This window comes from Urocitellus parryii, chromosome 6 (genome assembly GCF_045843805.1).
Source record: "Urocitellus parryii isolate mUroPar1 chromosome 6, mUroPar1.hap1, whole genome shotgun sequence".
NCBI classification, from domain to species: domain Eukaryota; kingdom Metazoa; phylum Chordata; class Mammalia; order Rodentia; family Sciuridae; genus Urocitellus; species Urocitellus parryii.
The window spans coordinates 48110075-48182163 of NC_135536.1; the positions used below are offsets into that span (position 1 = coordinate 48110075).

At 34.9% G+C, this 72089-nt stretch overlaps 1 protein-coding gene across 2 annotated transcripts; it reads right to left on the reverse strand.

Annotated features, from left to right (window-relative positions):
• Positions 1–14122: 14122 nt before the first annotated feature.
• Positions 14123–36105, reverse strand: Mbip (MAP3K12 binding inhibitory protein 1). Of its 2 annotated transcripts, none has more exons than XM_026414168.2 (9): positions 35916–36105; positions 32161–32280; positions 30197–30421; positions 30008–30104; positions 27279–27344; positions 26890–27042; positions 23531–23628; positions 15971–16009; positions 14123–14728 (listed from the first exon to the last, which is right to left on the reverse strand). In XM_026414168.2, exons 1-9 carry the CDS (start codon positions 36042–36044, stop codon positions 14624–14626), a joined length of 1032 nt encoding a protein of 343 aa, XP_026269953.1. In that variant the 5' UTR covers positions 36045–36105; the 3' UTR covers positions 14123–14623. The 2 variants fall into 2 exon arrangements, with proteins under 2 accessions (XP_026269953.1, XP_026269945.1); XM_026414160.2 differs by having other exon boundaries at positions 14123–14731.
• Between the last annotated feature and the right edge of the window lie 35984 nt (positions 36106–72089).

Below are 72089 nucleotides of genomic sequence, written 5' to 3' on the forward strand. Positions count from 1 at the left end.
TTTATATGGATTAGGTTTTTTTGAACTAAGATATTTGATTAGTATATTTTAATTTTGTTTTGTATTCTTTTATTTTTATAATATAAAAAAATTTTATTTTATATGTATTTTTTCTCCTGTTTCCTTTGATTCTCTCTTTTCTTCTGCTAATAGCCATTGTCTATTGTTATTTCTTTCACTCTTCCTTTAATCTTTTACCTGTCTTGTCTCCTCCTCCCTCAATATCATCACATCCTATATCACTTCTCTTCTCTCCCTGTCCACCATTTGAAATTGTAAAACCTTTTGCAAACTTGCTGTTGTTATTATAGGCTGTAACTGATCATAACATTTCTGTTTATTGTGATAATTAACATTGTAGATGTTATAGTAGGAACTATTTAGTTTAATGCTGTATATTGCTTTCATTGGTTATTGATATGACGTCTCCCCCTAAGCAGTGAGGTACATGAAACCTTTAGGGACACTATAAGTCTACAGGGTTAAAAACTATACTGCCTTAGACTCATACTGTTAGATACAGAAACAAAACAACATGAAAAAGCTAGGGACAAATCGCTCCAAGCAAACTAAAATACTCTAATAATAGAACCCATCCACACCACAGTGGAAGAAATGTCAGAGAAGGAGTTTAGAATGTACATAGTTAAACTGATCTGTGAAGTAAAGGATGGTATAAGGAATGAAATCAAACAGAAAATACAGGAAGTGAAAGATCACTTCAATAAAGAGGGAGTCTGAAACAACAACAACAACAAAACAACAACAACAAAATCCAAGTAGAAATCCTCAAAATGAAGGAAACAGTAAACCAAATTAAAAATTCGATGGGAAACAACAGACTAGACACCAACAGACTAGACAACTTGGAAGACAGAACCTCAGGCAATGAAGACAAAATATATATCTTGAAAATAGAGTTGATCACAGAGATAAGATATAAAGAAACCATGAACAGAACTTTCCAAGAAGTATGGGATAACATCAAAAGAATAAACATAAGACTTATTGGGCTAGATGAAGGCATGGAGATACAAACCAAAAAAAAAAAATACACAATCTTTTCAATGAAATAATATCAGGAAATTTCCCAAATCTAAAGAATGAAATGGAAAAGCAAATACAAGAGGCTTCCAGGAGTCCAAATGTACAAAATTCAAACAGACCTACATCAAGGCACATTATAATGCAAATGCCTAGTATGCAGAATAAGGATAGAATTTTAAAGGCTATGAGAGAAATATATCAGATTACACATAGGGGGAAACCAATTTGGATCTCAGCTGATTTCTATTTTCAACCCAGACCCTCAAAGCTAGGAGGTTGTGAAATATCATATGCCAAACTCTGAAAGAAAATGGATGCCGGGCTGGGGATGTGGCTCAAGCGGTAGCTCGCTCGCCTGGAATGTGTGCGGCTGGGTTCGATCCTCAGCACCACATACAAACAAAGATGTTGTGTCCGCCGATAACTAAAAAAATAAATAAATAAATATTAAAATTCTCTCTCTCTCTCTCTCTCTCTCTCTCTCTCTACCTCTCTCTACCTCTCTCTCTCTTTAAAATAAAATAAAATAAAATGAGCCTGGACCAAAAATTAAAAAAAAAAAAAAGAAAATGGATACCAACAAAGAATCCTATATCAAGCAAAATTAAGCTTCAGATTTGAAGATGAAATAAAAACTTTCCATGATAGATAAACAAAAATTTAAAAAATTCGTAACTAGACAGCCTGCACTACAGAATATTCTCAATAAAATATTTCATGAAGATGAAATGAAAAAAAAAAGTGAAAACCAGTGAAAGGAGGAACTAAACTAAAGGAATAATTAATCAAAGGAGAAACTAATTCATATTAAAAACTGAAAATAAACAAAAATGACTGGGAATACAAATCATATCTCAGTAATAACCTTGAACACCAATGGCCTTAAACTCATTAATCAAAAGATATAGACTAGCAGATTGAATTAAAAAACAAGAATCAACAATATGCTGTCTCTAAGAGACTCATATCATAGGCAAAGACATCCACAGACTGAAGGTGAAAGGTTGGGAAAAAACATATCACTCACATGGATCACATAAACAAGTAGGAGTTTCTATCCTTGTATCAGATAAAGTGGACTTTAAGCTGAAGTTAATCAGAAGAGACAAAGAAGGACATTTCATACTTCTTAAGAGAATTATACATCAACAAGATGTAAAATCATAAATATTTATGTCCCAAACAATGAGGCATCTACATACATCAAACAAATCCTTCTCAATTTCTTACTTTTTGGGGGGGCATATTAGGGATTGAACTCAGGGGCATTCAACCACTGAGCCACACCTGCAGCCCTTTTTTGTATTTTATTTGGAGACAGGGTCTGAGTTGCTTAGCATTTTGCTAAGTTGCTAAGGCTGGTTTTGAACTTGAGATCTTCCTGTCTCAGCCTTCTAAACCACTGGGATTACAGGTGTGCACCACTGTGCCCTACTACCCCTTCTCAATTTCATGAATCAAATAGACCACAACACAATAATGCTGCATGACTTTAACAGACCTCTCTCATTACTGGATAGATCTCCAAACAAAAACTAAATAATTAAATAACATAATAATTTAGAATTAGTAGACATATATAGAATATTTCATCCGTCAATTAGTGAATACACTTTCTTCTCAGCAGTACACACAGAGATCCATCTCTAAAATAGACCATATCTTCTGCTACAAAGCAACTCTTAGCAAATACAAAAAAATAGATAATACCCTGCATTCTATCACATCATAATGGAATAAAATTAGAAATCAATGATAGAATAAAAAGTAGAAGCTACTCTAACACCTGGAGACTAAATAATATGCTGTGAATGACCATTTGCACAGCAGAAGAAATCAGGGATGAAATTAAAAAAAATACTTAAACGTAAAATGAGAATAGTGACACAACATATCAAAATGACAAATGACACTATGAAGGCAGTGCTCAGAGAAAAAAGTTCATTACATTGAGCACATTCATGAAAAGGATAGAAAGTCAATGAATAAATGACCTAACATTACATCTTAAAGCCCTAGAAAAAGAAGAAAAAATCAACACCAAAAGCAGAAGACAGGAAATAATTAAAATCAGAGCTGAAGTCAATCAAATTGAAACAAAAGAAACAATTCAAAAAATTGACAAAACAAAAATTGGTTCTTTGAAAAAATAAATAAAATTGATAAATCCTCAACCATGCTAATGAAGAGAAAGAGAAAACTCAAATTACTAAAATGTGGGATGAAAAAGGAAATATTATGATGGACACTACTGAAATAGAGAAGATAATTGGAAACTATTTTGAAAATTTATACTCCAATAAAATAAAAAATCTTGAAGACATTGACAAATTTCTAGAGACATATGCCATACCCAAGCTGAATCAAGAAGATATACACAATTTACACAGATCAGTTTCAAACAATGAAAAGAAGATGCCATCAAGAGCCTACCAACTAAGAAAAGCCCAGGACCACATGGATTTTCAGCTGAGTTCTATAAGATCTTAAAAGAAGAATTAACACCAAAACTTCTCAAATTATTCCATGAAATAGAAAAGGAGGGAACTCTCCCAAACTCATTCTATGAGGCTAATATCACTCTGTTACCAAAACCAAACAAAGACATATCAAGGAAAGAAAGTTTAAGACTGATATCCCTGATGAACATAGATGCAAAAATTCTCAATAAAATTCTGGCAAATTGCATACAAAAACATATTTAAAAGATAGTGCACCACAATCAAGTGGGTTCATCCCAGAGATGCAAGGTTAGTTCAATATATAGAAATCAATAATGGTGATTCATCACATCAATAGACTTAAAGACAAGAATCATATGATTATCTCAATAGATGCAGAAGAAGCGTTTGACAAAATATGGCACCTCTTCATGCTCAAAACACTAGAAAAACTAGGGATAGTAGGAACAAACCTCAACATTGGAAAAGCTATATATGCTAAACCCAAAGCCAAAATCATTCTAAATGGAGAAAAATTGAAAGCATTCCCTCTAAGAACTGGAATAAGACAAAGATGCCCTCTTTAACCAGTTTTATTCAACATCATCTTGGAAACTCTAGCCAGAGTAATTAGACATAAGAAAGAAATATAAGGGTTACAATAGGAACAGAAGAACTCAAAGCTATCACTATTTGGTGATGACATGATTCTATATTTGGAAGACCCAAAAGATTTCTTTCTTTTTTTTTTTTTTTTTTTTTTAGAGAGAGAGAGAGAGAAAATTTTTTAAAAAATATTTTGGCAAACAAAACATCTTTGTATGTGGTGCTGAGGCTCGAACCCAGGCCGCACGCATGGCAGGCAAGCGCGCTACCGCTTGAGCCACATCCCCAGCCCCAGACCCAAAAGATTTCACCACAAAATTTCTAGAACTCATAAGTGAATTAAGTAAAGTAGCAGGATATAAAATTAACACCCATATATCAAATACGTTCCCTTACATCAGTGATGAAGCCACTGAAAGAGAACTTAGGAAAACTTGGGAATACATCTAACAAAGAAGTAAAAAGACCTCTACAATGAAAACTACAGAACATTAAAGAAAGAAATTGAAGAAGACTTTACAAGATGGAAAGATCTCTCATACTCTTAGATAAGCAGAATTAACACTGTCAAAATTGCCATACTCAAAAACATTATACAAATTTAATGCAATTTCTCTTAAAATTCCAATGACATTTTTCATAAGAAATAGAAAATGCTATCATGAAATTCATTTGGAAAAATAAGAGGCCTAGAATAACCAAAGCAATCCTTAGCAAGAAAAGTGAAGCAGGAGGCATCACAATACCAGACCGTAAATTATGCTACAGAGGTATAGTAACAAAAACAGCATGGTATTGGCACCAAAACAGATACATAGACCAATGCTACAGAATGGAAGACACAGAGAAAAACCCACATAAATACAGTTATCTCATACTAGACAATGATGCCAAAAACATACATTGGAGAAAAGAAAGTCTCTTCAACATATAGTGCTGGGAAAACTGGAAATCCATATAGATAGGGGTCTAGTTTCATTTTGCTACATATGGATTCCCAGTATGTATATATTCTTCTTTATGTAATTTCATTCTTCTTTAAGAATGAAATGTGGTATATATACACAATGGAATAATTCTGAGCCTTAAAGAAGAGTGAAATTTTCCCATATAACGGGATAGAACTGGAGAATATTTTGTTAAGTGAAATAAGCCAATCCCAAAGAACCCGAGGCCAAATATTTTCTCTGATATACAGATGCTAATTCACAATAAGAGGGGGGTGAGAATAGAGATACTTTGGAATAGACAAAGGAGAATTAAGGAAGAGGAGTGGTTATGGGGGTAGGAATGATAGTAGAATTAACCAGACATTATTACTCTATGTGTATATATGATTACATGACCTGTATAATTTTACATCATGTAGAACCAGAAGAACAAAAAGTTATACTCCATTTATGTATAATGTGTCAAAATGAATTCTATTCTCATGCATAATTAATTAGAACAAATAAATAATTAAATAAAGAGTTTAGCTATTAAGTGATACCTAATTTCTTTTTCTTTTCTTTTTTAAACATATAGAGCACATTTTCATATATCTGGTTGTACACAAAGTATATTCATACCATTCATGTTCTCATATATGTACTTAGGGAAATGATGCCCATCTCATTCCACCATCTCTTTTACACCCCTTGCCCCCTCCCTTCCCCTCCGTCCCCTTTGCACTATATAGAGTTCGTCTAATCTAATTTCTGTTAAATTTCTCACTTGAAGTTTCAGATTTGTAATTATTTTGCTGAAAGTAAGAACCTATCAGAAAGATTTGTGGTTTATAGGTGAATAGGCATACTAAACTTATCTCCCTGTTACAGATAACTAGTATATTCAGTTGAAAACCATTAAAAACAAAATTAGTTGGTTAGTTTATTTAACACAAATATTTTAATTTCCTATTCATCAATGTATGTTCACCTGTGAGCTTTACACAATGCTTCTTCTTTATTGGTTTATTTGTACTTATTATTTGGCATGTGGAAGCTCAAAAATTTTAATTGAACTAAATTAGTCTATACTAACTAAACATGAACATTTAATTCCCCTTGCTATTGATATGTTTACAAAAGAGCATTTGATGCAATTTCTGGACAATAAAAGTCTAATAAAGAAAGAAACTTTGCTGCTTCTGTTGTCCTACATTGTTTTATTTGGATGTGATCACCACGAAGTAGACTAAAGAAGATAGAGCAGAAACATGGCAATAAAAGAACATAGATCCACTCATTGTTTAAACCAGTTGAGTAGTTTTTCTATAATTTGTATACAAAAATTGTGTAATAGAAATACAAACCCTAGTAATGTTTAGCTTTTCTAGTTACTTTTATTTATGTGTTCTCTTGAACATGTTAGTTACACTTCTTAAGCATTTCCAGATCCCCCTAGCTTTCTCAAAGTGAAGCATCTGGAGCTATTGTCAGTGCTACAGAGGAGACATACATTAATTAAGGCTTATGAGAAAACAGATTTCATGCTGTATGCATCAATTTATATTAGTCCTCTTATCCTGTGTTTTGCTTTCTGTAGTTTTAATTACCTATAGTCAATTACAGTCCAAAAATATTTAGTGGAAAATTCCAGAAAAAATTCATTCATGTTCTAAACTGCATTCCACTTTGTGTGATGAAAACTCAAATTGTTCTGCCCTGGAATGTGAACCATCTCTTTGTCCAGAGTATCCACACTGTATGTGCTACCCATCTGATAGTCACTTAGTATAGAACTCGTTTTTCAAATTGTTGCCACATTGCAGTGATTATGTTCAATTAACTCTTATATAGCCTAACCCTAGGTCATCTGGTTTCATCTCAGGTAGGCATTGTATCATCTCACATCATTACAAGAAGGTTGAGTACAGTAATTTTTTAAAAATTATTAATGTATCTTTTGTTTTACTTATTTATATGTGGTGCTGAGGATTGAACCTAGGGCCTCACACACGTCAGACAAGCACTCTACCACTGAGCCACAACTCCAGCTCCAAGTACAATATTTTAAGAAAGAACCACATTCACATAACTTTTATTACACTATATTGTTATAATTATTCTATTATATTATTGTTATTAATCTCTTCCTGTGCCTAGTTTATAAATTAAATTTTATTGTAGATATATATGTATAGGGAGAAAAACAGTGTATATGGACTCTAATAATATCTGAGGTTTCAGGCATCCACCGGGGGTCTTGGAACTATACCTCTTGGATAAGGGGTTACTACTGTATTCCCAGCCCTAGCATAGTACTTATTATTCACTATATATTGAGTAAATAAATTAATTTTCCATAATCTCTTTTTTAAATCACAAAAGTACATTGGGCTGATGGCACTAGGCAAGAGACTAAGGTTAACAGATGCATTTTAATTTTCCTTTTTCCAGATTTTACTTTAAAAAGGCAAGTAAAGATCAGAGCCATGACCTTTCAAGCATCAGTCATATAATTTTTTACTACAGAATTGCTTATTGGCATGAGAATTCATCTACTATTTGTCGTCTTGAGACAGAAAAATGAGATCAGGATTCTTAAAACAAGCTGGGGAGGGGGGGGAAGATGCCAAATAGCTGCTGTTTAATTGGATGTCACATGAAGATTAGGGTTCTTGAGCAACATAGTGACTTTCTGGTATAATTCTCCAGCTATCAAGCCCTAAATGTTTAAATCAATTGAGATGATAAATAAAACTAATAGAATTGAAACTGTTAAGAAATTAACATACATTTTATGCTTGGTTATAATTTTCTACCTACAACTTGATAGATCTGGTTGTATCTGTAATAAATAAATAACTTGTTAATCTACATGCCTTTTCAAAAATTACATTTGTAAATCTCTTAGGCAGCTCATTTTCCAAAGTTGGAAACTATGTGTTTGAAAAGCTACCCACTCAATAGTGCTTCCACAGGCAGGTCCGAAAGATGGAGTAGAAAAAACTTTGGTATCTCTTATTTGGAAAATGAATGAATAAATTATGGTTTATCCGTAAATTGAAATATTAAAGGTGGTTAAAATAGGGAAAGTAGATCTACATAAATCAATATAGTTAAAACAAAAACTGTTCAGTGAAAAGTAGCAAGTTTCAAACATGACATAATTAATAGTGCATGTTAAAAAAGAATAAGCCTATGAATCTCAGGAGTGATTGCTTCTGGAAGTGGAGAGTGGATGGGTAGAGAGAAGATTTTATCTATATCTGTACTTGGCCTAGGTCTTAAAAATAAAAGCCTGAAACAAATAAGGCAAATATTGACATGTTAATTCTGTGTTGTGGGACATGGTTGTCTGACATAATATTTTCTGTTCTTATCTCTCTATTTGAAGTAGGTTTTTTGCTATTATTTATGTTTGTTAGTTTTTGCAGGACTAGAGATTGAACCCAGAGAAGCTCTACCTCTGAGCTACATCACCAGCTTTTTATTTTTTGAGACAGGGTCTTGCTAAGTTGCCCAGTCTGACCTTGAACTTGCAATCCTTTTGCTTTAGCCACCTGAGTTGCTGTGATTACAGGCAAGCAGCACTTTCAAGGCTTAGTTCATTTTTAAAATGGTTTCCCAATGTCACAGTTCTAGAAGATTGAAACCTATTAATTTAGCCCCCTCTGTTTGATAGTCTAAAATTATATCAATATTTAATATTTTACTTTTAGGATAATTTTGAAAAAATTCCATAGTGATTTATAGTGGTATAGATTAAAGACCATCATAGAAAGGCCATTTGATGCTGGGTGTGGTGGTGGTGGCCAGTAATCTCAAAAATTCAGGTAAGTTGAGGAAGGAGGATCTCCAGTTCATAGCCAGCCTCAACAGATTAGTGAGGCACTTAGCAACTCAGAGAGACCCTGTTTCTAAATAAATAAAACATAAAAAGGGCTGGGGATGCTGCGGATGCGGCTCAATGGTTAAGCCCCCTTGGGTCCAATCCTTGGTACAAAAAAAAAAAAAGAAAAGAAAAGAAAAAAGAAAGAAAGAAAGAAAGAAAGAAAGGCTGTTTGAAGACAAAAAAAGTGGTACTTTTAATAAATTGAGTTTCTCAGTGCTGTGCTTATTAAAAGTTACAAGTTTTAAGAATTAGCAAGAACATTTTGAAGCACTTTTATCCTACAGGGATGGGTTGTTTTAGAAAGTGTCCCTACTTAAAAAACAAACAACAACAACAGAAACCACTTTTTTTTTAAGGCAGTTTTAGATTCATAGGAAAATTTAGAAGGTAAAGAGATTTTCCTAAACATCCTCCTCATCCTATAAATGAGTTGCCTCCTCTACTACCAACACTCTCTACTTGGTAGTTGGTACTTAGTTGATGAATTTGTAGATATGTCATTATCACCCAGGGTGCATAGTTTATATTTGGGTTTACTCTTGATGTACATTCTCTGGGTTTGGACAAATGTGTACTAAGGTGTATAGTCTCTATCATATCTGTAGTATCATAGAGAGTATTTTCATTGCGTCTAAAACTTCTCTGTTCTTCCTATTCACCACAGCTTTTTCCACTCACCACCCAACCTGGCAACCACTGATCTTTTTACTGTCTCCACAATTTTGTCTTTTCCAGAATGTTACATTATTGCAATTGTATGGTTCCCGATTGGCTTCTTTCCACTTAGTAATATGCACTTAATTTCCTCCATGTTTCTTCTTGGCTTAATAGTTCTTTTTTTTTTCCATACTGGGAAAGCAGTTTGCTAGCTTTTTAAGTGTTTCCTTTTTTTTTTTTTTTAAAGTAGAAGAATGTAAACGTTTGCAATCTGAGAATTTTATCACACTTTTATTCATTCCTCTCAATTAAGATTAGTCTGTGTGAGGAAGCAATCTCATATATGTTTTAATTTCTTGGAACCATATTTAAGAAAATAAATATTTGAAAATGATTTATCTGCTTTAAATACATAATGGATTTTTTAATCCTGATACTATTTAAAATTTTTAAGTTTAGACATTTGAATTTTACAAAGATCTTCATTATATAATATAGAGAACATATGATCTTTATATTCTATGACAATATAAAATGTATATGTATATATTTAAAAAATTTTTTTTTAGTTGTTGATGGATATTTATTTTATTTATTCATATGTGGTGCTGAGACTTGAAACCAGGACCTCATACATGCTAGGCAAGTGCTCTACCACTAAACTACAACCCCAATTCTACATGTATATATTTTAACTATAAATATACTAGGAAAAATTATTATCACTCTTTACCATCAATAAATCTTAAAATTTATTAATTTTAAGCCATTTTTAGTAATTCATAGATGTTTAGAGATAGTTCTTAAAGTTTAGAAATTTTAGTAAGAATTTAAACAGTATAAACAATTTTTTATTTCATTTTTTTTTTGGCTTTCAAGGTATATATACTTGAAATGCTCAATGTTGGTTGAACATCTTTCTAACCACCCACTAAGAAAAACCTGGAACCTATCCATTTTGTAAAAAGTGATTCCATATCTCAATTATTTCTACTAGGGACTAGTTAATCATTGGTTCCAGTTTTCCTTGTATTTGCATTGCAAAAACAAAAACACTGTAAATACTTAAAAAAAATTTTTGATGTAATGGTTTTGTTGAAGGTTGGTGAAAGTTACAATACATATTTTCACTTTTAGATATATAAGCACCAATTAAAAAGTTTGGTTCACTGTTTTCATTTCTACATCATTTATTTCCTTTTAGTCACCTTTGTGTACATAGCTGCTTTTAGCCTTTTTTAGCTTAGAACTATATCATTGGGGGATATACCATAAAAGGTGAAAAAAACTTACACCATCCCATCTAGCAAAATAACCTGGTACAGGTCCTTGTTATAGTATTGATATTGCACAATTAAGCCCTTCCTGTTGATTACCTGGATGATAATGTTATATTTTCTTGTTGTCCTTGGAAATATAATGGCTCATCCATTTTTGAATAAGAAAACTCATCTAGAATATGCATCTGAAGACTCATGGTCTGAGATTTTGCTTATATAATCAATTTCCAAGTTTCATCATTAGAGGCTAGAGCACTGCTCTCTTTTTGCATTCACCTTCTGATTCCTTTATAAATTATGGAAATTCCTGTTTTCTTCTAGTATTTGCCATTATAGGCAAGAAATGAAAAATTCTTAATTCTCAGCTATATTCCTTAAGAGGGAACAAAAGGACTCTAAAGATGATGCTTCTCCAGACTTTTCATACCTTCTTGAAAGATGATGTAATACTTGGGCTGTATGAAAACTGAAGATAATGTAACAGTGTTCACTTATTCTGTTATTACATTTGTCCTTTTAAGTGATTCTGTTGTTCCATTTCCATATTTAGTCTTATTTCTGGGAATGAGATATCAAAATGTTTCAAGATACAGGAAAAACTAAATCACTAAGATATCATGATGTATTTTAGATTCATAAGAGTTCAAATAACACATGAAAAGGACACAATGAGTTTTGTTCTAATTTTAAAAAGCAAATTTTCTCTTTGTCCTTTGGAGGATATCTAAGGAAGATTTAAAAGTTATGAAATATCAGTTGTTAAGAGTTAGAACTGCTCAAAAAAAACAACCCAAAGCCAAAATTTTGTCCAATGGACCTAGGTGCTGTCTCTAGGATCATAAAACATTTTCTGTTAATGGTACTGAATTAAAAAAAAAACAAAAAACCCAAAGTGAAAATTCTTTATGAAAAAGGTCATCGGTGTTCATCAGTCTAGATCACAGGGTCAGGGTTCCCAGACCACGGTGTGTTGGACGTGCCCTTCATTCCTTAAAGGGTTGGGTACATGTGGCATTTTTGTTCTTGAAAATACTACCCAAGCCAGAGGTAATTTGTTCTGGGGTGGATAGTTGGCCCATTCTGAGATTATGAATTCCTTTTTTTCCCAGATTTTAAGTCATAAGAAGAGCAAGGCACACTGGGTTGGGAGAAGTAGCACCACAGAGCCCAAAACCTCAAATAAGCATAAACTACAAGGAAGCAGGAAAGGCGTTTCATAAAGGGACATCTGCTAAGATTGCTGAAGGCTGGGCCTAAATATTATTCATGAGTTTGGAAAGCTTAGGATCCTAAATAATTGAAGGGAACAGCATCTAGCAGTAGCCAGAATAGCTAAGGAAGCTTAACCCTTTTCCCCAGAATAAAACCTTTTGACTCCCAACCCTACTTGCCTCAGAAACTCAGTCAGCTTTCAGATTGGAATGTAACCTGTGGAGGGGAGTGGTTCCATAGGGACAGACTAGGGAAACGGCATTTTCCTGTCCCTGCAAATGAACCTCTTTTCATTCATTCCCCCCCCCCTTTTTTTTCTCTTGAGGACAATGCCATTAAGAAGAAACAGTGGGTATAAGAAAAGCTGAATGACAAAAATCCTAAAGAAATAACCATTAGGCAGCCTGGTGATTAAGGGAGCAAATTTACCCCATAGAAATTCCTGGCATTATCTTTTGATCAAAGATTCTTTCAAGAAAGACAATGATTGAAAGGCCACTAAAGTTCTGGGATAGTTATCACCAGAAGAACACTTGTCTTGATCAAATTTCCTATAACAACGCATACTAATGTGGTATTGAGTCCTGGTCTCTTCTGAAGGCCCCAGACTCAAGTAGAAAAGAATTCTGGCACCAGACTCCTCTACTGTCCCTTAAAAGAGCAGGCCTGAAGGACAATGGAAAAAAGAAATCCTTTTAATGAGCAGGTCCTAGGAGTTTCAGACATGACTTAGGAATTTATTCTATTGTGAAGGGAGGCAAGAAACTGACTCTTGGCATTTAGTGGTTTGGACCATTGATTGGTATCAGTTCCTGTTATCTAGGTTTCTTCCCTACTTCCAAGATAACTTTTAATGCTATTTTCCCTATTGTATGACTGATATGCTAGTAGTAAAATGTATTACTTAACTTGGAGGACAGCAATCACATGGACCAGATGGAAAGTGGGGATTTGTAGCTGCACATGTAATACTGGATCATGTTAGGCAAGAATATTTTGAAGGATGCATTTTCTCTGCAGAGATGAAATATAGTGGTAAGACATTTGTACATCTGACCTAGCCAACACCTATTTCTTGGGAATGACTTCAAACTCTTATTATTTTTTAACCAGGTAACCATATTTTCAAGGCTGCCACACTTGTAAAGGTTATATGTACAGTGCATATTGCTATGAAGAGGTCCTGACCCATCATCTTGGCCATTACTGGTTGATGTAATCTAAGAGATATGAGATACAAAGACTGAGGTAAGCAATGGTCATTGGAGTTGTGAAATTCTACAGAGCGGGGTTCAGAGTCTGCACCAAAGAACAAGCTGAGGCTATGAGAAAGGACCAACATAACATCTCATGTAGGGAAGCAAAAATGGCCTCTTTGTACACACCTTCAGAGAAATCAGTCCAGAAAGAGAGAGAGAACTTTATAGGCAGAGATAATGACATGATAAGGAAAAAAGAACAAGGAAAGGAAGACAAGAGACACAGAGAGAGGACAACAGATAACAAGAATAGGAGACAGACACAGAACCAGAAAGAGACAAACAGCCAGGGGCAGTCAGACACAAAAAGAGATTCATTGCTGCTGACTTTCTAGACCCTAAGATGCTTAGCTATACTTGTTGCAATTAAGTTTCAGATTTCTGATTTTTTTTTCTTTTTTTGGAAACAATTCCCATTTTACAAGCAATATTAGGCAAAATTCTGATTCTTGCAATCAGGTAATTCTTGTGACCTAAACAGCTACTCCTTGAAAGACTTGGGATATTATAATTAACTGCATCTTTTAAATGTTTAATTTCCAACTATAGCAATATAACTTCTTTGTAATATCATTACTACTCTCCACAAATAGACGAGGTTTCATTCAATGACAACAGTTAATAATTCCTTTGGAACAGACAGTTTCAAAATCTGTAATGCATTATCTCACCTATTCTTAATAATCAATGAAGTAAGGTTCCATTATTATTACCCTTTTATAAATTAGGAAATTAGGGCACAAAGTGAGAATATCTTGCTCAAGCTCACACAGTCAATAAAAGGATAAATTTGGATCAACTGTTTATTTACATTAACTGACATTTAAGAAATAAAAATATAAGTTTATACATGGATTTAAAATTCATTTCAGACTGGATTTTCTTGTTGAATGCCCATATGTACACATTTAAACTAGTAAACTGGTTAACCAATGTTACAAATATAAAGTTCATTTTAAATCTCACTATCAAAATAATCTTCCTGTAGTTCACCAAAAACCAGAACAGAACAAAACGAAACAATACCTCAAGGTACTTCCAAATTAAGTTTTTCAACTTCCAAAATACCTCCTTTAAAACAGAAGGGAATAAATTCCAACAATGCTATTTTTAGCACACTGATTATTCCAAACTTCATTGGAATAGATGAAGATTACTTGTTGCAAGATAGAATCATGTAAAAATACACCTTGACTTCACAGAAAAATTTACATTGATAAATACATATCCATTAATTAATTAAAGTGTAAGGTACACACATATATAAAAAAAGTAAATTGACAAAGATGAGAGGAATTTTTCATGGAAGGTGGTGAGTTGCCATGGATTCTGCTTCTCTTGATTTTCTGAGTAGAGCTTGTTTGAGGGCACTAATTTTCTCATCAAGTTCAGCCAGTGAATAGTTCTGCTATAAACAATAAGAACACAAATTGCTGAATAAGACTCTGAAGTATCTTAATGCAAATAAAGTACTAAATGAACTATAAATATTTAAAATATTCAATAGCATGATAAAATGTTATCAGTTTCCTCATGAGAATAATTTTGAAGCTTAACAGCTATATCTAATGACTATATCATAAGTATAAAGGCATGAAATAACAAGACTTGAATATTTCTTTACTTTTTCTTTCCCAATGATAAAGTTCTCCTGACTTTTTTTGGTACTTTGAAGGACAGAAAAAACTTAAAACAAAACAACAACAATAACAAAAAACACAACAAAACTGAATATTCTCATTATCAACAGTAAAATTTAGGATCAGTTTAACTTTAAACTTAAAATACCTACAAATCCAGTTTGAGGAGTCAATTGTAATCCAGTATTTCTCCTGGAAAAAAATAGCTGGTATCTAAAATTTTACTCAAAGTTTTACAATAAATAAGTAATATTAAAAAATAAGCCACCGGGCGCAGTGGCACATGCCAGTAATCCCAGCAGCTTAAGAAACTGAGGCAGGAGGAGCACGGGTTCAAAGCCAGCCTTAAGATCAAGGAGCTAAGCAACTCAGCAAGACCTTATCTCTAAATAAAATGCAAAAAATAGGGCTGGGGATGTGGCTCAGTGGTTTAATGTCCCTGAATTCAGTCCTCAGTACCCTGCCCCCGCAAAAAAGCCAGCATATGCAAAGCCCTAGGTTTGATCCCTTGCATTATAAAAGTTTTTCCCTACTTTAAACTTTAAATTTACATTAGCATCATTTAGACTAGCAAAATCTTATTACTTAAGATTCAACAAATTATTAAGTATTACTATGGGCAGAGGTGGGCTGAAATCATCCTCTGACCAACATCCCCTTTTTGATTTAAATCCTTCTAGTTAAGTAATGTCCATAAAAGGTGAGGTGGGAAGAGAATTAACATACTTGAACACTTATTATTTTTAGGCATTTTGGAACTGATACATTCTTCTACTATTAAAAACAGGATAAACATTTTTATATTTATTTAACCCATCTGAGTCATTCTATACCCTTGAAATACATATATTTCTTTAATTCACATATATTAGTTTATATTGCCCTTTCTTCAGTTCTAAATCTTACCATGGTATAACCTGAAGTCAATCACAGTAGAAATTCTTAATTAATAAGATATGAAATGAATCAATCTATTGCAGAAGCGAAAATGAAGATGCATAACTTACTTGAGGTGGTTGAACTTTTCTTCTTTTTCCAGAAAGGTTCTAGTTTAAAAGTAAAAAAAAAAGAAAAGAAAATAAAAGGTAAATAATCAATGTTTAGAAAATGAGAGTATCATTTCCTTTACAGAATACTATATAAAATATGGACAGGTGCTGGGTATATAGCTCAGTTGGAAGAGTGCTTGCCTTGAATGCACAGGCCCTGGGTTCAAGAAGAATAAACAGAGCCTAGGAGAGGACAAGCAATTCTTAAAACAAGAACCCAGAACAAGAAACGCTTTGGTGGCCAGGCACAGGTCAACATGCTGTGCTAGCCACGGGCCTCCTGAGCACACGGCATGTTTCATAGATGGATATTCCTAACAATGGCTCTGTTTTTTGTTTTTTTTTTTAAACATGGACAGGCTCTGAAAATTCCAATAAGAAAAAAGCCCACAAACCTACCAAGCATTATCTGCTGGCATCCACATCCCTATATTCTGAAGTTATCCTCTGAAAGTGATGATATTTAAGGTACACAGCAATACTGCAGAAGCAAGATTATCCCTGGCAATAGATACTTTCCCATTATTACCAGCTTCTAATGAGCCTGAATGACTGTGGAAAGAGTCTCATTAGGATTTTCTATTAAATTTCCATTTTTTAATCTTTCCATCCCAGGATATTGAACAGATGAGGCAGTAATAGACAAGGAAAATGGAATTTGGTATACTAGGCCAAGGGGTGAGAAAACACACACACATACACACACACACACACACACACACACACCTTGGCTATAAATGGCATTGTGGTTGTCCATGCAAACAATTCTTTATCCACTGCTTATCTGTGTAATTGAAGGGAATACTAACCATGCCCCACTGGTCTTGCCAGTGACTGAAGTAGGCATGGACCCAGTTCTGGCCAATAAGAAGTCCACAGAGGATTAAGAGACCTTCTGGGAAAAAACTTCCCCATTTTTGAGAGAAAGTACTCAAAAGAGCCTGTTCCTGTGTATATTCATATGGATAAGACACCTGAATGTGCTGTAGCTGTATTGCCATCTGCCTGGGGAAGAAGCCAACACCAAGCAGAGCTGAGAGGAGAAAGAACTCATTCTCCAACAATTATGCTTTAGTCACTGAATCCATTAACCCTGAAGATTGTTATCATTGTACTTCCTGTTTTATTATAAGATAATTTCCACACTACTGAAGCTAGTCTGAGTTCAGATTTTTTGTATTTGAAGCTAACAATCTTTATATTGACACAGTACTGAACCTTTTAAACCTTAATCTATGTTCTTAGTTTTACAACACCACAAGCTTTTCGATGGCAAATTAGTAAATTAGTGTATCTTACAAAGAAATTCTGACTGTAAGTGGCAGAATTTTCTCATGAGCATTCTCACCACTGAGATTTATAAGAAGTTAAAAGTCACATTTTCTCTTGTATCAAAGGCTGACATAAACTGGGATGGTAGCACACACCTGTAATTCCAGCTACTACAGGAAACTGAGGCAGGAGGATTGCAAATTCAAGGCCAGCCTAGGCAACTTAGTGAAATCCTGTCTCAAAATAAAAAGAGTTGGGGATATAGCTCAGTGACAGAGCACCCTTAGGTTCAACCTCCAGTACCACAAAAAATAAATGAGTAAAAATAAAATAAAAATGCAGACTCTTAAGACCATCTAGGAATGCCTTTTATTAGTTGCTATAAAAACAAGAAATCATTAAGTGCTGGAATTATTAAATATAGAAAAATAGAGCTCAGAAAAACATGCTCCTTCTTTTACCAAACTGAACTAGATACTTGTGGTGGGTTCTATGAGCAAGGAGGGACTTAACATTTCATTTGTTCTTTGCTCAGTTTCCTACCTTCCCAAAGGGTGGTTTTTTTGGTACTTGATGAAAATATACTTCCCCTTAATATCCTTAAATATACTTCTCCTTAAATATACTTAAATCTTAACAGATTAACTTGTAGAATATTGTTATTTTCTGTCATGAAGGAATCAGATTGTTATTGTGTCCTGAAACCAAAGTTAAAAATATCAGAATCAGGAGAATAAGGACATCAGTGGATCAATGACTTGAAAACAAAATAAAATGAGTCTTTGGGGCTTATTTTAGGTCTGAGCAGAATATGTTCATAAGTATAACACTTAGAAACACCATATCTAGTATGAGTACTATAGACCAGCTTAGATATAAAGATATCTCTATAAAAGGTGAAAATATTAATAAGTTTTGATACATGAGAAGAAATATTTGGGAGAACAGCACACTAAAGAAACAACTGTATAGAGAATGCAAAACTGTCCCTTTTCTCCCACTATTTTACTATAGGAGATAATTGATCGCTACATTTGTAATACCGGAGTCCTAATGAAAAGATGATATTATACACACACATCCAGGGAACTCATGCATAGGAAACTCAAGGGTAAGGACCTCTTCTATAACCAAACATCTTCTTTCCTTTTATTTTTATTCATTTTTTTCCAGTATTGGAGATTGAAACTAAGGATGCTATATCACTGAGCTGCATCCCCAGCCCTTCCTTTTTTTTTTTTTTTTTTTGAGACAGGGTGTCTCTAAATTGCTGAGACTGGCCTTAAACTTGTGATCCTCCTGCCTCAGCTTTGCAAGTAGTTGGGATAATAGGCATGCACCACTACATCCAGTTTTTTTTCCTTTTAATCATATGTAAAGGGCAATTGATTCTATATGTGTATTGTCTTTAAAGTTTCTTCCCTTTTACTTCCATTTCCCTGATTCAAACTTTCATTTCTCTCCAGCTTGGACAAAGGCAGGCTTTCTAAATTAGTTTCCTTGACTCCAATTTCTTTCCAACTGAGACTTCAAAATGCTATCAGACAGCACCTAAATTACATTTCTCCCTTCTCAAAAATTAAATTAGCAGAGCAAGGTAGTACAAGCCTATAATCCCAACTATTCAGGAGGCTGAGGCAGGAGGATTCCAAATTCAAGGCCAGCCTGACAACTTGTCTCAAAATTGTAAGAACTCAAAAATAAAAAAGGTTGAGGATATAACTCAGTAATAGAGTGCCCTGGGTTCAATCCCCAGTACCTCCTTAGGAGGGGGGAAAAAAAACAAAACACAACAAGAACAACAACAACAACAACAACAAAAAAAAAACAAACAAAAAAAACCCCTTAGTTTTGCTCGGATAATATGGGAAGTGCAAACTCTAGTGTGACCTTCAAGCCCCTCCAAAATATGCTTACAATCTAATTTTCCAGCTAGGTAATTGTTCACTCATACTTTACATACCCACACACTTAAACACACACATGGTTTGTATATATTGACTTGTCCTTTAGCACTCCCCTTCCCAATATTCCCCTTGAGAACCAGAAGTTACCATTACTGACTAAAAACTATGCCTAGTTAGTGCTTTGGAGCAAATTAACACACCTTTGAAAGTCAAATAATTAACTAGCAGCTGCGTCCTATCCATTCATTTGCACATTTACTCAATATCTACTATGTTCTGTATAGTCAGAGATAAACATGACATAGTTCCTGCCCTTGAGAGGTTCAATATAGTGTGAAAAACAGATGCATAAGCATATAAGTCATATGCTCTATAAAGTAAACAGAGGTTTGTGGAAACATAAAGCAGTTACTGTTTTCAAGTGTCACAATTTAAAATCAGTAAGGAATTCTTTGGAAATACTGATAAAAGATCACATCTCCTAAACAGTCTATTAAGCCATACTCTTAAAAATATTACCATATTAAACCCTTTCCACATAATGTGAACGATAAAGATCTTTGGGATCATAGTTCCCATTTTATGTACATTATAACTTATATTGGAGTATTATGTGTTTCATTAAATGAAAAAAAAATTATATATATAAAACCTGTTTTATGAGCTGAATACAATTTGCATCTCTTTTTCTGCAAATGTTCACCTTTTTATATGCTATGCTCCAGTGCTACCTTGATAATCTCAATCTCATTTTGAGAAGCATTCCTATGTTTAGGATTCATCTACCTGTGAATTTAAGATAAACACATTTCAAATAAAATCTTCAGAGTTCAAAAATTCAATTTCCAAAAAAAATTCAATCTTTACCAAATTTAATGGGCTCCCATGTCTCCCATGATTTCCAAATTTAGAAGCTAGAGTACTGTGCTCCGTGTATAGTTTCTTCAGTACACTTATTAGCAATAAGTATGTAAAATTGTGCTTTTACCAACATGTAGTCTTAGCATGAGGATGGTGAGGGTGATGAGTCATGTGCTCCATCCTCTACAGGGCACACAGCATGCTCAACTCCTCTCAAGCAAAAGGACAGTCCTTGAGTTGGTTCTATTCAAGCAAGGAGTGTGATTCCCTGCAAGGACTCACTCATTATATTATATAAGGGTGAGCATGAAATCGTTTTCCCCCTGTGCTGGTGCCATATCAGTTCACAGGCCTGGAGAACAGAATCAGTCTGAATGTTTAACTCTTTCCACCTCTTTGTCTGCTTGTGGCTCAATATTAATATGGATATGTCACTTCCAACATTGAGAAATGTCCAAATCAAAGATAAGTTGTTATTTTTGTACCGAGGATTGAACCTGGAGGTGCTTAACAACTGAGCCACATCCCAGGCCTTTTTTTATATTTTATTTAGAGACAAGGTCTAGCTGAGTTGCTTAGGGCTTTGCTGTTGCTGAGGCTGGCTTTGAAACTCATGATCCTCCTGCCTCAGCTTCCTCCTGCCACCCTGCCTAACTATTATTTTTAACATGTTTGGAAATACTTTAGAAAAGCACTACTTTTATCACAGGTTGCCATCATCTATTCTTTTTGAATTGCTAATTCATTCAGGCCAATCTTTTGTCTACATATCTAATGCTTCCTGCCCCTGAAGAGAGGTAGTCACCAAACTTCAAGCCTTTTGACAGCTGCAGTGTTTTTACCCATCAGTGTTTTAATTAGTACCTCTAAGCAGACTCTCTCAATTGTCTCTAGTAAAGCCCTGAATCTCAAAAACTTGCCTGACATTTCTATCTTATCCTCCTATGACTTCAAATTCATAGTTCACCAAAACAAACAAAACAAAACACAACTCCCCTATAGATCTGCTTATTTCTATCAGTTATGGTATCATTTTTCCAACCAGAAATATCCTTGTTATTTCTTTCCACATCCAATCATCAGTATTTGTCAACTTTTCTTTCCTACTTGATTTAATCTTCTCACTCAAGTCTCTATTTTAAGATCTCATTTCACACATTATTAGCTAATACATTGCTGTGTCTTCGTCTTTAGTTTCTCCCTTTTCATTGGTCTCCTCTCACTGGTATAGAAATCTTTCTAAATATTGTTTTCACAGGTCCCTTCCCTATTCAAATGTTAAAACAGAAGTAGTCTGGGAAAGACTACTTCTACCTCTTAAATTAAATACTCTATCTCATGTACGACAGATCCAAAAAAAAAAAAATTGTTTTTAAATTTTAAAAAATTTTAAAAACTACAAAATTGTGATGTGGAGGGCTTGTTCACTTGTTAACTAAGTTTATATATAAAGTTTTTTATAAATTAGAATCAGAAGAGATAAATTATGAAGAAAGGCCTCAATGGAGTCATCTGATACTACCATACTCCCTTGTAAGATCAGTTCTATTGTTAATAAAAATTATATTAACAAGGTATGAAACTGAACTAGAAAAATAACCTTTTAGGGACTACTTAATAAAAGCAGTTTGAGAAAAACTTACAGTAGATTGTTGTAGGAAAAGAATCATAAAATTTTAATAAAATTTTCTAGGGAAAAACATCCTTAGAATAATTCTAAAAGTGAAAAGAACTTTGTAATATGTAATACAATTATCACATTTTCTAAAATTAGACATCTGAAGGCCAGAGAAACTGACTGCCTTATCCATGATTATACAACTACTTTATAGATGGTTTTTGAAATTAAATAAATATTAATATTTACAGAGCTTTTTACCATGTACTAGGCAGTATACTAAGTGTTTGGTATCTTCCTGCTTCAGCCTTTAGTACTTTATGAACCTCATTTTACATTTGAGAGCAGTAAATGAGATGAATATCTTCCTCTGAATTTTTATCATTCAAGTCTTTGCAGCCTTTCTCTGGAAATACTTCTTTTTGGTACCTCACTCTAATACACAATCTGTAACTTATGAAAGATGTTGCTATACCTAAAATGAATGTTAAATATATTTCACCAGTGATTGATATGATACATACTAATGTGAGTTATTTTGTGTAATTTTCAGAAACAGGAGTTTTAGTATAATCTTACTTTTACATTACTTTAGTTCTAATATGGAATGTCTTAAAAAATAAACCTCAGAAAAGATATGTATTTTATATATGTGTATATATAAAATGATATATATGTATATATATGATGAAAATATATATATGATGAAAAATACATACATATATATATATATATATATATATATATATATATATATATATAAAATCACCTCAGAAGACTCAGGAAAACATAATGAGCTCAGGACTGCTTGAAAAATGCTGATGTGCCAAAGAAAATACTTGTCAGTATAATTTCTTAAGAAAGGAAAATAAGAATGAATGGATGGATGGATGGATGAATAAATGAATGAATGGACAGATGGACGGATGCCAGAGTTGAGGAATTAGATAAATTGAAATATGGTCTTTCAAAAAGTCTAGTAGTTAAGGTAATGAAAAGGTGGCAGCTTAAGATGTATGCTTGTTTAGCATGGAAAAATGTAACTGTCTATGCCCTGAGTGAAATAATCTAGAGATAGAAGAATTAAACAAAACAGAAGAGATAACTGACAGAGGTAGGCCTTAGCAGAAACATTTGCTTTACAAGTAAGATAGCAAGGTCAGAGTCACAGGACTGACTACTATCCAGGCTGATGTATTATGCTATGAAAAGAGCATAAGAGAATTTGGATAATTTATAATAAAGGTATCCCTTTTAAAATTTCTAAATCTGGGGGCTTGGAATGCATCTCAGTGACAAAGCACTTGTCAAGCATGCATAATGTCCTGATTTGATCCTCTGTAGCACACACACACACACACACACACACACAAACAAAAACAAAAAACACAACACTAAAATATTTTCAATATTTCTAATCAGAATTTTTTTGGGGGGGGAGTGGAGGAGGGTTTATGGGGACTGAACCCAAGGGTACTTAACCACTGAGTCACATCCCCAGACATTTTTATTTTGAGACAGAGTCTTGCTAAATTGCTTAGGATCTCACTATGATGCTGAGGCTGGCCTTGAACTTGCAATCCCCTGTCACAGCCTTCCAAATCCCTGAGATTACAGATGTATGCCATATATAACACCTGGCTCAGAATCAGAATTTTTAAAAAACCATTAACTTCCTCCTACACAATGCTGTGTTCATTTATTTTTTTAATTATTAAAAGAGTACTTTATACACAGACCAATGAATGAATTGATACACAATGAAAAACTCTAATTATAATAAATTAGGGTTTTAAATTTTAATTTTAAATTTAATAAATGATAAGAAATTCTTTACTTTTAAAAGACACTTATACTTACTACAGACTGAAAATATTCAGGAGAGATGCCTTCCAGTTCAAGGATTTTGTCTTCAAGCTTTTTAATTCTCTGATAAATGTCTCTTGGCACTGGACCACCTATGTATATTTTAAAAAGAGAGATTCTGAAACACTACTGAATAATTCCTTCTTAACATCATGCAGAGACAGTTATGCAAAGGAATAAGAAATATTTAAACTTAAAAAAATAAACAACAGAAAAACAGAATGAAATCCATTCTTAGCTTTTATTTTCATATTATAAACCATGGGACAAATTTATACTGTACCTCCTCTTTCCAAACTCCACTTATATTGCTTGATATAAGCAATGTATTTCCTATATTGCTAGGACTTTCATGTTACATTCGTTTTATAAGATATTAATAATTTCTGTGTAGAACAATTTGTATTTCTGACAGGCTTTGATGGTTACTTGAGAGGAGAAAAATACTTAGTGACCAATGATGGTTCAATTTAGTTGTTGCAATGTCATATTATTTTCTTCAATTTATATCTCTCCCTACATGCCATATTATCTTTTTTGGCCTAGGGGGAAAAAACTGTTAAAAGGGGATTTTACCATAATTCTCAACAATAAATTTTTTGGGAGGAGGTAGTAAATTAAGGTCACTTAATTTCAAGTTCATGATTGTATCTGGAAGCATTCCATTTATCATCTCCACTGTAACCAATCTCCAGATTACCACCATCTCTCCCTGGATTATCACAACCTCCAAATAGGCCTCCATTTTTGCCTTGCTTCCAAAGATTGTATTTTCAGCAGCCAGTGATCCTTTTAAAAGGTAAGCTGAGTCCTATAACTTCTCAGCTCAAACCCTTCAAATACTTACCTGCCCTACAATGGCCTACAAAGTCCTACATTCTCCCCATATACATTGGGTTCCAGCCACCTGATTTCTTTTTTCTGGTACTCAAATATGGATACTACTATCTCCCCCTACCCAGCATTCTCTATCCTCCTTTCTTTAATTTCACACACAACATCCTGTTATTTGTCTCCCCATTTTAATGTAAGCTCCAAGAGAGCAGAAGAGTTTTATCTGTTCTATTCACTGGCAGCTTGTGCACTGCACAAAGCTAAGAAGCATCAATGCATAGACTACAATACTTGGCATGGTGCAAGTGCTCAATATTTATTGACTGAATGAATATATAATTAGACAATCACTATGCAATTAAAAGAATATGGTGGTAAATTACCATATCAAAAGTATCAACCTGTTAAATACAAAAACTCTATAGGTTTTTTTTTGAGAATATGTTTTTTATCTTAGGACCTTGGTTGTTCTTACTCTTGAGTAAGGTGAAATGAATAATTTGTTCTTTTGACTTTGCTCTTGCTCCATTTATCTAGAATGTTCCCTATACCTTTCAAAAGCCAGTTCACTGGGTCATAAGTCATTCCCTGAACTGCTTCACATTGAGGTTCCTTGTGCCCCCATAATACCCTTTTTCACTGCCCTTTAAAATTCAATTTTGTTATTAATCTTTCTGCTACCTAGATTATAAAGTCCTTGAAGCTGGGGCCTATCATCACATCATATCAGTGTTCCTTGTATCTAAAATACTGCTTGTCACACAGAGAGCATTCAACAGATATTTTTCAAAAGAATTAACTATTTGAGATTTAACCAGTCAATCCTTTCTATACAGTTGCATTTTAAACCCATTTTCTTCTTGTTACACTTAAAGACTTATTCATTCTCTTATCTTCTTCTACCTTCTCCATCCAGCAAATACTCCAGCTAGATTGGATTCAGAAATTTCCTGAACCATATGGCGTCCCTGTCCTTTATTGCAGACACTATTCCTCTTTATGAAATGCTTTGTTCCTGGAAAATTCTTACTAATCCTTTGAGGGCTGAAATGTCACTTCATTAAGAATGCCATACTTTGACATCCCTTACAAAAGCTGTTTTTTGTCCCACTCTACCATGCACATATCTGAAAAGGTGAAATGAACAACTTGTTCCTTCAGTAAACATTTGAGCACCTGTTCCATGCCAGACATTACACTAGACACAAAGTATAATGAACATGACAGACATAGTTCCATTCTCATAGACCTTACTATCTAGCAGGGGATATGTACATTAAGCAAACAGAGCTGCAATAACTGCTTGAAAGAAGAGCAGGGAGTACCAGAGGCTATGAGAGTATATAAAAGAGGAATCCACACTGGTCTGGAATAAGGAAGGAAAGCATAAGTGCAAAGGCTTAAGGGTAATAAAATGAGTGGGAGATGGGAAGTCCAGAGATATGGCCAGTATAGGTATGGACAATCATATTTAAAATTACAACTTCCTCCAGTCTCAATCTCCTTTTCCTTCTCTTGGTTGACTTCCTTTCTCTCCCAAATAGAACTTTTGATCAGACATAGTTACTGGAATCTAGAATAGCACCTGGCTTATAGCAGGAGCTAAATACCATTTGTTGAATGAATGGACAAATAAGAAGTTTGGTATGCATGTATGGAAGCTGGGTAGAAATAAGATTGGATTTGAGCTTTTAAAAGTACAATTTGGCCACAGGGTAAAGGCTGACCTAGGGAGGAAGTTTAGTGGCAAACAAACTACTTAATATCCTTTAGTCAGTCCAAGGAAGAGATCATAGTGGCTTCACCTACTGATATTTAGGAGGCAGTATCAACAGGACATGGTGACTACACAGGGAGGGAAACTCAGGCTTTACAGTCAGTTAAGATTTGGGCTTGATTTCCAGTTGTCACTATGTTAGGCAAGGTACTGAGCTCTCTGAACTTCAGTTTTTCTATCCAATGATAATAGTACCAATCCCTCAAAAGAGTACTATTAAGTACTAGGATGATATACTTTCAGAGAGACTGGCAGTATTGTTCAATTAATGTTAACTGACTTTCCCTGTGGCATTTATTTATTTATATGCTTATTCTTACTAAGAGATTTTTGAGGACTAAAACCCCATTTGTCATCATTTTGTACCTAGCACAGTGGGTGATAAGAGGTAGATATGGTAAGTTCTGAAACCAGTTATAGGAAAAAACTACATTAGTTTTCAGCTATAACTTTAATAAACTGAGGCTACCAGGATCTATTTTGGAAACTATTCCTAACTTACTAGCCCTTTCTCAATTTTAGAAAATGGCAAGAAGTGTGAGAGAAAGAAAAGCATACATGATAAAAACTGTAAATTCATTAAGAGTACTGACCCGACAGTGCCTTATTCATTTTTGTATCAATCAGAACAATGTTTTACACATAATGCGTGCTCAATGAAAATTTGGTGAGTAAATGAATTGGTATTTCTTTAACTACGTGCAAAGCTACATTTTCAGGCATCACCTAACACTTTGCTTACCTGTCTGCAATCGCAAGTGAGCCTCAATATTTTGTAGTCGTTCTTCTACAGCCTGATTACCACAGTCTCGGAGCATACTGTTGGATTTATGACCTGACCCTTGAATTCCTTCAGGTCTAGTCTGTGGTCCATATGTATTCACAACTCTAGAAACTGAAGTTAAGAAACTTTAAAGCCTATGTCCATTTACATTTCAAAAACAGAAACAGAAATTTGCTAACATTATATTCTTTTCACCTAACTACAAACCCAGAAATGAAGAATAGCAATATTTTTGTTTTGTTTTATAATAAACAAACTTAAATAGGAAATTTATTTTTATTCCATTCTGTTAATAAGCTAGAATAAGCTTCTGTTAGTGACAAAGATATTATGCCACAGTTACTTACCCTTTACATGACTTTTAAATCCAGGATAAGGGGTAAAAATGGCATCAGTTCTTGCACAACTATTTTCTAAGGAGAATTTAGATGAATATAAAGTTAAATATATTCAGATTTATAAACCTAATAATTCATACTAATATATTACTCATAATAAGAGAATATGATTTTAAATAATGACAATAACTAAAATTACCATCACATACAGAATAGACCAAATCCATCCTCTAAAATGAATCATACCATCTAATATTTTTATCTAATGGTCAGATTTATACACAAAAAAGCCATTAAGAAACGTAACAATACAATTTTTAATGTAAACCAATGTCCCTAAAAACCATTTGAACCTCTGGAGAAAATAATTTATATATTATAGAATACTGTATTTTAATACTACTTCATTAGAGAAATAGAACTCATTTTTATTGAAATATCTTTTGTTAAAAATATTTTTAATATTTTTGTTGCTATTATTCAATTATTGAATACCAAACAAAAAGGGCTGATTATATATTTAACATCTTTTAATTTCAGAACTCCACATAAAAAAGTCCTTTATCTCAAAAATAACATATACTTTCCCACTTTTCCTAGATTTCTGATGTTCATTTAAAAACCCCTATCACAAGTCATCTACTCTTCCCATTCTACCACTTAGAAAAAAATGCAACTTCAGGTAAATAAAAATTTATTCCAATTTTTTTTCCAAGCTGAAAAGTACAGTTTCTTTTAAGTTAGATATGAACAAATAAGTTATAAAGTAAGAAAACTGGAACGATATTAACATAACATATAATACTATTAATATACTCACATGCATATTATAATCTATAATACTACATAGTAATAATATATACTATTGCTTAAAATAACATTAGTAAAAGCATGTATTGGCAGTTAATTTCCTTCAAAATTCCCTTATTTTGAAAAAAAAAATCAACGATAAATGAGATACTGAAAGAAAATTACTTTTTTTCCTCTATGAAATTATGGAATTTCATTTTTTTAAAAAAACACTCTTTATATTTATATCAAATGAGAGGCCTTAAAAGGAACACACTAACACATTAAAATGTATTTTTTCAGTTAAAGTTTCTATAGTAGTTCTGATAAGTTGTCTGAACAAAATTCCAAATCCATTTATCTTTTATATCTAGAGACTAGACAGTTATTCCCCGCCCCCTCTCTTTGGTGGTACTTAGGAAGGGGTGCTTCAACACTGAGCTACAAACATCCCCAGATGTTTTTATTTTTATTTTCAGACAGGGTGTCTCTAGGTTGCAGAGGTTGGCCTTGAACTTGTGATCCTCCTGCCTCAGCTCCAGAAGTAACTGTGGTTATAGGCATGTGCTACCTCATTCATATTCTTTTATTTTTCTTGAGACACCTGAAAATATGCATAAAGGGCCACCACTTCCCAATTCTCTTTCTACTATTTCATGGGATTTAACTCTTAGTTAAAAAAAGATGCTATTATCCATTCCAAAGCTATATTCCAAATATATAGATTAACTGATCCATCAGTGAGAAATTCAGCATGGTGTGAAGATCGTGAATATATGTGCTAGTCACTCTCCAGAGCAATTCTTACTAGCACTGTTTTGAGCCAGCAAGGGATTGAATGGGCCAAGGAATCCTGCTGAGCATTTCAATTCTTGTCAATTTCTATCCCCTGGTGGTTTATAATAATAGAGTTAGCAGGGAGAACAGAGGAATAACATTAGTGACACTTGTGCTTGCTCCCTCAACAGACCCTTTCTCATGGGTTGCTTGCAGTTAGAATGTAATACCTGAGATTTTTGCCAATGTTGCACCTGTTCTAAAAAACTAAGAGGAAATTATAACAAATTTAGACATACATATGTAAAATTAATAGTAGAAAAGTTAAATTTAGGTCCCAAACTGAACCTATATTATTTCACTAAGAAAATCAGTTTTCATATCATATTGAAAACTTCTAGGTTAATCTGACAATTCTGTGTTCATAATTAGCCAAGAGATATTAGAGATAATAGGAAAAATGCTCATTTCAATTATGAATGTTCTGTTCATAATTTTTCTAAGAAATACTTCTTCTGATTATTACTAGGATGACTGAGTATGATCTATGGCAGTGCTATGCAATATTTTGTATTCTGCAGCATACCTGCAGATCTGTAAACATATTATAGCATCAAGTGAAGAGGGAAAGAAGAATCTGATGGAAAACAGCAAATGTATGCACTGTGAGAGAAAGGAAAAAAGCATAAGACACCAAGGTCTTCATGACAAATTGGTTGTATTGTGACTTAAAACATTGCACACAATTTAGGAGTAGTGAGAAAACTGCTCCCTCTTGAGGAATACTATTAACTTACTAAGTTCACTTTCTGTATTAACATCATAATTTTACAAGTACATTCACAGGCTTAAAATTCATTAGTGAGACTGGACAATCTTGTCACCCAACACTTCACCTTCATTTCCTAAAGGTACTTTAAAATTATCTTCAAACCTGTAGTGGACATTAGTATTTTTGTGTTAGCATTTATTTGATTTTTGTGTAAGCAAAACAAAAAAACAATTTTGCAATATACTATTATTAAATGGAAGGAAATTCCACTGCCTTGTTACTAAAAACCTGTAAAATAAATTGTTCTTAATATTATTCCTTTTTAAAAACAAAACAAAGATTACAATAACTGTAAAAATTGTACTTAAAATCCTATGAAAATTAATTTCTAGGTAGTTACCTTGATTACAATCAATAACATTGCAAAATTCCCTGACGTTGTTTTCATTGATTTCAGCTTGTTTTCTTTCAATAAATGCAGATATTCGTCTATCAATCTACAAATAACAAATATGTTTTAAAATGTAAACAACAGTAAGACTTTTAAATGTACTGCCCCCTTCTTTTGCCCCACTCCCAAACTTCTTACTTCTGCTTTTCCAGCCTTTATTTGAACTACTTCTGGATCAAAATGGATTTGTATCTTTTTCATATCTCCTAAATCGCAATCTTTGTGCTTTTCTTCCTCTTGTAGGTCACCAGTGGGAAATTTGGCATTTAGTTCATTCTTGTTCCCCGTTTCTGTTTTTCCTATCTCTTCAATAGCAGTTGAATTCTCCTCTTTAATGAGAGGCTGAAGTTTTGCTAAAAAAGGCTGAGAAGAACACAATTCCATCTGCTGGGGTTCAAACTAACCAAAATTAATTATACATTTAACATGTTTATATAAATTTCTTCTAAGTAAATGAAATAATATTAAATATAAAAAGTTGGTACATAAGGATATATAGGTCTGACCACATACAAGTATTTGCAGTTTCTTGCTATTGAGACTTAACGTTTTGCTATAAATTTGTTTAAAAAAATGAAAAAGAGAGAAAAAGAAAGAAAAGCTGAGGAAATTTAAAATTTTCTTTGAGGAAATCATTCTGTCACTCATCTTTTATTTTGTGCCAAATCAAAGGCTTCAGCCTCTGGCACCAATGCCACTTAATTAACATGTCATTCAAATGCCTCCTCAGAACACTAAGGCTTAGTATTTTTCCTCCTTAACACGAGAGCCAGTGCTCTCACTCAGCAAAGCCCTGCATTATCACCATATCACTGGAGATTCTCCACTTGAAACTGCAGTTGGCCAAAGTGAATGAGAGAGCATAGACATGAAATATATAGGTGTTATGCTGAGTGAACACTCAGGCTTTTCCTGACATGGCAAGATATCATCTTTGGTCATGAAATTAAATTTTACAAAAGAATATGAACATGGGAGTGGGGGCTGAAAAGCTAATTCTACCAAGGCCCATAGCTGAAAACAGATATATGCCTATCACTATACTACAGGAGTAAAAAAGCTCAGTAAATGTAAATTATATTACCCATCTACCTCCACCCCCACCTCTCCCAATTAGGCCTTATTTAAGTTCTATAGCTCACTGCTCTGCTCTTAAAAAACAAGGTCAACTATTAATTTTAACATGTAGCAGTGAGTAAAATTTTTTCAGTCATTGAATGAAGGACTGAAAATTAATGCCTATTCCATTAGTCAAAACACACCAACACTTAACTAATATTCAAATTATTTTTTTCATACCTACAATTTTGTCTCCATTGTTTGCTATACCAAATACTCTTCTGAAATCTTGTTAACACCTTAATCACAGTAAAGTGACCAATTCAAACAATTCTACTCATCTTCTTGACACTTCATATTTTATACTTTGATAGAGGTAAACTGCAACTTACACAATTATAATTATAGAAATGTTCAATTAGAAACCAGTAAAGCCATAATACTGTTCAGTTATTGACCTGAAATATTAAAAAATAAAACAATACTATTATAAATAACAATTCAATATTGACTTCTAATATCAAGGATGAATTATTTCAAAACTGTAAAGAAAAGATAAAATAGCAACTGGCTACTTACTAAGATGAGACATTAATGTCACAGAAATTACTTTCTTTTAAAAACTATGCTGAAACTGTTTAATTGCAATAGACACTCCAGGATGTGTCATGCTGGGATAATGCCACTTCTTGAACCACTGAAAGCACTCCATGAGCCTCCAAACTCACCCAAGGCATGGAATCATTATCATAGCATGACACACACCTGCCGTGTCTTATTGCTTAATTATAACCCACCATAGATGGAACTGTATTGAATTTTCAGTGCAAGTCTAGAATTGAATAGAATTGCATACATAGGCCATAACTGTCCTGATCACTACTGAAATGAACAGATTTAGATTCAATCTGGATATAAGTAACCTTTTATTAATAACATTATTAATCTATTATTAAGATAAAACTGACAAATACTCCAGCTAATTTAACCACAACTAATTTTTATTTTCAATATCAAGTTAAGATTTCAAACATCAAATTTACCTGTAAATATAAAATGTGTTGCTCAAGTGCATTAAAGAGCAATGCAGGCTGGAATGCTGAGAGGCTCTGGAGCTTGTTCCAATCGATTGTAATTTTCACCACATCATCTTTGAGGTTAAGCTTCAAAGGAGCAAACCAGCAACATCACAAAAATTACACGATTAAGCTGTATAACTGGGATTGTCACAAAAATAAGATTTTTGTGGAGTAACACATGCCTTTTTTGTTCAAAGTTATCAAGTATTTAGTGATATATTAAAATGCTCTACTCAATTACCATTTTAAAAAGCTAAAAAGGTACAGACTTTCATAAAAAACCCAAACAAAATGACACCTCGTTCTAATGTTCTCCTTAGGTCAGTGTAATGGGACCATCTTAGAGGTGAAACCAGCCATGAAAGATTAAAAAAAAAAGATGAAGCTTCTTTAGACACTTCAATATTTGAAAACCTTTGGATGGGGTCCAAAATAGGATTGCCCTATTTAGAACTGTATCACTTCCAGCTCAGAGCATTAAACAGAGGTAGCACAACTATTTTAGGAAAAGTTCTACTATGTGGACTTCTCTTTGTTAAATATGTACACAAATACATACCTGATATACATCATAATTCTGATGTCTTCCGAATCACATTTTTATTGTTTTCAACTTTAATCAATTTTTTAAATAATTTAAAAATCAAGATTATTCATTCACATAAAGACTAGAGATAAATAGCAACACAATTATCTACTTCAAATAAAAATTAAACTATTATTTAGCTATGGAAGTCTAAAACTGAAAACCAAATACTTATCCATAATAGTGAAATAAATTACCAGAAAGTAAATGGAATGCCCATGATTTTTGCTAAATAGTATTTTCTAGTAAGATGTGAGATGTCATGGTCTCATTACATGAAAATTTCTTTTTCACTGATGATCTATAAAAATAAAGTCATATCCAAAAAACTACCAAGAGCATAAATATAAAATTGAAACCAAAATCAGTGAAAATTGTAGAGTCTCCATCTGCAGTCATTTGAATAAAAGTGATCCCCATAAACTTTCTAGGAATATGTGTTTATACCACAGTATAAAGATAAACTCTATAGTAGAACCAAGTTAATTATGTATTATTTTTCAGAAATAATTTATTAAAAATTAGTCATTTTATCTACAAAATAAAAATATGTGTTACATAAGTTTGAGTATAGATCTCATTAGTTGTAATAACAATAACAAAAAGAATCATAGTACATGGAATCAAAGAGATCCCAGAGTACCAATGGGCACTATTTTGAATAACATGTGACAGAAACTTACCACCCTTTGAACAAGACTAGAAGCATTTACAGTTCATATGAGACAGGTGTAAAGAAATATGAAATTTTATGTAAGCTGCACTGGCAAAGATGTATTAAGATTTTACATTAAGTTTAGTGCATTATCTTAATAGATATTATTTTCATGCCTACACAGATTATGTTTATGTATGGAAATAATCCATTATCATACTTTTACAGTCTACCAAAAGGTCTATAGTCTATTATGGCAAATTTATAAATATGGTTTGAGGAAAAGACAGACAAATCCTCAACCCAAGTAGAACACCACATTTTCTAGAGAAAAGAAGTTTTAATGTTTGGATCATATACTCATTTCAATTCATCAGAATTTATGTAAGTCTTAAGTGCAATTAAGGATACTTGGTCTTTTAAGAAAACCACATAATTTCACAACTTAATTTTAAAATAATTCCAATATGTCCAATTATTCTTTCAACAAATTCCTTATTAATATGAATTCTATGCACTTTTGCCATATAGATTCACTCAAAAATCGGTTAGTATGCTATTAATACAGATTATTTAAATATGCATTTTTAATAGAAATCTTATTAAATTAATATGAAAATCCAAACTAACCATTTTTAGCTTGGTAAAATGGGCTATCCAGAGACAAGCAAAAAGGTTAACATTACTAAATTTTATATCTGGAGTAGAAAATACTTTTAAAAATTCAACTATTTTTCCTACTGGGGAGAGCTTATAATACAAATCATACTTAGAATGAATTTAGACATATCAAACATACACTTTTTAAATCCTTGAAACTTTCTGCAAAAGGAAATACTGTCTCCCTGGGTGGGGGAATAGGGGCAATTTTATACCTATGGCATTCTAGTTTTCATTCTTAAAAACAATACAATTCAAAACATAAAGTATTACCCAAATGGTCAGCATTTAATTTATGAAACAATCTTATTTTTCATACTTGTCCAGAAGGTCCCTTCACTGTGTCAAGGAAAACTCACAAATGTTTACTCTAAAAATTTTTGACAGGTGACATAAGTAAAATTTATTTTCTCTATCAGTACCTTTAGGATACCAAAATATTTAAACATTTGAAGTGATTTTGAAAAATTCAACATGCAAAATATTTCAAAAGAAATGTTCATATTGTTTCTCAATGTTAACTTCACAAATTTCTGTTAAGTACTAGGTGAGCATAAATTTTTTTCACCTTGACATTAGAATATGAATCAGCTTTAAAGTTCCAATGTCCATGCCACAAAAAGTTCTCTAACTTTTAAATCACTTAAATGTCCTGGGTCTTAAGACTTAAATGTTAATATCAATCAAAAGATCCCAACTCTTAGGAGAAAAAAAAAATCAAGGGGTGTGTGTGTGTAAGTTTAACAGTTCTATCTTTTAGGAGATTCTATGAAGAATTGCTTCATTACACAAAACTGAGTGAATAACTTAATGTTTGCAAATCACAACAAACATATTAAGGTTTTTAAAAACATTGAAATAACTTTTTAAAGGATTAATTCTAATTCTCACAAGTCGGGCAAGCGCTTTATTTTCATAGGAATTTACCATTTTCTTTGGCACAAATGCTTGCTGTGTCCACTACACGCGATAGTAACAGCCCAGAACAAATTTGTCCATTTAAGATTGAAGATATTTTTAAAAGCAGGCAAAAACCTTTGTTTCTCGTTTAAAATCTGATTTATTGTATCATAACGAAATAATGTATTTATCGAATAGAATGTGAAAAGCCTAGTTTTTAAATTTTATTACATTTCTGCAAAAACGATTTATCAGTCAAAACTAGTTAATAGTTAAATGACAGTTCTCATGCAATCGATATCGGTCATGGATAACTCATCCAGCTTTACACTAGAAATATATTTAAGATTAATTAATTCCTTTACTTTCCTCAGAGTTTGACAGAATAATAAATGCACACAAGGCCAGAAGGAAAAAAAAAAAAAACAACAAAAACAAAAAAACCAAGTGACTCAGAAGAACAAATCATCCTAAAAAGGCGGAGGAGGCCCTTTTCCAAAAATCTCAGACCGTACTGACCAATTTCTATAAAGAATAAATTTGGGTACAAGGACCCTGAGCGTCAGGAATCTCCAAGACACTCAGAAAATGTTTGCGCAAAAAATTCATACATTCTCGCCAAGCCAGGTTTTCACCTAGATCGTCCCACTCACTTTCCAGGAGGACTATTGCAAGGTAATCTAGTCTGACACCCGTACTGACCCAAGTAAACCCAGTACAGTCATCCTCTTCACTCTGATCCGAATGGCCGGGCCTGGATTCCACTCCCGGCCTCAGCTACCCAGCCTTCCCACACCCAGGCAGTCCTCGGGTGCCTCCCTCCCGAACACCGCCCCCCCACCACACACTGGAGGGATAAAGGGCGGGAGCGGGGGGTGGGGGGGAGCCGAATGCCCTATGCCCAGTCCCCCCACTCACCTGTCCAGCCAGTGTGTGCAAGGAATGAAAGACTTCGCAGAGCACCTCGCGGGAAAGATTGGGGCTGCAGCTTCCCTCCAGACTGCTGTCACTGCTGCTCGTGTGACTAAGCTCCGCAGCAGCAGCCATGATACCTTCGCAGGCAGCCCCCCACCACCACCGAGGTACACTCACAACCCCACCCCCTCCCTTTCCAGCTTTGGTCGCTCTGCGATGACGTAAAATCGCGGCGTCTGGTTTAGATCTGAGTTTTTGAGGCCCCACCCACTATAGGTGACTGACAAGCCCAAGCACCAACCAGGTACTAAGATAGCAATGTTCACCGGAGCAGTTAATTACTGACTAGCGTGAGGCGGGACGTTGTACTTGGGGCACTGGTTGGAGTCGTGTCCTGTTAAGGACTAGTATCGTGAAACCTACTGTGACTCTTAGATGTTCCTTGTGAGTGTTGGTAAGAGGATTTATAGATCAATATTTGAATTTGAATCCTAAAGTTGAAATTTGGACATATTGGCGTGGAGTGGCCTAAAAAACACTGCTAGTGAAGAGCATAGCAGTACCCACACATTTCTGAATACTGAAAAACTCACTGAATTTATATAATTGGACAGAACATTTTCATTTGCACGAGGTTGAAACACAAAATTTAACGGCACTAAATTTCCTTGTAGGAGAGGGGAGAATATAAGAAAAGTAAAATTTCTCTATTATGCCTTATTTTACTATCAAGGGAATAAATAACATTAATGACTTTGAATTTGCAAAATAGTTAATCTCACGTTTTAGAAGGTGCATCAGTTTATATTCTCAGAGTGATAATTGTAGAAGTTCAGCCCTAAAATTGTTTCAAAGAGGTGAAACACAGTCAATATGAATCCAACAGGAATTTAACCCAAGTAATTTCATGTAAACACAAACTTTGAAATTAGGAGAACATGAAGCTGAATTGAAATTTGACAAAGTATTATTTATCAGCTTTGGTATAAAGTTGTTTAAAGGATTTTGTAAACTTTTAATCAGATATTAACATTTAAAATTACCCACTGAGCATGGTCGTGCACGTCCTGTAATCCAGCGGCTCAGGAGGCTGAGGCAGGGGGATGGAAAAGTCCAAGTCAACCTCAACTATTGAGTAAGGCCCTAAGCAATTTAACGGGACCCTGTCTCAAAAAGAAAAAAAAAAAAAAGTCTGGGTTTGTGGTTCATTGGTTAAGCGCCCCTAGTTTCAATCCTCAGTACCTAAATAAATAAATAAATAATAAGTAAAGTTATCCAATTTAAAATAGTTTTAAAAAGATTTTTTATTTTTTTTTAGTGTCCAGAGCTCTATTTAAAAAGAATACTTTAAAAATAAGCAAGTTTAGAGATGAAGGTCAAGGGATTTAAAATTCTTCATTCTAATAGCCCAATGCATTTACAGTAAAGGAATCCAGGGTAGAAACCTGCACAATGTGTATTCTTTGGTTTTAGAGTAGACTGAATGAAAGAGGAGGAGTAAGACATCAAGGAACTGGGATAAGGGCAGTAAGGACAAAAGAACTCTTTTGACCTGTCCCTAGGGGGCCTCTTAATTAGCTTTTTATTTCCATAGACATGTGGGATCACCAGGTTTGGCAGGATCTTGAAAATTTTGTCTGTTTCTCTGTTAGCAGTAAGTCCAGCCTAGGTAGAGAGAAAAAAAAAAAAAATTCCCACAGTATCCAATCCCAAATTGAGCAACCCTCTCATTCAAGCCACTCATCCTCATAACTAATGTAAATTCACAATTCTTTGCAATGTTAGCATTTTTTTCTTTGCCTCTGGTTCTCTTATTAATGGAGAATAATTGTAATGTGGTAACCAGAAGTTTTTGTTCTGTACCAAATTAGCAATCAGCTTCAGATTATTTGTTTTCATCAAGGTGTGAAAGATTTTTTTCAAGTATGTAGAACACTGGTATGCAACACATTCTTTGTACATTAAAAGTATATCTAATATATGAAAAAAAATGTTCAACATCCTTAGCAATCAGGGAAATGCAAATCAAAACTACACTGAGATTTCATCTCACTCCCATTAGAATGGCAATCAAGAATACAAATAATGAATGCTCGTGAGGATGTGTGTGTGTGTGGAGTGGTACACTTAAAACATTTTTGGTGGGACTGAAAATTAGTACAACCACTTTGGAGAGCAGTATGGCGATTTCTCAAAAGACTAGGAATGGAACCACCTTATGACCTAGCTATCCCACTCCTTGATATTTATTCAAAAGAACTATTATAGTGATATTAAGAGTAATATCCTTATACTATAGTGATATATGTATACCAGTGTTTATAGCAGCACAATTCATAATAGCCAAGTTATGGAACCAGGCTAGGTGCCTGTCAACAGATTAATGAATAAAGAAAATGTGGTATAACTACAATGCAATTTTACTCAGCCATAAAGAATAAAATTGTGTCATTTGCTGATAAATGGATAGAAATGGAGAACATCATGCTAAGTGAAACAAACCAGACTCTAGAAGTTAAAGATTAAATGTTTTCTCCCATATGTGAAAGCTAAAGAGAGAAATACTTAAAAAACAGGGAGGGATCTTATGAAAAAAAGAGACTTATAGAATAGAGGAAGAAGGAAAGGCATGGGCAAGTAGTGGAGAATAAAGTCTACCAAATTATGCTGTGACCAAGTATAAATGTAACACAATGAATCTCACTTTTATACATATTGCATTAATTAAAATAATAATAACAATAGCAGGGAGATCAATAGAGTAAGGAGATGGGGGAAGGAGAGGGAAGGAAAAGGGAAGGTACTGAGGAAGAAGATTTAACCAATTGTGTGCATGTATGAATATAGCATAATGAATCCCACTATTATGTATAATTATAATACCAATAAAAATATATAAATTTGTATGTGTAATCATTAGTATGTGTAAATGTAGTAAATAACTAAATTGTTGCTCATTCCTTTTTTTGCAACCATTGATTTTGAAATTTCAAGTTTTGCTTGATCCCTTGAATCCCTAATATAGAATTAACAAATGGTCATTTGAAACATGTATTAGTTCTTTGTGATTGAATATCAAGACAAGCAATTATATTTTAGTTTTGCTTACTTAGGTAATACTGAAAATTTGTTAACTCTTTCATGTATTATTTCTCTTAATGATCTTTTTTACTCCTTCCTGATGGGCCTATTAAGTTCCTTTGGAATTTTTTCTTATTTTCCTTTTTTATAATAGAAAATTCTGTTTTAAATAGAAGAGTTGATAGGTTGAAAAGATGTGGATTCCTTTGGGCTAAGTCCAAATAGAAATTTGTAGATATTAATGCATAACAAAAAATATAATAAAGACTGAAACTTGGAAAGGAAATAATTTGCCCTTTATAGAAAACTAATTACAGTTTATGAAATGGCTTGCTAAAAAATCTGCTGCCTGGCAGATTTTGATTCAAAGTGTTTTGATTCAAAATGTTGATGTTGGCACTAGCAACAAAGTTAGAAATACTGTCCTATACGTTTATGCCAAGAATCAATTGGGAAGATAGAAACCATAAATGAAATCTAGGCTATCTACCTTATAAACAAAACTGTCCTTTATGATGGGCTTTAAAGGCATAGCTCTATTAAATAATCCAGGGCCAGCAAAATGACTGAGGTATTGTATATGCCCAACTGATGTTTGTTCACTATATGATAATACAAAATTTTCCTAATGCAGAAAAGAAAAACCAAAGGTATTTGTCATCTCTTCCTATCAATCTGCTGGTTAAGTCCAAGTTCCTGCTTGGGAAACTCCTTTTCCATCTTCAGACTCCAATTAGGAAATCTCATCTGGGAAGTCTCTCCTCACAATGATCTCATTTTCTACTCTGCTAAACCACTCTTAAAACCTGTGTATGCTTTGATGTTGGTCAAACTTTATTTGAATGTGTTATGACTCCCTATTGAACTATGAGTATTTATGTTATTTGTATCATATTGGTGTCTTTAAGGCTTAGCATAATTCCTGGTACAGAATAATTGCTCAGTAGAGTATTCTGACCTTATTTAAGGCAGTTATGTTCCAAGACCCCCAGAGGACGCTTGGAAATGTGAATAATGACCAAACCCTACTTATACTATGTGTCACTCTTCGTGTAGATTTTAGCAAATCCAGCATATTACTTTTTTCTTTCCTTATTGAGAATTTTCAACTTTTTGCTTAAAGGAAGTGCTTTACAGCTTTTCTTTGGCATATCCAAATTGCCAGTATCACTACTCTTGCAATTTGGGGACCATTGTTAAGTAAAATAAAGGTTATTTGCACATGAACACTGTAATATCATGAAAATTCTGGAAACTGAGACAGATAATAAGCAACTAAAAATGGGAAGGGTGGATATATATTATGGATACTCCGGACAAAGGGATGCTTCACCTTTCCAGACAGGATGAAGAAGGGCGGTGCAAGATTTATGAGACTATTCAAAACTTCGTTTAATTTAAAATTTATGAAGTGTTTGTTTCTGAAATTTTCCATTTAAATTTCAGACCTGTTGTTAACTATAGGTAACTGAAACTGTAGACAGACAAACCATGGACAAGAGAGAACTATTGTATATGTGTATTGAACTTAATTTATTTGTGTAAAGTGAACAAATCTGTAAAATAAACAAATAAAAGGTAACAAGTTACTCTTCTAACACATAGTAAGGATGCTATAAACAATTCCTTTCAAATAATGAAACATGTCTATTTACTCTATTTGGGGGCAACAAATTCAAATTTTACTCAAGTGAAAAAATACACCTAGCCTACATTACCATTCTCAAGAAATATACCCACAAAAATCAATTTTTCTTGTAAAAGTCAAGTTCTCTGATTAACATTGGAGGTATAAAGATGAATCAGACAAGGGCACTCACTCAAATAAGCTCATTTCTTGTGGGACTAGGCAGACATGTAAATAAACAACTATTCATATAATGTGCCCATGATGTATAAAGTAATAAAACCAATTAGTTCTTTTGGGGATGAATTAAGCTTCAAATTGTAAGTGAATTTATCAATTTAAAGTAATTTCAAATAGTATTTAACATTCTTCATGCATTCACGGACAATGCATTGAATAGAGAAGAATGGCTAAGCTAGCATTTCCTTTTTTTTTTTTTTTTTTTTGGTGGGGCTGGTACCGGGTATTTAACTCAGGGACCCTCAACCACTGAGCCACATCCCCAGCTCTATTTTGTATTTTATTTAGAGACTGAGCCTCACTGAGTTGCTTAGCTTCTCACTGAATTACGGAGGCTGGCTTTGAACTCACAATCCTTCTGCCTCAGCTTCCCAAGCTGCTGGAATTACAGGTGTGCGCTACCTTGCCCAGCTAAGGTAGAACAAACTTCATTTCTAGAACAAACTTCATTTCTTGAAGTTTGTCTTGAAGTTTGTTCTGCTGAATACTAGTCCTATTATAAGATGCTCCTTTAGGGGCTGGGGCTGGAGCTCAGTGGTAGCGCTTGCCTAGCACGTGCGAGGCTCTGGGTTCAATAAAAATAAATATATAAAATAAAGATATTGTGTCCAACTACAACTAAAAATTATTTTTAAAAAGATGCTCCTTTAAAGAATAAGTTGGGGATGTAGCTGAGTGGTAGAACATCCCTGGATTCAATCCCCAGTGCCATAAAAATGACTTGCTATATCACCACAGGCCTAAAAGTTATGGGGCCAGTCAGTCATGGATTGGAACCTCCAAAACTGTGAGCCAAAATAAACTTTTTCTCAAGTATTTCATTAGAGTGATGGAAAGCTGACTAACACATATGCAGATATTCACTTTGTTACAAATACTTACCTATTCTTTAATATGCTGTATAAGTTTGTAGCCTTAGAGCAATAGGCTATACCATATAACACAGGTATGTTGTAGGCTATTCCATCTAGGTTTATATAAATACTCTATTGTGTTTACACAGTGATAAAATCATCTAACATTGCTCAAAATGTATCTCTGTCATTAAGGTAAAGATGACTGTACATGGAATTGAATCCTAAAAGGGGACTAGAGAGAGAATGGGGCAAGGAATTATTTCAGGAGAAGATGTCAAGAATTTCCAAAAACAATGAAGGATATCAAATCACAGATCCAAGAAGGTTTGAGAACCTCAATATTAGTTAAGTATTACTGTCTAACAAATTGCCCCAAATTTAGTGGCTTAAAAAACATTTATTATCTCAGTTTCTAGGTGTCAGAAATTCAAGAATAGCTTTTCTTGGTGATCTTATCACCCACTCTGGGGAAACTCAGGGATATATAAGATACAATACCTTTTAGGACCCAGTCTTTCAAGTCACTATTGCTTTCTTCTGACTGTATTTGTTAGAAGCAAGTTACTCTATATGACTCACACTCAAGGAAAAAGAAATTAGGCTCAATATCTTCTTTTAAATAATGAAGGAGAAATAAATATTTTCAAAGAAAACAAAACTGACCTAATTCATTACATGTATATGCAACTCTATAAAGGTAATACATCATACCAACAGAATGAATAATAAAAATCATTAATAATCTCAATAGCTACAGAAGAAGCATCTGATAAAATTCAGCATTCTCTCATGATAAAAACTTGAACAAATTAGCTATGGAAGGATTGTACCTCAACATGAGAAAAAAAGCTATATATGACAAACATACAGACAATATCATACTGAATGGGGAAAGGATGAAAATATTTCCTCTAAGATCTGGAACAAAACAAGTGTGTTTGCCCTCACCACTCTTATTCAATATAATAATGGAAGTTTTAGAGCAACTAGGCAAGGGAAAGAAAAGGCATTCCAAGAGGAAGGGAGAAAGTCAAATTATCCCTCTTCACAGCTGACATGATTCTCTTTATAGAAAAATGTAAAGACTCCACCAAAATTCTATTAAAACTGATAAAGGAATTCAGTAAAGTTGCCACATACCAAAATCAGTAGCATTTGTATATACCAATACTGAACATTCGAGAAAGAAATAAAAGCAATTCCATTAAGAATACCTAAACAAAAAAAAAAATAAACTATTCTGGAAATTAATTTAACCAAGGAAGTAAAGGATCACTACAACAAAAATTATGTAACACTGATAAATTGAAGAAGATATTCATAAAAATGGAAAGATCTCCCATAAATGGAAAGAGCAAGTATTGTTGAAATGGCCATATTACCCAAGATAACTTTATAGATTTAATGCAATCTCCATCAAAATACTGATAACATAAAGTTCATTTAGAAATACAAAAGACAAAGCAATATTAAATAACAACAACAACAAAACTGTAGATATCATAATACCTGATTTCAAGATTATATTATGGCACCACAGTAACCAAAAAGAGCATGGTACTGGCGTAAAATCAAACAGACCAGTAGAACAGAATTGAAATCCTAGAAATGACACATCTACAAGAAACTGATTATTGACCAATGTGCCAAAATATACATCAGAGAAAAGACAATCTCTTCAATAAACCGTGCTGGGAGAGATGGATATGCATATGCCGAAACTTGACCCCTATGTCTCACTCTGTACAAAAGCCAAGTCAAAATGGATCAAGGACCTAAATGTAAGACTGCAACTATAAAACTACTCAAAGAGTACATGGAAACACTTCAAGATACTGGTATAAGCAATGAGTTTTTTGATATGAACCCCAAAAGCACAGAAACAATTTAAAATAGACAAATGGGATTACATGAAACTAAAAAGCTGCTATACAACAAAGAAAAGAGACAACACAGAATGGTAGAAAATATTTGCTACTGTTCATCTGACAAAGGATTAATATCCAGAATAAACAAGGAACTAAAAATTTTTAACAAAAAACAAGTAATCCAATTAAAACATGGATAAATGATCAGAGTAAACAACTCTCAAAGGAAGACCTATATGGTCAACAAATACAAGAAAAATGCTCAATTTCATAGCCATCAAGAAAATGCAAATTATAACTACAGTGACATCTCACTCCGGTAGAATGGTTATTATAAAAAAAAAACCCTAAAAGCAAAACCCTGCTGACAAAGATTCATAGAGAAAGGAATTCTTGTACACTGATAGTAGAAATGTAAATTAGTAAAAGCCATTAAGGAGAACAGTATGAAAGTTCCTCAAAAAACTAGAAATAGGTCACCATATATATGACCCAACTATCCCACTTCTGGCTATGTATCCAAAAGAAACAAAACCAGCAGACCAAAGAGATACTTGCATATTTGTATCTATCTCAGTCAGTAATTGGTAGAAAATGTAGAAAAACAGTATGTGAACTGCTAAGTTAAAGTTAATATGGAAAAAAATATGAAAAATAAGGCAAAACATTATTATTTTAGGTTTATATAGTCAATTATCTTTTATTAAAGAAACCCAGAAAAACAAAAAATTATATTTTATATTACCGACACATTCATCTTTTCTGATACTCTTCATTCCTTTGTGTAGATCCCATTTTCCATCTGATACCATTTTACATTTGCTGGAACAGCTTCCTTTAATTTTTCTTGCAGTGCTGATCTCCTGACTTCTTTTAGATGTTGCTGTTTTTGAAAAGTTATATTGCCTTTAATGTTTTATATACTTAATGAGCAAAGAAATCTTTGTGGAGTCTTTTTCTTTCAGTGCTTCAATGATGTATCTCCTTTGTCTTTTGGGCTTTCATATTTATTGAAGAAGTCTGCTGTAATCCTATGTTTGTTTGTCTGTAGACATATGTCTTTTCTCCCCTCTGGCTGCTTTTAACATGTTTCTCTTTCTTGCTGGTCTTCCTCAATTTTATTGTGTGGTGCCTTGACACGTGCCATGGTTTGAATGTGTCCTAGTCAACTTTTTCATTGCTGTGACTTAAAGAACAGAACAATTATAGACTTCCAACTAGGCCTTGCCTCTTAAAGGTTCCACTGCTTCCCAATGGTACCACTCTGAAGAACAAGCCTTTAGGGGACATTTAAGATCCAAACTATTGAATCCTAACTGTGCATTATCTCTTTTAACATATGTAAGTAACCATATGGAGGATAAGTCTTGCCATCATGTAGCAAAAATGTTCTCGCTTCCCAGTTGTTCCTTCTTCTGAGTACTTAACCATCACATAGAATACACAGGAGGCATTTGAATGGTAAGAATAGGTTTATATGAGAACCCTACAAAGCCAACATCATACATTACCTTTGTCCAGATGTGTGTGCATAGAAATTACCCCTTTATCTACATTCAAGAGACCAGGTCAATTTCAGGTCTGGTGCTCCCCTTCCTGTTGATTTTTCCTCAGATTGATAGCCAGCATTTTTGTGGGGGAAGAGGGGTATAGGAAAATATTTTCTTAAAATGGTACCCATTTGCTGTACATCTTACTATAACACTATATAGTGCATAGTAGGTAGCTTTACTTCTTTTGGTTGTATTTTCATGCCCTTCTTAAATGTAGTCTAGAAACTCGGCATATTTTATCTCTCATCCACTAGATCCCTGATTGTTTTTCTCATTCCAGCAACTCCTAATGGAGTATATCAGTTAGGGAAGAGAACTGGCACTGAGGATCTAACTAGCAATTCAATTAAGAGAGTGTAGGTTGATTTTTTCTCTAAAAGTGTAGGTTATCTTTGATTTACTTTTGCATATGTGAATCTGCAGGATTATTTAAATATGTACATTTTAATCATCATATTTTAATGCACATCCTTTTTGTGGCATGAAAATAAATGCAAGCTTTAAAAGAGGAATTTGAAAACATTATATGATGGAATGACACTCAAATAAAAATATTTTAAGGACACTGGCTAAACCACTTTGATTTTCTTGGTCTTAAATCATCTTTTATGAGTAAAATATATGAGCTTCTAAAGACTGCAAATGCCAATAATGAACCACAGATGTTATAAATTTGATTTCTCAGCTTAGCCTAGACTAGTGTAGTTTGTGGTATTTTTAATGTCTTAAAATTGCCATTTCATCTTGATCTTTGCACACCCTCCTGTTTATTCCTTACCTCAAAACATATTTGCAAGTCTGGCTTGACTGAATTTCTTCTGGTTTCTTCATTTATTGCTGTCTTTGGTACTTTATTTCTTATTGTGCCTGAAGTCTCAAAAGTTCTTCTACTTTCTCCAACCATTCAAGACCAACCATGCAATCCCTTTAATGGTTATCCCAAGGTCCATATAAAAAAATCATTCTTACAAGTCTTCCCAATATACCAAACACCTTATTATTTATATTGTTTATTTGTCATGTCAGATTGCATGAGGAACAAGACAGAATACAAATAAATGCAATGCATTTATTGTTCTATTTTGTGTTTAATTTGCTTCATTTCTATGTATTTATGTTTAAAAGTCTTTGAAAAGCCAGTTAGTGTTGTTTAACTAGAATGAGAATCCTGGCTTTTGTATTAACTTCCCATGTGACTTTGGAAAGTTTCCTGAGCCTATTTAAATTATACTGTGTTCCATTAGTTGGGCTGGAGTGAATGAGATTTGCCTCTTAGGGATGTTTTAAGGATTCAACAAGATGTACGTATAGTGCTCAGCACAATGGCTGGCTATTATTATTTCTCTAAAAGATTGTACATTTACAATGAAGGGTCATTTCCCCTGTATTATAACTACTCAAATTTTAGATTTTTTTAAAAAATAGTTGTTTAATAAACAGGTATTGGATAAAAGTCAAACAATCTTCGTGGCTTTAATATATTTTGTTCAGTTTTTAAAGAAAGATAGTTATTTCTGATTGTTTGTGGGTGGGGGGGCGTGTGCACGGGAGCACATGTGTGCATGCTCTCCTATCTTCCTTTGTTGTTTCTATACTGGGGATTGAACCTGAGACACACTATGTCCAAGCTACACCCCCAGTTTTTATTTTATTTTGAGACAGTCTCACTAAGTTACCTGGAATGGCTTGGAGCTTGTTATCTTCCTGCCTTAGCCTCCTAAGTAGCTAGGATTATAAGCAGATGCCACCTCACCCAGTTCTATGTATCTGTTTTGGTGCCAATATCATGCCATTTTTGTTACCATAGCTTTGTAGTATAGTTTGAGGTCTGGTTTTGTGATGCCTCCTGCTTCACTCGTCTTGCTAAGGATTTCTTTGGCTATTCTGGGCCTCTTATTTTTCTTTCGGAATGAATTTTATGATTGCTTTTTCTATTTCTATAAGAAAAGATGCTGGGATTTTAATTGGCATTGCATTGATCTGTAACATTTTGGGTAGTATGGCCATTTTGACAATATTAATTTTGCCTGTCCAAGAGTACGGGAGATCTTTCCATCTTGTAAGGTCTTCTTCAATTTCTTTCTTTAGTGTTCTGTAGTTTTTATTGTAGAGATATTTTCACATCTTTTGTTGATTCCAAAGTGTTTTATTTTTTTGAGGCTATTGTGAATGGGGTAGTTTTCCTAATTTCTCTTTCAGAGGATTCACCACTGATGTATAGAAATTCATTTGATTTATGGGTATTGATTTTATATCCTGCTACTTTGCTGAATTCATTTATCAATTCTAAAAGTTTTCTGGTGGAATTTTTTAGATCCTCCAACTATAGAATCATGTCATCAGCAAATAATGATAGTTTGAGTTCTTCTCTTCCTATTTGTATCCCTTTAACTTCTTTCATCTGTCTAATTGCTCTGGCCTGATCTTCAAGAACTATGTTGAATAGAAGTGGTAAAAGAGGGCATGCTTGTCTTGTTCCAGTTTTTAGAGATAATGCTTCCAAATTTTCTCCATTTAGGATGATGTTGGCCTTAGGTTTAGCATAGATTGCTTTTACAACTTTGAGGTATGTTCCTACTATCCCTAATTTTTCTAGTGTTTTGAACATGAAAGGGTGCTGTATTTTGTCAAATGCTTTCTCTGCATCAATTGATTTAATCATATGGTTCCTATCTTTAAATCTATTGATGTGATGAATTATATTTATTGATTTCCTTATGTTGTGCATCCCTGGAATGAACCCCACTTCATCATGGTGCACTATTTTTTAAAATATGTTTTTGTATGCAATTTGCCAGAATTTTATTGAGAATTCTTGCATCAATGTTCATCAGGGATATTGGTCTAAAGTTTTCTTTCCTTAATGTGTCTATGCCTGGTTTTGGTTATTAGGATGATACTAGCTTTATAGAATGAATTTGGAAGGGTTCCCTCCTTTTCTATTTCATAGAATAATTTGAGGAATGTTGGTTTTGATTCTTCTTTGTAGGTCTTGTAGAACTCAGCTGTGAATCTGTCAGACTTTTCTTGGTTGTGAGGCTTTCTTTTTTTTTTATTGGTTGTTCAAAACATTACAAAGCTCTTGACATATCATATTTCAAACATTAGTTTCAGTGAGTTATGAACTCCCATTTTTACCCCAAATACAGATTGCAGAATCACATCGGTTACACATACACATTTTTACATAATGCCATACTAGTAACTGTTGTATTCTGCTATCTTTCCTATCCTCTACTATCCCCCCTCCCCCCCATCTTCTCTTTCTATCCCATCTACTGTAATTCATTTCTCTCCTTGTTTTTTTTTTCCAATTCCAATTCCCCTCACAACCTCTTATATGTAGTTTTTTATAACAATGAGGGTCTCTTTCCATTTCCATGCAATTCCCCTTTTCTGTCCCTTTCCCTCCCACCTCATGTCTCTGTTTAATGTTAATATTTTCTTCCTGCTCTTCCTCCCTGCTCTATTCTTAGGTGCTCTCATTATATCAAAGAAGACATGTGGTATTTGTTTTTTAGGGATTGGCTAGCTTCACTAAGCATAATCTGCTCTAATGCCATCCATTTCCCTGCGAATTCCATGATTTTGTCATTTTTTAGTGCTGCATAATACTCCATGGTGTATAAATGCCACATTTTTTAATCCATTCATCCATTGAAGGGCATCTGGGTTGGTTCCACAGTCTAGCTATTGTGAATTGTGCTGCTATGAACATCGATGTGGCAGTATCCCTGTAGTATGCTCTTTTAAAGTCTTCAGGGAATAGTCCGATTAGGGCAATAGCTGGGACAAATGGTGGTTCCATTCCCAGTTTTCCCAGGAATCTCCATACTGCTTTCCAAATTGGCTGCACCAATTTACAGTCCCACCAGCAATGTACAAGAGTACCCTTTTCCCCACATCCTCTCCAGCACTTGTTGTTGTTTGACTTCATAATGGCTGCCAATCTTACTGGAGTGAGATGGTATCTTAGGGTGGTTTTGATTTGCATTTCTCTGACTGCTAGATATGGTGAGCATTTTTTCATGTACTTGTTGATTGATTGTATGTCCTCCTCTGAGAAGTGTCTGTTCAGGTCCTTGGCCCATTTGTTGATTGGGTTATTTGTTGTCTTATTGTCTAATTTTTTGAGTTCTTTGTATACTCTGGATATTAGGGCTCTATCTGAAGTGTGAGGGGTAAAAATTTGTTCCCATGATGTAGGCTCCCTATTTACTTCTCTTATTGTTTCTCTTGCTGTGAAAAAACTTTTTAGTTTAAGTAAGTCCCATTTGTTGATTCTTGCTATTAACTCTTGTGCTATGGGTGTCCTATTAAGGAATTTGGAGCCCGACCCCACAATATGTAGATCGGAACCAACTTTTTCTTCTATCATATGAAGAGTCTCTGATTTGATATCCAGGTCCTTTATCCATTTTGAGTTAACTTTTGTGCAGGGGAGAGGAGGGGATTCAGTTTCATTTTGTTGCATATGGATTTCCAGTTTTCCCAACACCATTTGTTGAAGATGCTATCCTTCCTCCATTGCATGCTTTTAGCCCCTTTATCAAATATAAGATAGTTGTAGTTTTGTGGATTGGTCTCTGTGTCCTCTATTCTGTACCATTGGTCCACCCGCCTGTTTTGGTACCAGTACCATGCTGTTTTTGTTACTATGGCTCTGTAATATAGTTTGAAATCTGATATTGCTATACCACCTGATTCACACTTCCTGCTTAGAATTGCTTTTGCTATTCTGGGTCTTTTATTTTTCCATATGAATTTCATGATTGCTTTATTTATTTCTACAAGCAATGCCATTGGGATTTTGATTGGCATTGCATTAAACCTATAGAGAACTTTTGGTAATATCACCATTTTGATGATGTTAGTTCTGCCTATCCATGAACAGGGTATATTTTTCCATCTTCTAAGATCTTCTTCTACTTCTCTTTTTAGAGTTCTGTAGTTTTCATTGTATAAATCTTTCACCTCTTTTGTTAGGTTGATTCCCAAGTATTTTATTTTTTTTTTGAGGATATTGTGAATGGAGTGTTTTTCCTTATTTCCATTTCAGAAGTTTTGTCACTGATATACAGAAATGCCTTTGATTTGTGTTTGTTGATTTTATATCCTGCCACTTTGCTGAATTCATTTATTAGTTCTAGTAGTTTTTTTGTAGACACTTTTGGGTCTTCTAGGTATATAATCATGTCATCCGCAAATAGTGATAATTTAAGTTCTACTTTTCCTATTTTTATGCCTTTAATTTCTTTCGTTTGTCTAATTGCTCTGGCCAGTGTTTCGAGAACTATATTGAATAGAAGTGGTGATAGAGGGCATCCCTGTCTTGTTCCAGATTTTAGAGGGAATGCCTTCAATTTTTCTCCATTCAGAATGATGCTAGCCTGGGGCTTAGCATAGATAGCTTTTACAATGTCAAGGTAAGTTCCTGTTATCCCTAGTTTTTCTAATGTTTTGAACATAAAGGGATGCTGTACTTTGTCGAATGCTTTTTCTGCGTCTATCGAGATGATCATATGGTTCTTATCTTTAAGTCTATTGATATGGTGAATAACATTTATTGATTTCCGTATATTGAACCATCCTTGCATCCCAGGGATGAATCCTACTTGATCATGGTGCACAATTTTTTTGATGTGTCTTTGTATCTGATTCGCCAGAATTTTATTGAGGATTTTTGCATCTAGGTTCATCAGAGATATTGGTCTGTAGTTTTCTTTCTTTGAGGTGTCTTTGTCTAGCTTTGGAATCAATGTGATGTTGGCTTCATAGAATGAATTTGGAAGAGGTCCCTCTTTTTCTATTTCCTGGAATAACTTGAAAAGTATTGGTATTAATTCTTCTTTAAAGGTTTTGTAAAACTCCACTGTATACCCATCCAGTCCTGGGCTTTTCTTGGTTGGTAGTCTTTTGATTGCTTCTTCAATTTCATCCATTGATCTTGGTCTGTTCAAATTGTGTGTGTCCTCCTGACTCAGTCTGGACAAATCATATGTCTTAAGGAATTTATTGATGTCTTCACTATCTTCTATTTTATTGAAATATAGGTTTTCAAAATAATTTCTAATTGTCTTCTGTATTTCTGTAGCATCTGTTGTGATATTGCCTTTTTTATCCCTTATGTTAGTAATTTGAGTTCTCTCTCTTCTTCTCTTCGTTAGCATGGCTAAGGGTCTGTCAATCTTGTTTATTTTTTCAAAGAACCAACTTTTATAACATATTGTTCATTTTCCATGTGATATTGGATTTTCCCTTCCTTCTTTTATCATTGATTTCCAGTTTCATTCCATTATGATCAGATAAAATGCATGGTATTATCTCCACCCCTTTATATTTACTGAGGGTTGCCCTATGGCATAATATATGGTCTATTTTTGAGAAGGATCCATGTGCTGCTGAGAAAAAAGTATATCCACTTGATGATGGTTGATATATTCTATATATGTCAGTTAAGTCTAGGTTATTGATTGTGGTATTGAGTTCTATAGTTTCTTTATTCAACTTTTGTTTGGAGGATCTGTCCAATGGTGAGAGAGGTGTGTTGAAGTCACCCATAATTATTGTGTTGTGGTCTATTTGATTCTTGAACTTGAGGAGAATTTGTTTTATGAACTTCACAGCACCATTATTAGGTGCATAAATATTGATAATTGTTATATCTTGTTGTTTAATGGTTCCTTTTAACAGTATATAATATCCTTCCTTATCCCTTTGGATTAATTTAGTCTTGAAGTCGATTTTATTTGATATGAGGATGGCCACCCCTGCTTGCTTGCGAGGACCATGTGCGTGGTATATTTTTTCCCAACCTTTCACCTTCAGCCTATGTATGTCTTTTCCAGTCAGGTGTGTCTCCTGGAGGCAGCATATTGTTGGATTTGTTTTTTTTAATCCATGTTACCAGCCTATGTCGCTTTATTGGAGTGTTTAAACCATTAATGTTTAGAGTTACTATTGATATATTGTTTGTACTTCCAGCCATGTTTAACTATTTATCTCTTTTTTTTTCCATTTAGTTTGTTTCTCCATGATTTGCTTTCCCCCCTCCTCTGTCTTTACTGAGGTACTTCCCACTGTTGGCTTTGGTTATTGTTTTTCATTTCTTCCTCATGGAGTGTTTTGCTCAAGATGCTTTGCAATGCTGGTTTTCTGGCTGCAAATTCTTTTAGTTTTTGTTTATCGTGAAAGATTTTTATTTCGTTGTCGTACCTGAAGCTTAATTTTGCTAGATACAGGATTCTTGGTTGGCATCCATTGTCTTTCAGTGTTTGAAATACGTTGTTCCAGGATCTTCTCGCTTTCAGCGTCTATGTTGAAAAATCCGTTGTTAACCTTATTGGTTTACCCCTGAATGTAATCTTTCTCCTTTCTCTTGTAGCTTTTAATATTTTCTCTTTGTTCTGTATATTGGATATCTTCATGACAATGTGTCTTGGCGTTGCTCTACTGTGATTTTGTATGCTCGGTGTCCTGTATTCATCTACAATTTGTATATCTGTTTCCTTTTTTATTTCTGGAAAGTTTTCTGTAATTATTTCATTTAGTAAATTACTCATTCCCCTGGTTTCAATTTCTATCCCTTCCTCTATCCCAATGACTCTTAAATTTGGTTTTTTTATATTATCGCATATCTCTTGTATGTTTCTCTCATGATTTTTAACCATCCTATCTGAGTTGGCTAGACTCTTTTCAAGTTGATATATTTTGTCTTCATTATCAGACGTTCTGGCTTCTAGTTGCTCCACTCTATTAGTGATACTCTCATTTGAGATTTTAATTTGGTTTATAATTTCCTTCATTTCTAAGATTATTATTTGATTCTTTTTTATAATCTCTATCTCCTGATAAAGATGCTTAACTTCTTCTTTTATCTGTTTATGTAATTCATTCTCAATGTGTTCTTTCGCTGCTTGAATTTGCTGTCTCGTGTCCTCTTTAAGGTTCCATTCCATTTGTCTAAGGTGTTCCCTGAGTTCTTTATATGACCATTTTTCTGATGACTCTATGTCGTCCTGAATATTTAGGCTGTCCTGTTTGTTTGTACTCCTTTTCTTCCTTGCTTTTTCATACTGCTCATTTTGCTTCTTGTTCTGTTTGTTGAGTTACTGTCTACTCCTATAAATTTATTTGATGCTTGGGAGGAAAGGTATTAGCAGGGAAGGGAAGAAATCACCAAAGAGAATGAGATTAACCAGGTAGAATTCAAGGAAGGGGGAATAAGAGAATTGAAAAGAAATGGAAAGACAGAGGAAGAGAAGAAAGAGAAAGAAAAAATAGAAACTTAAAAAGAATTAAAAAAAACAATAGTAATAATAGAGATGACGATTAAAATTAAAAAATAAAATAAAATAAAATGAATTTTAAAAACACTTTTTTTAAAAACAACAAAAAAAAACCAACAACAACAAAACAAAACAAAACAAAACAAAAATTTAATAAATGCAGTCTTAGAGTCTGATTCACTATTCTTCCATTAGGTGAAGCTGTGCCCACCGGGCTAAGCTTCTGTTCTCAGTAGGCGGGAGCCTGTCACTGTGCAACAGCTTTTCCTCCCGGACTGGGCGGGTCTGCTCACCGGTAATGCTCACCACAATACTGGCTACACGCCGGGTCTGCTGCTCCTGTGTGCCCTGTTTTCATGGCCACCTTGGCATGCTCTCCCTGTTTGCCATTCCCTGGGATCCTAAGTTTGTAGGGCTTGGGGCTGAGGACCCCCAGCGAATTTGCTTGCCCTCTGGTAGTCACACCCCCGGAAACTGGTGCGAGAGACCTCAGTTGTTATCTCTGGTGGGAGCCGTAGCCGGAGTTCTGTGTGGTGGGTTCCGCACCACTCCTGATTCCCCCGTGCGGGCAGGGCTGTTCGAAGTGCTGGGCGGTCCGGGCGCGTTTGTCCATTTGCCGTGTGGGCAGGACCCTTTGCAGAGCCTGGTGGGCGGGAGTTGTTCACAGGAGTGGGGGTGGGGGTGGAGGTGGGGGGGGTCGTGGTTTGCAGCTCCGAACCGGCTGGGGGTGAGGTGGGGGTGGGGGTGTTGTTTGCAGCGCCAAACCGCCAGAGGCAGTTCACAGACTCAGGCCTGCAGGGCCCAGTACAGCCGCAGCTGTTCGTATGTTCGCTGCAGTTCAGCGGCGGCGGCCAGCGGGATTGTGTCCCTGATCCGCGTTACCGAGATTCACTTGCCTGAGACAGACTGACCCCTCAAACAGACTTACTAGTTATCGGCAGGTCTCCTTTCAGTGGAATTTTGCTAGAAGTTCCTCAGCAGGTCGCATGCAAGTGTATTTATATGTCTCTCTGATCCCGTTACTGCGGAGGTATAGAAAATGCTGCCTGCTCGCCGGCCGCCATGTTGGAACCTCTGGTTGTGAGGCTTTCGATGGTGTCTTATATTTCCTTGCTTGAAATTGATCTGTTTAAATTGTGTAAGTCCCGTTCTTCTCAGCAGCACATGGATTCTTCTCAAAGATAGACCATATATTATGCCATAGGGCAACTCTCAATAAATATAAAGGTGTGGAGATAATACCATGCATCTTATCTGATCATAATGGAATGAAACTGGAAAAATGATAAAATAAGGAAGGAAAAATCCTGCATCACCTGGAAAATGAACAATATGTTACTGAATGATCAATGGGTTACAGAAGACATAAAGGAGGAAATCAAAAAATTCTTAGAGATACATGAAAATACAGACACAACATATCGGAATCTATGGGACACAATGAAAGCAGTTTTAACAGGGAAATTCATTGCCTGGAGTTCATTCCTCAATAAAAGGAAAAAACAACAAATAAATGAACTCACACTTCATCTCAAAACCCTAGAAAAAGAAGAGCAAAACAACAGCAAATGTAGTAGAAGGCAAGAAATAATTAAAATCAGAGCGGAAATCAACGAAATTGAAACAAAAAAAAAACCATTGAAAAAATTGATAAAACTAAAAGTTGGTTCTTTGAAAAAATAAATAAGATCGACAGGCCCTTAGCCATGCTAATGAAGAGAAGAAGAGAGAGAACTCAAATTACCAACATATGGGATGAAAAAGGCAATATCACAACAGACACTACAGAAATACAGAAGATAATTAGAAATTATTTTGAAACACTATATTCCAATAAAATAGAAGATAGTGAAGATATCGATAAATTTCTTAAGACATACGATCTGCCCAGATTGAGTCAGGAAGATACACACAATTTAAACAGACCAATAACAAAGGAAGAAATAGAAGAAGCCATCAAAAGACTACCAACCAAAAAAAGCCCTGGACCGGATGGGTATACAGCGGAGTTCTACAAAACCTTCAAAGAAGAATTAATACCAATACTTTTCAAGTTATTTCAAGAAATAGAAAAAGAAGGAGTTCTTCCAAATTCATTCTATGAGGCCAACATCACCCTGATCCTGAAACCAAACAAAGACAATACAAAGAAAGAAAACTACAGACTAATATCTCTAATGAACATAGATGCAAAAATCCTCAATAAAATCCTGGCGAATCAAATACAAAAACATATCAAAATAATTGTACACCATGATCAAGTAGGATTCATCCCTGGGATGCAAGGCTGGTTCAATATATGGAAATCAATAAATGTTATTCAACACATCAATAGACTTAAGGATAAGAACCACATGATCATCTCGATAGATGGAGAAAAAGCATTCAACAAAGTACAACATCCCTTTATGTTCAAAACACTAGAAAAACTAGGGATAACAGGATCTTACCTCAACATCGTAAAAACTATATATGCTAAACCTCAGGCTAGCATCATCCTAAATGGAGAAAAACTGAAGGCATTCCCTCTAAAATCTGGAACAAGACAGGGATGCCCTCTCTCACCACTTCTATTCAATTTAGTTCTTGAAATACTAGCCAGAGCAATTAGACAGACAAAAGAAATTAAAGGCATAAAAATAGGAAAAGAAGAACTTAAATTATCACTATTTGTGGATGATATGATACTATATCTAAGAGACCCAAAAGGGTCTATAAAGAAACTGCTAGAGTTAATAAATGAATTCAGCAAAGTGACAGGATATAAAATCAACATGCATAAATCAAAGGCATTCCTGTATATCAGCAAGAAATCTTCTGAAATGGAAATGAGGACTACCACCCCATTCACAATATCCTCAAAAAAAAAAAAATATTTGGGACTCAACCTAACAAAAGAGGTGAAAGATTTATACAATGAAAACTATAGAACCCTAAAGAGAGAAATAGAAGAAGACTTAGAAGATGGAAAAATATACCCTGTTCATGGATAGGAAGAACTAACATCATCAAAATGGTGATATTACCAAAAGTTCTCTGTAGGTTTAATGCAATGCCAATCAAAATCCCAAGGGCATTTCTAGTAGAAATAGATAAAGCAATTATGAGATTCATATGGAAAAACAAAAGACCCAGAATAGCAAAAGCAATTCTAAGCAGGAAGTGTGAATCTGGAGGTATAGCGATACCAGAGTTCAAACTGTACTACAAAGCAGTAGTAACAAAAACAGCGTGGTACTGGTACCAAAACAGGCGGGTGGACCAATGGTACAGAATAGAGGACACAGAGACCAATCCACAAAATTACAACTTTCTTATATTTGATAGAGGGGCTAAAAGCATGCAATGGAGGAAGGACAGTATCTTCAACAAATGGTGCTGGGAAAACTGGAAATCCGTATGCAGCACAATGAAACTGAATTCCTTTCTCTTGCCATGCACAAAAGTTAACTCAAAATGGATCAAAGAGCTTGATATCAAATCAGAGACTCTGTGCCTGATAGAAGAAAAAGTTGGCTCTGATCTACATATTGTTGGGTCAGGCTCCAAATTCCTTAATAGGATGCCCGTAGCACAAGAGTTAATAACTAGAATCAACAAATGGGACTTACTCAAACTCAAAAGTTTTTTCTCAGCAAGAGAAACAATAAGAGAGGTAAATAGAGAGTCTATATCCTGGGAACAAATTTTTACTCCTCACACTTCAGATAGAGCCCTAATATACAAAGAACTCAAAAAATTAAACAATAAGAAAACAAATAACCCAATCAACAAATGGGCCAAGGACCTGAACAGACACTTCTCAGAGGAGGACATACAATCAATCAACAAGTACATGAAAAAATGCTCACCATATCTAGCAGTCAGAGAAATGCAAATCAAAACCACCCTAAGATACCATCTCACTCCAGTAAGATTGGCAGCCATTATGAAGTCAGACAACAACAAGTGTTGGTGAGGATGTGGGGAAAAGGGTACTCTTGTACATTGCTGGTGGGACTGCAAATTGGTGCAGCCAATTTGGAAAGCAGTATGGAGATTCCTGGGAAAACTGGGAATGGAACCACCATTTGACCCAGCTATTGCCCTTCTCGGACTATTCTCTGAAGACCTTAAAAGAGTGTACTACACGGATACTGCCACATCGATGTTCATAGCAGCACAATTCACAATAGCTAGACTGTGGAACCAACCCAGATGCCCTTCAATAGATGAATGGATTAAAAAATGTGGCATTTATACACAATGGAATATTACGCAGTACTAAAAAATGACAAAATCATAGAATTTGCAGGGAAATGGATGGCATTAGAGCAGATTATGCTAAGTGAAGCTAGCCAATCCCTAAAAAACAAATGCCAAATGTCTTCCTTGATATAATGAGAGCAACTAAGAACAGAGCAGGGAGGAAGAGCAGGAGGAAAAGAATAACATTAAACAGAGACATGAGGTGGGAGGGAAAGGGAGAGAAAAGGGAAATTGCATGGAAATGGAAGGAGACCCTCATTGTTATACAAAATTACATATAAGAGGTTGTGAGGGGAATGGGGAAAAAACAAGGAGAGAAATGAATTACAGTAGATGGGGTAGAGAGAGAAGATAGGAGGGGAGGGGAGGGGGGATAATAGAGGATAGGAAAGGTAGCAGAATACAACAGTCACTAATATGGCATCAGGTAAAAATGTGGATGTGTAACTGATGTGATTCTGCAATCTGTATTTGGGGTAAAAATGGGAGTTCATAACCTACTTGAACCTAATGTATGAAATATGATATGTCAAGAGCTTTGTAATGTTTTGAACAACCATTAAAAAAAAATAAATTGTGTATGTCCTCTTGATTCAGTTTGGGTTGATCATATGCCTCTAGAAATTTATCTGCGTCTTCAAGGTTTTCTGTTTTACTCAAGTATAAATTTTCTTCTGTATTTCAATAGTGTCTGTTGTGATATGTCCTCTTTCATCATGAATTTTAGTAATTTGAGTTTTCTCTCTTCTTCTTTTTATTAGGGTTGCTAAAGGTTTTTCAATTTTATTTATTTTTTCAAAGAACACTTTTTGTTTTGTCAATTTTTTTGTTTCAATTTCATTGATTTCTGCCTGATTTTAGTTATTTCCTGTCTTCTACTACTTTTGGTGTTGGTTTGTTCCTCTTTTTCTAGGACTTATAGCTGTGATGTCAGGTCATTTATTTATTGACTTTTTCTTCTTTTAATAAATTAACTCCATGCAATGAACTTTCCTCTTAGCACTGCCTTCATAGTGTCCCAGAGATTTTGGTAAGTTATATTGGAGTTCTCATTTACCTCTAAGAATTTTTTTATCTCCTCTCTGATGTCTTTTGTAATCTATGTGTCATTCAGTAGCATATTGTTTAGTCTCCAGATGTTGGAGTAGCATCTATTTTTTATTGTATCATTGATTCTAATTTTATTCCATTATGGTCAGATACAAGGCAGGATAGTTTGTATTTGCTAAGACTTGCTTTATGGCATAACATATGGTCTAATTTGGAAAAGGATTCATGTGCTGCTGAGAATGTATATCTGCTCGTTGATGGCTGGAATACTGTATATATGTCTGTTAACTCTAACTTATTGATTGTATTATTGATTTCCATAGTTTCTTTGTTTAGTTTTTGTTTGGAAGATCTATCCAGTTGTGAAAGAGGTGTATTAAAGTCATCCAGGATTATTGTGTTGTGGTCTATTTTATTCTCATAGTTGAGAAGGGTTTGTTTGATATACATAGATGCTCCATTGTTTGTGGCATATATATTTATGATTGGTATGTCCTGTTGATGTATGAATCCCTTCAGCAGTATGAAATGTCCTTCTTTATCCCTTTTCACTAGCTTTGGTTTGAAGTGCACTTTATCTGACATGAGGATGGAAACCCCTGCTTGTTTACATGGTCCATGTGAGTGGTACACTTTTTCCCCCACTTTCACCTTCAGTCTATGGATTTCTTTTGCTGTGAAAAGAGTCTCTTGAAGGCAGCATACTGTTGGGTCTTTTTTTTAAAATCCAATTTGCCAAATCTATGTCTTTTAATTGATTGGTTTAGGCCTTTCACATTCATGGTTATTATTGAAATATTATTTGTATACCCAGTCATTTTGGTTTATTTTTGGTTTTTAACTTGACTTTGCTTCTCCTTTGATAGGCCTTTCCTTTAGTGTAGTTCCTCCCTTTGCTAATTTTCATTTCCTCCTCCTGGAATACTTTATTTAGAATTCTCTGTAGTGCAGGCTTTTTTGCTGTTCTTTTAATCTTTGTTTATCATGAAAGGTTTTTATTTTGTCATCAAATCTGAAGCTTAATTTTGCTGGATATAAGATTCTTTTTTTGGGGGGGGGTACTGGGAGAATTTTATTTTATTTTTTTTTAAATTTTTTTTATTGGTTGTTCAAAACATTACATAGCTCTTGACATATAAGATTCTTGGTGGCATGCATTTTCTTTCAGAGCTCGGTATATGTTGTTCCAGGATCTCTTGGCTTTGAGGGTCTGGGTTGAAAAATCTGCTGAGATACGAATTGGTCTTCCCTGTATATGATCTGATTCCTTTCTCTTGTGGCATTTAAAGTTCTGTTCTTATTCTGTATGCTAGGCATTTCATTATAATGTTCCATAGTGTAGATCTGTTGCAATTTTGTACATTTGGTGTCCTCTTGTATTTGATTTTCCAATTCATTTTTTATGTTTGGGAAATTTTCTAATATTATTTCATTGAAGAGGTTGTGCATTCCTTTGATTTGAATCTCTGTGTCTTCCTCTATCCCAGTAAATCTTATATTTGGTCTTTTGATGTTATCCCATAATTCTTGGATGTTCTGTTCATGGTTTCTTACCATTTTCACTGTGTGGTCAACTTTATTTTCTAGATTGTATATCTTATATTCATTATCTGATGTTCTGTCTTCCAAGTGATCCAGTCTGTGGTGATACTTTCTATTGAGTTTTTAAAATTTTGTTTATTCTTTCCTTCATTTCAAGGATTTCTGATTTTTTTTCATAATCTCTATTTCTTTCTTGAAGTAATCTTTTGCTGTCTATATTTGCTCCCTTATCTCTTTCTTGGTGTGATCAATGTTTGCTTGTATTTGCTCACTTAGGTCATTCTTTAATTTGTATATCATTTTAATTATGTGCATTCTGAACTCCTCTTATATTCATCAACTGAGCTGTCCATGGATTCTATTATTGTAGAATCTTGGTTTGTTTGGGGCACTTTCCTCCCTTGTTTTTTCATGTTGTCTATGTGTCTTCCTTTTTGCTGTGAAGATCTGAGGAATTACATTTTCTACCCTATAATCTTGTAGTGTTCCTGCAGATTACCTATATCTCAACTTTGTGTTGGGCTTCTAGACCCCCGCCAGCGTCCCACCATACATAGATGCTACTGCAACTTGGCCTAGGCTCCCATACAGGTGGGTGGGGTGGTCCTAGGCCTGGGCTTGGGCTCCAGCATAAGTCTTCCAGTTGGTGGGGCAGTTCTGGGATTCAACTTTCCCTTCTTTAATGATTTATAAGTATAAATTCTGTAATACCCCTCAAGATCAGTGTTTCTTGGTGTATATCCTGGTGAACAGAAGTTTATATATATATATTTTTTCCAAATTTAGGAAGATAAACTTACATCCTGTGTGAAATTCACTCACCACTCCTAGTTGTTGAGGTAATTGGTCTTCATCTCTTTTCTCAATTATGCCATTATCTTTATTGAGTTAATGCTTGTAAAATTCTAGCACACTTTGCTAGGCATATAATTAATTTTTAGTACATTGGCTGCTATTGTTCATATTGGTAACATATACATGTGACCTACATCAGTAGTTCTAATGTTCAACTCTTAACATTTTTAAAAATCCTTCGATGTTGGAATTTACTGTTTGAAATTTAAATTTTAGAATAATAAAGTCATAGTATTTAATCATAGTTTGAGTATTGTTTTTATTATGTTATAAATTCTGTAGAAGAGTGCAAAGGAAAGCCATAATGTGATGGAAAACTGTGGAGAAAGATTTAAGAAAGTAACATCATTTTGAAAAGAGAATGATAATAAAAATTACTCATCTTCTTTAAATATTTCTTTATACCAAAATAGCAAAGTAGAGATATATTTCCTTCATTAGAGATCTCATGATGAAAAGATGACCATGGACTGTGATTTGATGTGACGACTTCTGCCTTTAACATTTAAGGAAGATGGAAGGGAATATACTTTTAAGGGAGGTGAAAATAGTATTATTCCCAAAGGCAATAAGATTGACTGCATAAAGTCAAATCCCTTCTGATCCCATGATTAATTTTAGTATTTGATAATGTCATTTGTCCTAAGAAAGTATTCAGAAACACACAAAGTTTTGAGGGCTGGGAATGGTAGAGTGCTTGCCTAGCATGCTTAAAGCCCTGGGAAGGAAGGAAGGAAGGAAGGAAGGAAGGAAGGAAGGAAGGAAGGAAGGAAGGGAGGGAGGGAGGGAGGGAGGGAGGGAGGGAAAGGAAGGAGGGAGGGAGGGAGAAAGAGAGAGAGAGAGAGAGAGAGAGAGAGAGAGAGAGAGAGAAAAGAAGGGAAGGGGAAAAATTTGAGAAGAGTAATTCAAAATATCTTTCTATTTGTACATGTTTAAAAACTAGAAATTTCTTATTTAATTATTCAAATGATATTTAAAGATTCAAGCAAAAGGAGATTGTCAAAAGGAAAAGGTGATTAATAAACTATACATAAACTGATAACTCAAATATAGGAATGGTACATGGAAAAAATACTAAAAGGAAATTCACCAAAATATTGTTTTGAAATTATCTTTTCCTATATATTCTCTGTATTTTAATTTTCTATGATGTATATGAATTGCTTCAATAATGAAGGAAATAGGAAAAAATCAATTGTCTAATAGTACTTGCAAAACTTAACTTACAAGCTATACTAATCAGTAGAAAGAGAATATATGAAAGCATGTTGTAAACTATAAACTGAAATAGTAAGGCAGATTTTTGTTATTATCAATACCTAAAGGATTCTATAATTTATCTTTTAATCTCTCATGGAGAGTTATTTTTGTCAATACAAATGAGTTTCCAAAACACTTGAGAAATCTCCATGAAGATAATAAACTGTATTATCTAATTTGTTTTGAACTCTTGGAATGATGGTAATAAACAAAACCTTTTAGGCTGGTTGTACTTCCTATACTTATACCTAGGTAGTAGCAGCAGCATCTTCAGGGAAAAAGGAAAACAAAGGGGAAAAAAGAAAATTTGAATTTTAAAATATAGTTTTATTAGCAACTTTCTCTGAAAAGTGAGTTTGTTAAATCATAGGCAAAAATAACAAACCAAAGCTTACATGAACAAATGTATGCCTATTAAGCAACACATTAACTGCAAGTGATTTCACATGTAAATTACCTATAATTTGAATGCAATTTTCTAAATTTTTTTAATGTGAGTACTTCCAAAAGTTCTTTGGTGTTTAAAACATGTGCTATTATTAAGATAGTTGTTAAGCTGCAGATGTTTTGTTCAGTGCCTGACCCTTTCAACGTATGACCTAGGAGAACATTGTTACTTAAAATTGAAAATTAACTGTCCTGAGCTACCAAGGCTATGGAGATTCAACTGTAAATAAGTCAAGTATAGGTCTACTGTGGATTGTACAGAGTCTAGACACACAAGTATCTGAGTATTTGGGATGAGTCCAACCCTGTCCTGGGAATTGTAGGATTCCTATATTAGTCAACTTTTCATCAGCATAACAAAAACCATGAATGTCTACGTATGTAGAGAAAGAAGTTTATTTGGCTCACAGTTTTGGAGGTTCAAGGGCATGGTATTGGCAATTAACTCAACTTTGGTTAGAGCCCTCATTCTTGGCTGTCTTTTCATGGCAGAAACATGTGTGTGTAAAAGATTATATGACCAAATAGGAAGTCAAAAATAGAGACTGAGGACCACAATACTTTCCAAAGGTAGCATCCCCCATTACATAAGGACCTCCCATTAAGCCCCAACTCATAACTACTTCCTACTAGTACCATCTTGGGGACTAAGCCACCAATTGCAATGGACCCTTAAGGGACACTCATACCATACCCAAACTCATAATAGTTCCCAAAGAAAAAGATGGTTCCTAGGTTGAAGTACTTTTGAGTTTTATCCTTCTGAATGGTATTATCTTGACAACTAAATAACATCACATTTTGCCCATCTACCTGGTTTCCTAAGAGAGTAATTAAGAACTACCCGAGAGTTATTCAGCTGCTGTCTGTCTACAACTAAGACTCTATCTAAACTGAGGAAAATCCAGGAATCAAAAATTGTTTAAAACAAAAAATATAATTCTTTTATAAAGAGCTTTACAATTGTGATATAATCTGTCATATTATTTTTGAATAACATAATGCAATCTAGCCATAATTTTCTTATCTTTATTTCAAAGGATAGATATATGGACTATGTAAATTATGACTAGATGACAACAGCATAAATGAAAATGATAGCTACAATTAGTAGATCCTGTTCTTTAATTTGTATAGATTTAATGTATACCATCTTATTTATTTAAAAAGGAATTTATAGGATTTTTAACATGAAATTTTAAAAAAATCTCAGAATATAAAAGTAAACATTATTTGTTGCTTTATTATTAATTTTATAATATCTGCATTTAATCTTTGTATAATTTTATGAAAATTTAGATAAGAAATTTATCACAAAAAGACACTTCTTCTCTGTGGACATTGTGATTCAAATAAGTTCAAAAACAGGTTTACTATTGATACAAGTATTTCTGAAGTCATGACAGAATGTGATTTTAAAATAGGACAACTTAGAATATAATAATTCATTTTTATGGATTAAGAATATGAAGTAAATATCATGTAACACCAAGTTATCTGGAGGAGAAATGACTTGCCCTTAGCAAAATGTGAAACTCCACTTTGTTTTTATTAAAGTCCTATCTTTTCTCCAAGCCAGTTCTCACCTTCAGTCTCCACCTTGCCCCAGTGTGTTTCCCCTGATTCTTCTGTGCTATAGTGAATTCTGTTAAAATAGTATTCCATGAGAAATTCGTACCAACATGTGTATCACTGGCCTACTACAAAATCAATCTATCCTACTCTAACTCATTCTCATTGCTGTTCGACAGTCTTGGTATTGATCTCCCATCTATTCCCCAGCACACTTCCCTCAGCAGGTACTTCAAGTCACACATCTAATTCACTACTTACCCTTTCCATTCTCACTGGATAATAACCATTTTACTTTACTGAGAATTTCACAGATAACTAGTCTGTGATTTTTTCATTTTTTTATATTCTCTATCACAAAGAAGCCAACTTATTATTGAGTATTAACCATGTGCCTCACATTGTGCTAGGCAACAGTAGGCTAAAAGGGATTCAGTTTTGATTGATCTTTGTACCCATCACACCTGACATAATGCCTGGCACATAGTGGGCGCCTAATGAGTAGTAAAATGAATGTATGGTGCTTAGTATGTGCAAGGTCTTGGGTTCCCAGCATATGCTAAGAAATTAATGTAATTATTAATGAAAATATAGGTCTAGAGGCTGAGATATATTAGATGGAGAAAAGGGAAAGTGAGGAAGCACACAGTAAAAACTGTGACTCCTTAGATGTTCTTTCTTAATAAAGTATGATAGTTTCTATCTCAAAGAGTTTTTTATTTCCAGGTTAATTGTTCAGACCATCTCTTTTACTTCCTCTGTGAACTTGACTCATTTCTTCATTACTCCTGAACATACACATACACACAACTCATCAATACCATCAACAATGATTAAAACTCCACCAGGCCCTACTGATTATAAACATCCTATTTCCATACTTCAGTGTTTCATAAGTGGTCTACAGTTATTACAATATATTAATTTCCTGGCTACCCATATTGTCCCTGGATTTTTCTTTTCTATATTTACATAACATCGCACCTATTTTTTAAAAAGGCTCAGTTTGAGACTCACCTTTCCCCACCAAGCTCTCTCTGATCTCCCAAACTGGAAACTTCCTTGAGACAACTAGCATCATCTGTGCTACTTCCTGTGTCATGCATCCCCACCTGTCTAATGCTTCCATGCAGTGCTAGGAGTTTCATTTTCCAACATAGTCAGGGTTCAATAAACACAGGTTGAAGATGGGCATGGTGGCTCACACCTGTAATCCCAGCAGCTCAGGAGGTTGAAGCAGGAGGATGGTGAATTCAAAGCCAGCCACAGCAATTTAGTGAGACCCTAAGCAACTCAGTGAGACCCTATCTCTAAATAAAATATGAAAAAAAGGCTGGGGATGTGACTTAGTGTTTAAGTGCCCCTTGGGTTCAATCCCTGGTACCAAATAAATAAATAAATAAATATCTGTAGAATGAACAGTGATAAACTGAATGCCTTAATGGCAAAAAAAAGAATTAAAGCTATTTTTATAATATATTTTTTCTATAACATTAGACTTATTAGGAAACAATTTTAAATGTCATTCCCATTCATCTTATCACATAAGTGAATGAAGTTATCAGAAATTTGGTTAGCTTCATCTTTAGCTTGCAAGACATTATTGTAAATGGTGATGAGAGCATCACCTCTGTTCCCTCTTATTGTGGAAATATATTAATGCCTTAACATCTCATGTAGGAATTTCTCCAATGAAACTTCAAGGGAATGACAAGTTATCTCTAAAAGATTTGTTTCTCAACCAAATTCCAATACAGATTGTTTCAGACTACAAATGATGATTTCTGATTTGCTTTCAACTTATTCTTATATTTCTCGTTTTGTCATGTTTTTCAGCTGGTAATAGTATCACTGTACTCTCTCTAAGAGCTTCCTCAGTTCAACTAAGAATTAAGAGGTTCTTCGATAAAGAACTTGTAAAAATCAGGTACAATAATAAAGTCATGGATGGTTCTTGGAATTTGCTAAAATGAAATGCTGCATCTAAGTGCAATATAAGTACAACATCTTAGCCATGTTCATTATCATAAAGTAATCATCATGATTTTAAAAACTCTAATTGAATCATTATTCTTTCCAAAAGATTGGAATTCTAAGAATACTTCTCAGAAGCTCTCAAGCTTAATATGGAGCAGGAAATATGGCAATGAGTTCTAAAGAATGAGGGAAAAAAAGTTGTACTATTCTTTCATTATGCTTTTTAATCATTTCATTATTCATAACTATATAGTACTCATTTGTGGTGAAGAATGTAGTCATGGGGGAAATATATCTGTCAGCATATTGATACATATAAAAAAATAAAAGTAAAAACAAAGTAAGCATACTCATTGGTTCTTATATTTCATATTTGAAACTTTAGATAAATGTTCTTTTTTTTTTAAAACAAACATAAGAAAACAATGGATATTTATACCATAGCCAGGTAGAAGCAACTCTTAAATGTATTATTAAAGCCTGTTATGGTTTGGATGTGAGGTGTCCTCCTAAAGCTCACATGTGAGATAATGTGAGATAGTTTATAAGGGAAATAACTGGGTTGTGAGAGCCTTAACCCAATCAGTTAATTAATTACCTAATGGGATTGAGTGGTAATTGAAGGCAGGTAGGATGTGGCTGGAGGAGATGAGGCTTTGGGATACATATGTGTATCTGGCCAGTGGTGACCTCTCTCTGCTTTCTGATCATCATGTGAGACACTTCCCTCTGTCACACTCTTCCACCATATTGTTTAGCCTCAACTGGAGCTCCTGAGGAATGGAATTGGCTATATATGGACTGAGGCTTCTGAAGTCATGAGTTTTTAAATGAACTTTTCCTCCTCTATAGTTGTTCTGGTTGGGTCTTTTTTAGTCACAGCAGCAAAAAAGCTGACTAAAACAGAAATTGTCACTGAGAAGTGGGATCATTGCTGTGATTAACTTTACCATATGGTTCAGAAGCTTTTTGAGCTTTTTAGATTTGTTGGGAGGAATTTTGAGATGCTTAACCGTGCTAACTGGAAATGTTTTAAATTGTTGTAATAACCAGAGCTTAATAGCCAATTCTGGTGGAGCTCAGAAGACCAGAATGCTAATAGGAACTGTGGACAGTGAAGAAAGGGCCCAAGAGGGTTCAGAGGAGAACTTTATTGAAATTTGAACTAGAGGCAATTCCTGTTATGTTCTGGCTGAGAAGTTGTCTGTCTTATGCCTGTGTTCTGAGACTTTCTGATCTTAAAAATGATGGACTTCATAATCTGGTAGAAGAAATGTCTAGGAAGCATACCACTGAGGAATTGGCATGAGTATTGCTGGCAGATTTTAGCCAAGGTTATTGTGATATTCAGGATCAGAAAGCATAGCAGAAAGTTTTGAAAAAGTTGAACTTAAAAGGCAATAGTAAAACTGGGGCAAAGGAAGTTGCAATTGTTAAAGACATTACTGCCACTAAAGAAATCCTTAAGTCTCCCCAGAGACAATAAGAAAGATAGCTTGAGGGTACCTCAGAAGCTGGCAAGACAACACCCACCTCAGGCTCAAGGAAATAAAAGTAAAAATTCTCTTGAAGCAGACCAGCGGGGCATCTTTCTTGGACAAGTTTATCCAACATGCTCATCTACCCAGGCACTCAGAGGCTGCTGCAGTCTTGGTCCCTGGAGGCTTGGCTACTTCTTGAGATGGTGGCAGATCTTGGCATCAACCATGGGGTGCTGGTTCTGCAGGAATGCAGGATGCTGGAGACAGGGAGTCATGGAGGCTTCTACCAAGATTTCAAATGAAGGCCTTCGAGGCCAGGCAAAGTGCAGCAGGGTCCAAGTCCCTGTGGGAAGCCCCTGAGAAGTCAAAGCATGGAGATTTGAGGAGGAAACCAAAGTTGCAGTGGAGACCCCTGTAAATAAGGTCAGGTGCCAGTGATCAAAAGGAGGCAGATTAAAAGTTGCTGAACAAGGCTTTATTGAGATTTGCTCCTGGGTGAGGCCCTCCATTCCAACAGAGTAGGTCCAGGGGAATCACACCCAGGCTGGGCCGGATTGGAATTTTATTTGGCTTAGGGCAGAACGGAGGGCTTGGGACAGGAAAGGGAGGTTTTTATTTTATTTTAATTTTTTTGTTTCTTATTTTTTAATTTTTTTATTGGTTGTTCAAAATATTACAAAGCTCTTGACATATCATATTTCATACATTAGATTCAAGTGGGTTATGAACTCCCATTTTTACCCCAATTACAGATTGCAGAATCACATCGGTTACACATCCACATTTTTACCTGATGCCATATTAGTGACTGCTGTATTCTGCTACCTTTCCAATCCTCTATTATCCCCCCTTCCCTCCCCTCCCATCTTCTCTCTCTACCCCATGAAAATGGAAAGAGACTCTTATTGTTACACAAAATTACATATAAGAGGTTGTAAGGGGAATGGGGAAAAAACAAGGAGAGAAATGAAAGGGAGGTTTTTAGAGTCCCTTGTCCTCCAGGGGTTGCCCTTCCAGGATTGGTCAGGAGACTCTGCTTATTGACAGGTAGGTATAAGGTACTATCACTGCTTGTCTGTCAGCACCTGATTTGTTGTTCTTTCCTGCACAGGTTGCCTGGTGCTTTGTTTCCCTAGCCACATCACCCGACCTAACATCCTGGCCTTTTTGATGATGTAGTGCACCAAATTCCATCTGGCTACTTCCTGCTGGCTAGTAGTGCTGGGAGGAAGGGGATAGCTCAGGTGTTGGTTCAGTAGGAGGCAACTGTAGGGGTATAGGAGCATCTGGTTGTAGGTCACTCTGGCAATTTCATCCATGTGCTTTCAGGCAAACCTGAGGAGGCAGGAAGCAATCATTAATAGAAGTCCTATTACTAATATAGGAGTGAGAATGAGAATTAGTCATGTAATGAGGGTAGAGTTTAGCCAGCCTGGCCAAGGGTCATTTGATTGTTGCTGTTTAAGACTTTTAACCAAATGATAGAGGGTGTTAACATTCTTTTCAACCAATCCAGTTTCATTTATATAGCAGCAGCATATCAAGAGATCTAGGACTCCACGGTTCTGTAATGAAACTTGGGCAATAGGTGTTATTTGCCTTTGCAGGGAAGTGAGAGAGGCAGCCGATGCCTCTACCACTTCCAGAAGTTGTTGTTCAAGCTTCTGAGTAGCAGTTACTACATAACCATGTCCTCCTGCCCCCAGTCTGGAGGCAGCAAGTGAGGAGGCCAGGGAGAGTCTAACTACTACTGGTAGAAAGACAACCCATATTGCCCTGGAAAGGGAGGTGGTAACAAGCCATGTTAATTCAGCCTCACTGTACAGAGTTAATTGAGGTACCAAGGTGGAAAGAACACAAAAAGCAAAGGGCATGCTGAGGCTTAGATTTTTTGTTAGGGTACCATTGCACCAGAAAAAGAACCCCACAGGAGCAAAGGTTGGGGAAGAGATTCTAATGATCTGGTCACAGGTTACCATACCAGAGGAAGTGTAGCAGGAAGAGGAAGTGTAACTCCCTGATGAGTTATGAAAAAGAGGTACTTTCTCAAAGGCTGGAGAGGGGGGCCCTTGGGGTATGGTTGAGGTATTGAGAGGAAGGTCAATGGATATCAAAGTTAAAGGAGTATAATCCAAACCTGTGCAAAGGAAACAATTTGAAATGTTATTAACTTTGGATAAATTGAGAAGCTGAAGGCCCTGACATATTTGGGCCATCCATGAGAAAGAGTCAGCTTTAGGATGGGCAGCTGCATCTAGCTGGTGTTGGAATTCTTTCTGTTGCTCCTGGATGGTTATGTGAATCTGAGGGAGCACTTTGCATAAGTTCTCCAGATTCTGATAGAGGCCCAGGAGAGCTTGTCAAAACCCCAAGAATAAAATTTACCATCAACATCAGAAGCCAATTTCGGATCCCATGGGTCCCAAATAGTTAATTTGGTGTATGCTTGTTTCTCATAGCAAGGCTTGTCTAGGAAGCGTTTCTTGCATGAGTTATAAGGGCATCCGCTATAGGTATTAGGCCAGCGCTTACAAGATTCCTCAGTTTAGTCTGATATGAAGTATATAGCATTGCTGCACATAGGTGGGACAAGGTGGCTTGGTTGAATCCAATAATGTTAAGGGTGACCTTGCAGCCAGTGGAAGGGCAATTGCCTTGACCCATAAACTGAGAGTGTGTGGTGCCATCCTGGTGCTATGTCACTTGGATTCCATAGATGGGATAGAAGCTTGAGAGAGATTAACTATTAGTAAAAGAAGAAGAGGATTGGCAATAAATCTTGATGTTGGTGGGTCCCAGCGTGGTGGAAATTCAGGACTGGATATTTGGAGCAGGCACCTTTTTTAAGGTGGGAGACATGGTACCAGGGGGAGTGGCCCAAAAGTTTGCAACTGTTGGGATAGTAAGTATGACTGTATGGGGTCCCCATCCAGCAAGATTCCAACCAATGATTGAGGATGTGGCTCTCAAAGTAAGACTGCATCACCCGGTTGAAGAGGGGCCGATTTGGTTTGTGGTTGCACTGGGATTGAGGTAACAGATGGCACAGGAAGGCACCAGTCTGTGTGTTCCCTTAGGAGTTTGTGTAGAAGTGTGAGATAGGGCAGGTAGGACACAAGGGGAGGAGGAGTGATTGGAAAGCTTTGGTTGATTAAGAAAGGGCGCCCATAGAGTAGTCAAAGGCGCTAAGGCCTGAGGGGACTGTAGGAACTGCCCGAATTCGGGTGAGGTCCAATGGCAGAATGATCCTTGAGAATGCCATTAGCCCTCTCAACCTCACCCGAGGATTGAGATCGGTAGGGGATGTGGAGCCCCCAAGTGATGTTGAGGCCTTTGGAGACTAGTTGAACAACCTGAGAAGTGATGGCAGGAACAAAAGTCTGACTGGATGGAGGTGGGAAGTCCAAATCTGGAAATGATCTGCTCAGTGAGGATGGAAGCGACAGAATCAGAAGTTTCTCTGGAGGTAGGGAAGACATCCGTCCAACCTGAAAAAGTATCAACCAAAGTAAGTAGGTAGCGAAGCTTTTTGTGCCTATGCATGTGAGTGAAGTCAATTTGCCAGTCTTCGCCTGGCTGGTGGCCCCTCATCTGATGCATGGCTCAGCCACCTCAAACTTACCTAACAACCCCCCAAATTAAGAAATGCCAGGGGCTGGGGCTGTAACACATTTGCCTGGCATGTGTAAAGCACTGGGTTTGATTCTCAGCACCGCATATAAATAAATAAAATTAAGGTCTATCAACAACTAAAAATATATTAAAAAAGAAAATGAAATGCTAGTAACATGAGACATTGTCCTAGGAAACTTGCAGAAATCAAACAGAGACAAGCCAACAGAAAGGCCACTTGGGCTGCAACCAACAAGGCCAAAGGGACAGAGCTAACAAGCCCTTTGAAGAGAATATCATGATACCATGTACTCCTGATGCCAGACATGGAGCTACAGGACTTGTTTGCCCAGCTGAATTTTGGTCTTGCTTTAGTCCTATTCTTTTTTTCTATGCCCCTATATTTGTGAATGGAAGTGTTTACTTTGTACCTTTATATATTTGATACTTGTAAATAGCTTCTGATTTTATAGGAGCTCACAATGCAAGGTTGCCCTGAGTCTCAGAGGAGACTTTGGACTTGAACTTTTGGGCAATCTTGGAACTGTTGAGACTATGAAAACTCTTGAACAAAAAGTACTTTACATTGTGAGATGGTTGTGAGCTTTTAGGGGCCAGG

Coding starts and splice junctions, on each gene's coding strand:
- Mbip (XM_026414160.2), bottom strand. CDS start 36,044: ATGGCTGCTGCTGCGGAGCTTAGTCACACGAGCAGCAGTGACAGCAGT. Junction 16,010..23,530: donor CTGAATATTTTCAGTCTGTA/GTAAGTATAAGT, acceptor CTTTTAAACTAG/AACCTTTCTGGAAAAAGAAG. Junction 14,732..15,970: donor GAAAAGTTCAACCACCTCAA/GTAAGTTATGCA, acceptor TATTGTTTATAG/CAGAACTATTCACTGGCTGA.